The sequence below is a fragment of the Aegilops tauschii genome, chromosome 3, assembly GCF_002575655.3.
Source record: "Aegilops tauschii subsp. strangulata cultivar AL8/78 chromosome 3, Aet v6.0, whole genome shotgun sequence".
Lineage (NCBI taxonomy): Eukaryota > Viridiplantae > Streptophyta > Magnoliopsida > Poales > Poaceae > Aegilops > Aegilops tauschii.
Window position 1 is genome coordinate 243932904 of NC_053037.3, and position 72089 is coordinate 244004992.

The window sequence follows — 72089 nt, forward strand, 5'->3', positions numbered from 1 at the left end:
TCGATATAAGTCTTTTTACACATTTAAAATGGGCTACTTCGTATGTAGGAGTAGACATATTCTGCTTCGTATGTAGTCACTTGTTGCAATCTCTAGAAAGACTTATATTTGGAAACGGAGGGAGTACAACGCATGCATGCATGCCGTGACTTTCCTTTTGATACTTGAATGTGTTGATTTGATGCACCTTGCCAAATTTTGACTATAAATTTAACTAACCAAATTTTCATGCATGTCACAAAAAATTACGGGGCTGTTTGGATTGTGACTATGTTTGTCTTATGTTGCCACATTATTTTTCCGACACTTGCCACACTTGCCTAACCTGAGTTGCTCAAATTGTTAGACACACTTTGGCTTGCCTAAGGGAATCTTGCCACAATTTTTGTGTCTATGACATGTGGGGTTCACTGCTAATAAAAAAAATTCTTGTCTTAGGTGTGGCTTATAAAAAAGACTTATATTTAGGAACGGAGGGAGTAGAAAATATAAATAATAATGCATGTTGGGGCAACCCACGTTTCCGCTAAATTTAGCCGTGGGCTTGTTCACAGTTTTTACGAGGGGTTGGTTGTTCATTTAATGGAGGGACTTGTAGTACCACACTTGAACGATACAAAGTGCGACCTGGCACACCATAACACCACTTGGAACAAGCGGGTAGCTATCTCAAAAAATAATCAACAACTAAAAAACCCGCGACCTGGCATGTAGTAGTACACAATTTTAAACGATTGTTTTGATGGAGTGAAAAAGGAAAACTACCCCACTACGTATATATAGGCCGGAGCCTTCGCGCTCGCTTGCTAGGGTTGCTCTATTCACACACTCTCATCCTCTCCAGATCTAAACAAGATAGGGGTAGTAACACTGTCTTTCTCCCTTCAAAAAACACTGGCTTTCTATACTCACCACTGGTTACAGATCCAGACGTATCCCCCTCCGCCGGTGAAGGGGAGGAGGGGCAGCGTTTAGGCCGTCGTCGACAGGGAGGGAGGAGACCCACTGCCGGCCGCACCATTATCTCTGGCCGAGCGCCGGCGCGGGAGGTCCTCCGATCCCTTCGCCGTTGCCTGTGGGCGGATCCGGCCTCCCGCCGCCCACCTATCCACATCCCGACGACCTTCAGGTATATCTTCGTTCAAAACCGCCTTAGCTCTACTTCCCTAGCTCACTACGTCGCTGCATGTGCATCATTTTCTACCTCTCAGCCCCTCTTGATCGGATGGTCCAACGTCACATTTTTTTCTTCTATTGTTAGAGGTAAAGCTACTTCATGGAGTCGAATCTTGTACTACCTCCGTCCGAAAATACTTGTCATTGAAATGGATGTATCTAGATGTATTTTAGTTCTAGACACATCCATTTTGATGACAAGTAATTCCGGACGGAGGGAGTACTTGGTTCAAACAAGAAATAAAGTGGGGGTGGGGGAATTTAGTATGTACTCCCTCCGTTCAGAATTACTTGTCTCGGAAATGGATGTATCTAGAACTAAAATACATCTAGATACATCCATTTCTGCAACAAGTAATTCCGAACGGAGGGAGTACATCGGACTTGATACAAACAGGAAGGAAAGGGAGTGAAAGTAGTACAGACTGGTCATCCAACCGGTCTCTTGGTCGAAAAGGGAAAATATAGGGGTAACGCTGTACATTGTGGTATGACCAGGACTAGATTTGCTATCCACACATAGGAGTAGGTGGCTAGAGTGAACAAAAATGGGACCAACCCAGATATGTTTCTTGGATGTTTGTTTATCAGGGCAACAAACTATGAATCACCACTTTATGCCCCTGTTTACGTACATGGTGCTGGACTGCTGGTGCACCCACTGTCCCATGCCCTTATACCAAATATTTAGGCTCCGTTCGGAATAAAGGGGCAGAAAACATTGGTCTTGATGAAAATAGAGGAATAGGAAAGGAATGTAGGTATAAAACTATGGAACAACGAACCGGAGGAAACTCTCAAGAGAATGTGTTCGGATGGACTACGAAATGTACAGATTTGTTTTTTTAGAGTAGCATGCTTGGCAGTATGAGATGCTATTTGTTTATTCAGCTGCACAGTGACTACTCTTGTCCTCACCTCACGTACCACACATAGGTTGATTTTTTTATTCCGGCAACACAGCACAGCAACCTGTCTAACGCATGGCAGTGAGCGCCTGCCTCGGGCTTCCGCCCAAAAAATGAGCAGTGTGTGGATGTTTCTAATCCTATGGAATTAGTACTACCAGACCAGCTTTCCTATGAAACACTATTCACCTTTCCCGTGTTCCGAACGGTTGGAAGGGAAAGAATACCGTAGGAATTGTGTTCCTACGAAAATCCTGCACCAAACCTGTGAACCGAACGCAGCCTTAGATGTTCTTAATCTAATGTCCCTGGTAAAAATGAAGCCATGCCACTGTTATAAGCCATGACAAGTTTAGCCAAATGTTTTTGCCTGTAATTGTTTGAGACTCTGACTGTTTTCTCTGTGCCTTTTTGTGCAAACAGGGATATCCAATTCACCTGGTTGCTGTTGTGACCTTTTGGTGCACTGCACAAAACTCTTCTTAAAAGAAGTGACTTTTGTGCTGTTTAACTGGAATGTCAGAATGGAACAGTTGGTTCATTTTGGTGGAACTGCACAAAGGGAGATCTGTGTTCCAATCCTCATCATCCATATTGGCGCCATAACCTTCCTTTAGGTAAGAATGATATTTAATGCATGTGTTCATCTCTATTTTCCGACTGCCATGAGAAAATAATATTGTTTTTTACTAGTACACTTGTACTCCTTCACTGACAAAACCAATTCTGAATTAGAAGGCCAATCATGTACTTGGTTTCACCAACTGGTGAGGAGAAAGAGAAACAGAGCATGAAGAGGAAGAAGAAGAATAATAAACAGTGCTAAGGCGATCTTGCTGAAGCCAGAGGCCTTAGTCGAGGCCATTCAAGGGCTCCGGCAACGACTACCTTACATGTGAGACAATCCTCCAGGGAGCCCTTCCACTTCTGATGTCTCACTTAATTAATTAGGAGTACTTAAGTACCACTAATTTATTAGTGCCTAATTTTCCTGTTGGAGTTAAACAAATCTTTAGTAGGACCCTATGCTGAATCATGTACATGTGTATGTTTGTCTATGGAGGTGAATCATGTGGTGGAGCAGGGAGGAAATATTATTAGTGTCATGACATAATAGTGCTATTGTTTTGCATGTCAATTTATTGCCATTAGTTCAATGAGGCAATGTTTTGCGTATTGTCCATCATGAATTTGATGCTACTGTTTGAGTAATATGCTAATGTCTTCCTATCCTTTCTCACTAAGCTAATGAAGGTTTCACCTTGTTCCTACTTGTGCAAACAGGGATCATGTTGTGCCAATCATACATTTTAGTGGAACTACACAAGACAATACAATGAACTGTATCCCAGCCAGTGCTTTAACTCTGCTGGAAGTTCTTGATAATCTTTGATATAATTTCAGCACTGGTAAACAAGAGTGATTTCAACCATACATTTGAAGTGCACAAAAATATATACTATTGTGTGATTCCAGTGAGTGCTTTATCATCTCTTATGGGACTACATGAATAAGTTTTTTTTCTCAGGTTGGTACGGGCCTAAGGCCTTCATCCATATTAGTTTGCTGTCATCTCTATTTGTATCGTGCTACTGTCATGAGAAACTCCTTTATCTTTGCACGTTAAAGTTTTGCAACCTATGATAAATGGCAATGCTTTGAGTGTTGAGTTGAGCTAATTGGCACTGATTGAATAAACTAATACCTCTCTTTAAGCAAGACTACTATGTTGCTAACTTTACCCATTAAGATAATGAGGGTGCTTCTATTTGTTAGTGTATGTTTCATCAACTAGTCCCACTATTACAGTAATCTCACTCTCTCAATATATGTGCCAACAGGGATGCTCGATTTTGGTGGAACTGCACAAAAACTTTGGGTGCTTCATTGCCTCGACAGCTTCCGTCCTTTCCTGTCAGTCGCTAATCTCCGCTTGCTTTCTTCCTTTGCTGTCAGTCGCTTGGCTTATCTCGGCTTCCAGTCAAAGGAAATAGTAATTGATATGCTACCTCACACAGGTTGGTACTGGTCTTTATCCTGATTATTGTGCCTGTCATATGTATTGGTAATTTGGTATTGTGCTACTGTTTGCCGATTTCATAAAGGAGTAATTTGGAGCCTAAACTCGCAGGCAAATCATTACATCGGGTGATTTCAGTAGAACTGCACAAAATGATCAGATGGACAGGTACTTATGCTGCTGCTATGTACTCCAAAGTTCACTCAGACAAGCATCGATGTTGACAAGAAGTGCCCATATTCATTCGAGTATCAACCGGCGTCAACCAATTGTCAAACTCCAAGTATTAGGAGAGTGAACACCAAAAATATTGCTTGGTGCATAGCCAGAAAAACGCAGTCTAGTCTTTGGTCCCAACTTGTGCCTTTTAGTTATCGGCACATATGGTAGCGAACTATATGGCATGGAGTCTAAAGATTCCAGACAAGTTGGTTGACGCGTATATTCATCTGGCACTTAATCAGTCTGCATGCCAAGGATGCTCCATTTCAGTTGAACTGCACAAAAAATTTGGGTGGTTCATTTTCTCAACCGCCTCCTTTCTCGTCTGCAATGTAGAATTTTGGCGAGATACAGGACCAAGATGAGCCAGTAAACTAGTTGGATGAAAGTAGTGGCCAAGTTGCTCAAACCTCCCTCGGCACGAGGCCACTATTTGAGGATAAACCTACAAGCAAAGTTCAGATTGTCTGTGCTACCTCTTATGTACTCGAAAGTTTACTCGTACAAGAACTAATTTTAGCAAGAAGTACCTCCAATTGAACACCATTTACCAGTCTGTACCCTAGGTAATTAAAGTTCGTCCATGGATCATATTGGCTGTGATCTCAATCATTTGGATGCATAAACATACTGAACATGTGTATATCTGAATCTTTTTGTGAATTATGTATGAATATTGTCGTGTGATCTATCAATCATTTGGATGCATAGATATGCTGAGCTTGTGTATATATGAATCTTTTGAGTTGTTGATAGTGAATGTTGGCTATGAATATGAACGTGTCCTGTGAACCTGAGTTTGATATGAATGTGAACTTGTTAGTATGCCTACTGTGGGGTATAAAACGCAGGTCTCTTATAAAAGTAATGTTGTGTCCAATTTATGTTTTCCCTTCTAACCACATTATATATATTTATATTATTACTATTATCGTATATTTTATAGAGACTTATATATACATTATAAAAACATCCCACGTGTTATTAACTTATAAAAGTAAATGTTTAACGGAAGTTGGCAAGGAAAATCCTGGTTGTTTTTGACTCACAGGCAAGGAAAATCCTGGTGATTGCGTACAAAAGCTTGCGAAGATTTTAAGGACCAATTTAATAATAACGCGCTCATTTTTATTTTGAGCAATAACTCGCTAATTTCTTCATTATATATATATATATAATGTGCCTCTCCGATTTATTCTTTGATATTAATAACAAGCCCACCTAATACGTGTATTTCAAGGAAGTGCAAATGGGCTGGGTTTTCTTAGAAAATATAAATGGGCCTGATTGACACGAAATTATTTGTTCACCCAACCCAGCAAATGGACTGTACATTCTAGAAAACATGGGTTAAATATATGCCACATTTTTGCAGGCTGACATGTGGGCCAATAGGTCGAAGCCTACGCAGGGCGTTGTCAACTTGGTCAACAAATGATTGTTTCATCCACAGCCATTGGATTTATATCCAACGGCCGGCATGCACCTTCAATCTCTCGTCTTCTTCCTCCAGCGTCGCCGGGACCGCCTGGTCCGGCCTCCGGCGGCTAGCGGCTCTGCTTAGCACGCATCGCTGCGAAGCGCTACCCCACCGCCGGCCAGGCTATCCCTCCACCCCTCGACACCTCCTGTTATTCTCCACAGACTGCAGCCCCACGCCGCAACAGAACCAGTTATAACCCTTCTCCTCCTCTCAATCTGCAACTCCACTGCCGCGTTTTCCCATCTCCGATTCGTTCCCGTCCGGAGCCTCGCCATCGTCCACCGCCTCGCTGCGTTCGGTGCGACGTGGTCAACAAACGAGAGTCATCGGAAGAGGACTGTACGTGGAGAGCTTGACGACTGGGACCCACGAGGTCCATGGTCGCACGCAAGGAAAGTTCCTCCTTATTAAGCTGAAAAAAATGTTTCCTCCACCTGACAGCTGGGACCCACCGGCTGTATCTTCGCACGGAAGGAAGTGCCTCCTTGTTTTGCGAAAAAAATTATTCATCCGGTTGACAGCTGGGACCCGTCAGATTTGGTGACTGACTTGTGGGCCTACTAAGCGGACGTCTACGCACGACTTTGTCAACTTAATCAACAAATGATTCTAGCAGCTGGACCGTTGGATGTTAATCCAACAGCCGTGCTCCTTCTTCAACCTCTGTTCTTGCTCCTGTCTCCCGTGGGCGGCACCGCGGCTGTGCTGCCGCGCACCCGAACCAGTGAAGTTTCCCACTCCTCTCCATCTGCGACTCCACTGCCCTGTCTTCCCCATCTCCGGGTCGTTCCAGTCTGGGTGCGCTCGGCACGGTGTGGTCAACATGGTCAACAACCGAGAGTCATCGGAAGATGACTGTACGTGAGAGGCTGATAGTGGGGACGCACCACGCCCATGGACGCATGCATGCAACGGAACGTGGCGAGGTCAACATGGTCAAGGAACGACTTCCATCGGAAGTATACTGTACGTGGAGAGTCTCAGCTGGGTCCACGGCCGCAGCAAGTAAGTGCCTCCTTATTACGCGGAGAATAATGATTCCTCCAACTGACCGCAGGGACCCACTGGACGGGCCACCGTATTTTGCGAAAAAACGTTTGCCCCCTGACTGCTGGGACCCACCTAACGGGCCATCGTATTTCGCGAAAAAAACGTTCCCCCCGCTGTCAGCTCGGACCCACCGGGAGTGCCTCCTTATTACGCACAAAAAAATGAATACTCCCCTGCTAGCTGGGACCCACCATGGTGGGAGGCTGACTTGTGGGCCTACTAAGTTGACTGGGACGGGGGCCTTTGTCAACTTTAGTCAATATGAACGATTCTAGCTCCAGTGATCGTACGATGTCCATCCAACGGCCGTAGTGCTTCTTCAACCTCTGGTCTTCTTGCTCCAGTCGCCCTAAGCAGCGTCGGTCGTGCCGCGTGCTCCTGCCTCCCATGGCCGGCTGTGCTGCCGCGGAGGCCTCACCGCCCCTACTATTCCCACCGCTGGCCAGGCCCTGCGGCGACGGCAGCCTCACACCGCAGCCGAACCAGTGAACCCTCGTACTCCTCTCCGCGCGGGCTTCCACTGCCGCGTCTTCCCCGGCTCCGCGTCGTCCCCTTCCTAGGCCTCGCCGTCGTCCACCGTCGTGGTGCTCTCCGCGCGGCGTGGTCAACGTGGTCAAGGAACGACTTCCATCGGAAGAGTACTGTACGTGGAGAGGCTGACAGCTGGGTCCACGGCCACAACCCAGTTTTTTTGTGATTTGCCAAGTAAGTCGCATTGTCAGGCCTGTTGGGCTGCAAATCTTTCAAGACGAGGAGAGCTTTCATTCGGCTGGCCGAGAAAATGGCCCATCAGTAATGAGAAATGCGTTGTACATTTTTAAAACACATCAAACCGGCAATTAGTTTCAAATATCTTTTTTTTTCATTTCGAGATTTTAAATTACATTAATTTTTATGCGTGGAGAATTTGTTGGATTTTATATTGATATACATTTATTTTTTAAATCAGTTTGAATGTGAGTCGAAATTTCGGGATTAAAAACAGTTCGGACCGCACCGAAATATGCAAAATTTCGTATAATTTTTTAACCGTGGCCACAATATGGGTTGTAATGCTAACAAAAACAATATGGGATCCAAAAAAAACCTTAATAATTAGCAAATGGGCTGTAAATTATTAGAAATAATGGCAGATGGGTTGTATGCTGTTTTCCACAGATTTGAAGCTTTCCTCAAAAAAGGTTGACGCACAAGCAGTGACTGTTGGATGGCCATCCAACGGCCGTCGTGCTTCTTCAATCTCTGCTCTTCCTGCTCCAGCCGCTCGAACAAGCGCCGGCGGGACTGCCTGCTCCCTCCTCCCCGCGGCCGGCTCTGCTGCCGCGCAGGCCTCACCGCCCCACCGTACTCCCATTGCTGGCCTAGCCATCCCTCTACTCACCCACACCTGCTGTTATTCTCCGGCGACGGCAGACGAACCAGTAAACCCTCGTACAATTGTACTCCCCTCCGCGTGGGAAACAACTGCCAAGTCTTCCCTGCCTCCGTGTCGTTCCCTTCCTAGGCCTCGCCGTCGTCCACCGCCCTGGTGCTCTCGGCGCGGCCTGGTCAACATGGTCAACGACCAACATGCATCTGAAGTGGACTGTACGTGGAGAGGCCGACTGCTGGGTCCACGGCCGCACGCAAGGAAATGCCTCCTTATTACGCGCAAAATAATGATTCCTCCACCTGACATCATGGACCCACCGAAAGGGCCTCTGTATTTCGCAAAAAAACGTTACCGCCGCTGACAGCTCGGACCCACCAGCTATATCTTCACACGCAAGGAAGTGCCTCCTTATTACGCACAAAAAAAAGAATACTCCCCCTGCTAGCTGGGACCCACCATGGTGGGAGGCTGACTTGTGGGCCTACTAAGTTGACTAGGACGGGGGCCTTTGTCAACTTTAGTCAATATGAACGATTCTAGCTCCAGTGACCGTACGATGTACATCCAATGGCTGTAGTGCTTCTTCAACTTCTGGTCTTCTTGCTCCAGCCGCCCAAAGCAGCGCCGGTCATGCCGCATGCTCCTGCCTCCCGTGGCCGGCTGTGCTGCCGCGGAGGCCTCACCGCCCCCTACTATTCCCACCGCTGGCCAGGCCCTGCGGCGACGGCAGCCTCACACCGCAGCCGAACCAGTGAACCCTCGTACTCCTCTCCGCGCGGGCTTCCACTGCCGCGTCTTCCCCGACTCCCCGTCGTCCCCTTCCTAGGCATCGCCGTCGTCCACCGCCCTGGTGCTCTCGGCGCGGCGTGGTCAACGTGGTCAAGGAACGACTTCCATCGAACGTGGACTGTACGTGGAGAGGCTGACAGCTGGGTCCACGGCCGCAGCAAGGAAGTGCCTCCTTATTACGCGGAAAATAATGATTCCTCCACCTCACAGTTGGGACCCACCGGACGGGCCAGTGTATTTCGCGAAAAAAACGTTTCCCCCTGACTGCTGGGACCCACCAGCTACATCTTAGCATGCAAGGAAGTGCGTCCGGGCAAAAAAAAATGATTCGCCCCCCTGACTGCTGGGACCCACCAGCTACATCTTCGCAGGCAAGGAAGTGCCTGACAGTCGGGACCCACCTGGTCGAAGCGTACGTAGCATTGTCATTTTGGTCGCGAACATGTACATACATACTGGTCGATGTAGAGGCGCGCACGTAGCATGTACACATACGTACAGCGGCACGTATCATTTGATCTGACTAATGTTATCTCCTTCTTCACATAACTGTGGAAATCCGTCTTTTTGGAAATCTCAATGAATTGTCGCTGAGTCAATCAGCCACCTCCTCACCTCTCCTTGGTTTAATGATGAACTCTTATTTTGGAACTCGCTTCCATAGTTCATTTCCCGAGAACCTTAAAATGTTGTCTCGTCAAATTGTGTCGCACCTATTCTTCCCAGACATCCTGAGTCTGAGGTATCCTAACACCGATCAGATCTGAATCTCGGTCAGATATGATGGTTGGAACACTTTCCAAGAGTCACAACATTGGTCTTTATATGACCCGGTAAGGTGATGTCATGCCTAGCACACCTGGCCGGAGGACCTATTGTTATAGTTTCCATCTTAGAAAGATTAACCAATCTTCCATGAGGAAATTGTGAGACTTATTCTATAAGTTGTTCCTGATGAATCCTTTGTATATCCAAGTCTGACCTTTGCTTGAAGACCATGTCAATGCTATCTCAAAGCATGTCTGTGGTACTCCGATTTCCAAACAAGAACATTTGAAGCCCAATGCTAAATGTTTCTTGCTCAATTATCGAAACACCGCTGTATGGGTAGTGTCATGAAGTTTCTCTCCCCTTACCTAAAGGGTTTTCTACATTATATCGTGTCACAGTTACCAGGCTCTGCTTGTCCTTGGGAAGGATATGCCCCTAAAATATGTGTCTAAACACATTTTCCTTTCCATTGTTTTCTTTAATCTGATAACCATATTTTCCTTTCCATTGGTTGGTTTAACATTTCTCGTGATCTATATGATCTAAGCAGTAATATTCTCCTGCTTATGTAAACACCTCGGTGTACAATTCTGTCAGCAAGACCCTGTTACTATTGTCGATGACATTCCGGTAGCCACCGATGGATGAGAACTTTGCCTATTGGTCTGCCTCGTTCAACGAGCAGGAGAATGGTTCTCTTCGTCCCTCGCCCTTGGTACCAACGATGCTGTCGACATAACTGACCGGTTATTCTCTGACATGCCTTGCTTACATGATCGTGCAAGACGTCACCCCTCTTCCTACTATTAACCCACGGTTCCACAGGATCGAAACCTGACTCTCCTGTACACCCCCTGTCCGCAAGGTTGTTCCTCGTGCGTGGCCTCGTATGTAATTCACGGACCACCTTCCTAGTGATCTATTTTGGTAACACAAGCAATACTTATTCCCGTTGCTCTGGACCCCTTTCACACTTTGTTTCAGGCAACGAACGATTGCCTACCTGCTTGAAACTTCCCATGATACCTCCTTACTTTACTCTCGATATTTTCTTAAGTTTCAATTTGAGAGTTACTTTCCGCCACCTTCCCCGATGTTATCGACCAGATAGTCAACCTTGCAGAGGTCCGTTCTTCTGGAATACCCACCCTTTATTCCTTCGTAAGTACGATGGAGTTCCCGAAGAAAGGATGCAGACTTCATCACGATGACCTGAAGAAGAGAAATGAAGACATCAACATAATGGATCAACCTCTTCGAGAAGAGCAACCAAGACCGAGAAGAATCGTTAGAATTTCGTAACCTATTCTTCCCCCTTACTCCCCTCTTAAATCTCGGGACGAGATTTCTTGTAGTGGAGGAGAATTGTGACACCCGGATAATTAAGCTACAGTAACTTTCTACTAATGATGCCACGTCACCTCGATTACTGTTGCTAATCTCGCGTTAGTACGAAACTGATTCAAATTCAAGCAAACAATAAAAGTTTTCAAATATTAAAACTAAAATGTTCGGGGTGAGCCAAATAATCCATACTAAATATTGGTCTAGAAACCACACTCCTCTAAAGTATTTAAATGCACCATAGTAATTAAAACAACGGCAAAACTGTTATTTAATAAATACTTTTAAATAATAAATAATTACAAAACTATTTTATTTAGGTGCCAAAGTTAATGTGGCAGTAGTATATTTATAAATAAAAATTTAGGTGCTAGTGTTAATTTTTATAAAACTGAAATAAAAAGGAACAAAAATAAAACAAAAAACAAAAGAAAAATAACAACAAAACTAATCTACTGGCCCTGTGGCCCATTAGCCGAAAACACGGCCCACTTAACCCCTTCCCCCTTCTCCTGTTCACCCCCGTCGCGCTGGACGCGCGCACCGCGTCCATGGCTGAAGATGGCCACGGGGCGGCCATCCGGTGCCCCCCCGGCTCCTTTAGGTCGACGGCGACCCCTCCCCGAACCCCCTGACGAACCCTAGCTCACTCTCCCATCTCCCTCGCGCCACTCTCTCCTTCCCCGCACGACCCCGAAGCACTGCCGCCATGGCTTCCGTCGATCTCGCGGCCACCGTCGCCCCCACGCCTCGAGATCGCGCCTAGGAGATGCGCCGTCGTCCACTACGTCCTCTACGAGGACTAATTCGAGCTCTGCGCCTCTCCATCGCTGGATCCGCATCGTCTTCTACCTCCGGCCACTTAAGCTCCGCCGCGTCGATTCGCCGCCCCTGCGCTCCGAGACCTCAACGAGCCTTCCTTGTGCTCCCCGGCGAGCTCTGCCTTTTTCCCCTCTTCTTTCTCCACGGATCCGTGCCCACAGCCGTAGTAGCCGCCTCCGCTGTAGCTCGCCTCCGCCTCCGTGCTCGTCGCCGTCAGCACCGTCACCGACGAGCTCGTCCGAGCATGTAGCTGTGCTCGGCGCACGCATAGGAGCTCAACGCCACCGCTAGCTCGCCCTGCCATGCCCCGCATCACCGTTTACCCTCACGCCCAACTCCGGCCGTCTGCCGATGTGCTCGCCGCCATCACTTCCGGCCACCTCCAGCCACGCCACCGCCACCACTGGATGTAGCTCACCGCACTCGTTCAAACGCCACCTCCCGCGCTCGAAACGAGCCACCGTAGCCGAAACCCGACCACCTCCCGACGCGCGCCGCCGCAAAACATGGTCTCCGGAGTTACTCCGGCGACGGCGCTGACCTGGCGCCACGTGGCGGCCTACTGGGTCACTGACCCGTGGGCCCAGGGCCCCTAGTTGACTGGGCACCATGTGCCACTGACATGTGGGACCCCCCTCAGTTAACTAAGACTAATCCGAATATAAACTTAAACTATAATTAATATTGCCACTGACAGTGGGGGCCACCTACTAATTAGACTATGTTAGGTTTAAATTAAACTCTAGTTAAGCCTCTCTCTATGACATGCGGGACCCACTAGTCAGGGTTGACCTGGACCATCTGAGGTTTGACCGCTGACGCATGGATGATGTCATGCTGACATCACCGGTCACTGTTTTGGATAATTCGAATTTAGATAATTAAATTAATTCCAGAGTATTAATAAAACTTTAAAAATTAATATAAAATAATCTGTAACTCGGATGAAAATACTTTATACATGAAAGTTGCTCAGAACGACGAGACAAATCCGAATACGTAGCCCGTTCGTCCGCCACACATCCCTACTCCGGTTCATCTATCCGAAAACGCGAAACTTTGGGGATACTTTCCCGGATGTTTTCCCCCTTCGCCGGTATCACTTACTACCGTGTTTGGGCACCCCTAGCAACGCTCATTGTCATGTCATGCATCGTCATGCGTATCTTTGCAATTATGTTTATTGTTTCTTCCCCCTCTTCTCTCGCTAGACACCGAGACCGACGCCGCTGCTACCCAGTACGACTACGGTGTTGACGACCCCTCCTTCTCGGCTGAGCTTCCAAGCAAGCCCCCCCCCTTGATCACCAGATATCGCCTATTCTTCTCTATACTTCTTGCATTAGAAGAGTGTAGCATGTTACTGCTTTCGGTTAATCCTATTCTGCTGCATAGCCTGTCATTGTTGCTACAGTTGTTACCCTTACCTGCTATCCTACTGCTTAGTATAGGATGCTAGAGTTCCATCAGTGGCCTTACACTCTTGTCCGTCTACCATGCTATACTATTGGGCCGTGATCACTAGGGAGGTGATCACGTGTATATACTATATACTTTATATACATGACACATGTGGTGACTAAAGTCGGGTCAGCTCGTTGAGTACCCGCAAGTGATTCTGATGAGGGGGCTGAAAGGACAGGTGGCTCCATCCCGGTAGAGGTGGGCCTGGGTTCCTGACGGCCCCCAACTGTTACCTTGTGGCGGAGCGACAGGGCGGGTTGAGACCACCTAGGAGAGAGGTGGGCCTGGGCCTGGTCGGCGTCCGCGGATACTTAATAATAACACGCTTAACGAGTTCTTGGTATTTGATCTGAGTCTGGCCATTTGGTTTATACGCACTAACCAACTACGTGGGAAAATTATGAGCACTCGACGTCGTGGTATCAGCCGAAGCCTTCGTGACGTCAGCGACTGAGCGGCGCGCGCCGGATTGGAACGTAAGCCTGCTCTTGTATTAAGGGGGCTAGTTCTGCTTCCGGCCACGTACGCAACGTGCAGGTGTGCAATGGGCGATGGGCCCAGACCCCTGCGCCATAGGATTTAGACCGGCGTGCTGACCTCTCTGTTGTGCCTAGGTAGGGCTGCGACGTGTTGATCTTCCGAGGCCGGGCATGACCCAGGAAAGTGTGTCCGGCCAAAGGGGATCGAGCGTGTTGGGTTATGTGGTGCACCCCTGCAGGGAAGTTTATAATTCGAATAGCCGTGTCCCTCAGTAAAAGGACGACCCGGAGTTGTACCTTGACCTTATGACAACTAGAACTGGATACTTAATAAAACACACCCTTCCAAGTGCCAGATATAACCCGGTGATCGCTCTCTAACAGGGCGACGAGGAGAGGATCGCCGGGTAGGATTACGCTATACGATGCTACTTGGTGAACTTACCATCTACTCTCTTCTACATGCTGCAAGATGGAGGCTTCCAGAAGCGTAGTCTTCGACAGGATTAGCTATCCCCCTCTTATTCTGGCATTCTGCGGTTCAGTCCGCCAATATGGCCCTTTACACATATACCCATGCATATGTAGTGTAGATCCTTGCTTGCGAGTACTTTGGATGAGTACTCACAGTTGCTTTTCTCCTTCTTTTCCCCCTTTCCATTCTACCCGGTTGTCGCAACCAGATGCTGGAGCCCAGGAGCTTGACGCCATCGTCGACGACGACTCCTACTACACCGGAGGTGCCTACTACTACGTGCAGCCCGCGGATGACGACCAGGAGTAGTTAGGAGGATCCCAGGCAGGAGGCCTGCGCCTCTTTCGATCTGTATCCTAGTTTGTGCTAGCCTTCTTAAGGCAAACTTGTTTAACTTATGTCTGTACTCAGATATTGTTGCTTCCGCTGACTCGTCTATGATCGAGCACTTGTATTCGAGCCCCCGAGGCCCCTGGCTTGTATTATGATGCTTGTATGACTTATTTATGTTGTAGAGTTGTGTTGTGATATCTTCCCGTGAGTCCCTGATCTTGATCGTACACATTTGCGTGCATGATTAGTGTACGATTGAATCGGGGGCGTCACATCCAGCCTCCACCACGCGCTACTCCACCGGCTCCTGTTCAACCAGCCCTCTCCACGGGCTCCTGTTCAACCACCCCTCCACGGGCTACTGTTCATCCGGCCCTCCACCGTCTACTGTTCATTCTGCCCTCCACGGGGTGGTCCTGTTCATCCTGCCCTCCACGGCGTCCTGTTCATCCAGCCCCAACCGGCTCGATCGATCGGGGTCCTGTTCATCCAGAGGCAACACCACGGGGTCCTGTTCATCCACCCCCACCGGGAACTGTTCATCCAAACCCCCCAGCAACGCTCACTGTTCATCCAGAGGCAGCATCGATCGGCTTCAGTTAGCAGCAGTAGCAAAGGAATCGCTCGATCGGGTTCAGTTAACAGCCATCGATCGATCGCTCGGGTTCAGTAACGCGTATCCTGCAGTGCAATCACTCGGGTTCAGTTAGAGCCCAACGCCTCGCTCGGGTTCAGTTAGAGCCAACGCCTCGCACACACGCGCGTACGTGTACGAGAGAAACGCGCATCGCTCGGCCCCCGACCTCCCATCGTAACCGGGAACTCCCTGAAATTTTCCTCGCCCTCGCTTCTACCACGGTTTTTTCCGTCATGGACGGCCCAAAGAATGTCATGCAGCTGCGTCTCCGGCCCGCCCAGGACGAAAAGCCCATTTTCTGTCATGATTTTTTGTCATAGAAGTAGGAGCCCACCACATCTATGATGATACCAGGTTTTGTCACAATTATCGTCATAGAAGTGTCATATGTATGACAGAAAAAAATTTCGTTCGGCCCAAAATGTCACGGATGTGTCTTTTTTTTGTAGTGTTAGCCCCCATTCACCGCCTCTGTTCCAGCCCAGAAAAATGCATGGCAGCCTTTGTCCACTCTTTCCAGTGCCCATTTTGGTGCCTCCGCGATCATGAGGTGATGAGTGGCTCGTGCTCTCATTTTTTTCGAAAAGGGGCGCTTTATTACTTAAAAGATTTAAGCATTACACCCGGCCTCTGCATAGCTAAGATGCACACAGCCAAACAATATCCTCTCAATCAAAAAAAAGGTGAAGTACAAGGAAAACATGCAGTATCCGTATAACGCCTAAAGCGGAGGGAGGCCAATCCTAAGATCATGCTGCCACCCATGTTGGGTAAAAGTATCCCTTGCCGTAGCCTCCAATCGTGTACACACCTCCATAAACAGGCCTCGATTCTCCACACATTGTAGAGAGTACCATAAACGAAGAGTCCCGGTACATCTGTAGATAACCTACATAAGAGAAGTACTTTTATCGTTAAAAACCTTATCATTTCTACAGAGCCAAAGCGACCAAATAACGGCAAGTGCTCCCACTCTGATAAGGGTTCTAAACCTGTGATCAATCCCATGTAGCCAGTTGCCAAACACATTAGCAACACTACAAGGAGGATACAAGCCAGAAGCTATTTGGATGACTGACCATATAGAACAAGCCAATTTGCATTGAAAGAATAAATGTTTTATTGTCTCATCATGGTGACAAAAGACACATTGCGGACTTCCATGCCAATTCCTCTTAATAAGGTTATCTTTAGTAAGAATGACTCCACGACGAAGATACCATCCGAAGATTTTATTCTTAAGCGGTATCTTCATCTTCCAGATCTTCTTGTTATTATCAACTGGCATGTCAGACTGGATTAACGCTCTATACATAGACTCTACTGAGAACTGTCCATTCCCATGTAGGTTCCATCGGAATACATCAGACCCATGTGACAATTGCACTGTGGACAACCGCTGGAGCAGGATGTTCCACGATTGTAGTCTGGGTCCAAATAAATCCCTTCTGAATGTCACATTTGGCGGAAATGATTCCATTACCGTGGCGATAGTATCGCCCTTGTGACGTACAATGTTGTATAGAGCCGGATATTGTTCCCGGAGAGTGGCATTTCCTAGCCACTTATCCTCCCAGAATCTAATTTTCGAGCCATCCTTAATCGAGAAAGATCCATAGCAAAAGAAATATTTCTTCGTAGCCATTAGACCCGCCCAAAAGTGAGAATCCCCAGGCTTCCAATATACTTGGGATACTGCCTTGGAGCCCACATATTTCCGTCTGAGGAGGGTTTGCCATACACCATCTTCTGTTAGTAATTTAAACAACCATTTACCGAGTAGGGACCTATTCTTAACCTCAAGGTCATGAATGCCCAACCCGCCTTGGTCTTTGGGACGGAAAACCACACTCCATTTAGCCAATCGATATTTCTTTTTCTCGCTATCTCCTTGCCAAAAGAATCTTGATCGGAAATAATCCAATCTAAGTAAAACTCCTTTTGGCAATTGGAAGAAGGAGATCATATATAGTACCATATTACTTAGTACTGAATTTATTAGGACCAATCTTCCTCCTAGAGACAGCAGCTTACCTTTCCAACTGCTAAGTCTTTTTTGTAGCCTCTCCTCAACGTGTTTCCATTCAGCATTTGTGAGTCTCCGATAATGTATCGGTATCCCCAAATATGTGATCGGAAACTGGCCCAACCCACATCCGAACAATTCGGCGTACAGGTGAGCCTCGTCTTGAGCCTCGCCAAAGCAAAACAATTCACTTTTATGAAAATTGATCTTAAGACCTGAGAGTTGCTCGAATGCTGATAAAATTAATTTCAGATTTCTCGCTTTCTCGAGGTCATGATCCATGAAGAGAATTGTATCGTCGGCATACTGAAGTATGGAGAGGCCACCATCAACTAGATGATTTACTACCCCATCAATTTGTCCATCAGCCTTAGCACGCTCAATCATGACTGCTAGTATATCCGCCACTATATTGAATAGCATGGGCGATATCGAGTCACCTTGTCGCAATCCCTTCTTCGTTTGAAAATAGTGGCCAAGGTCATCATTGACCTTAATGGCAACACTGCCTCCTGAAACAAAGCTATGGATCATTGCACGCCACTCTACAGAAAATCCTTTCATTCTGAGAGTCTGTTGAAGAAAGGGCCATTTGACTTTGTCATAAGCTTTTTCAAAGTCTATTTTAAGTACGACCCCATTCAACTTTTTTCTATGTAATTCATGGACAGTTTCATGAAGGATAACAACTCCGTCTAGGATGTGTCTACCTTGCATAAAAGCTGTGTGTGAAGGACGAACCACATGTTCAGCAACCGAATTCAGCCTAAGAGTTGCAACCTTCGTGAATATTTTAAAACTAACATTAAGGAGGCAAATAGGTCTATATTGTTGTATCCTTTCAGCCTCATTAACCTTAGGTAATAAAATAATCTCACCAAAGTTTAAGCGAAACAAATCTAGTTGGCCAGCATGTAGATAGCTAAACAAGAGGAGCAGATCCTGTTTGATGACTTCCCAGAAGTTCTGATAGAACTCTACGGGAAAACCATCCGGACCCGGGGCTTTGTTGTGCTCCATTAGGAAAACTGCCTTTCTAACTTCCTCCTCGGAGTATGATGCTGTTAGAAGGTTGTTTTCCTCATCAGAGACCTGAGGGATGTCATCTGTTTGAGACTCATCCATCGAGAAGTTTCCTTCCTCTGGGGCTCCTAACAAATTTTTATAATAATTAGTGATATAAGATTTAAGTTGCTCATGTCCCTCAATTGTGCCCTCATCTTGTTGAAGTGAATGAATAAGTTTCTTCCGGTGTCTGCCATTGGCGACGCCGTGGAAATATCTAGTATTCGAATCACCTTTTAGGATAAATTGAGAGTTAGAGTGTTGGTACCATTTGAGTTCCTCTTCACGCAGCATGCTAGCTATTTGTGCATTCGATTGACTCTTGATCTCGATTTCATGCTCAGATAATGGTCTAACCTCTGCCAAAGCTTCTAATTCATCAATGATAGATGAAAGACGAAACTTCTCCTTTTTGAGGATACCCACTGTATGCCTAGCCCAACCACCAAGGAATTTACGTAATGCACCCATTTTGTTATTCCATTTGTGTATTGGGGTATCGCCGGCCACCGGTTTCTCCCATACCTTCTTGACCATGTCATGGAAGCCATCCCGGAGCAACCAACCAAGTTCGAACTTGAACTTGCGTCTATGTTGTGGTCGTGGCAAACCAGTAGTTAGGAGAATTGATGCATGGTCTGATATGGCCTCGATACGAGGTAGAGCACGAACAGACACCATAGGAAATTTAGATTCCCAGTTGGTATCCATTAAAACGCGATCTAGTTTCTCGTATGTCGGTTCCGGAAGACTGTTCGCCCAAGTGAATTGTCTTCCAATCATGGAAACCTCTCGCAGATCGAGACTGTCGATGACAGCGTTGAAAATGAAAGGCTAATGATTATCAAACCTACCATGGCTTTTCTCATTTGGAAAACGAAGCAAATTGAAATCCCCTCCTATAAGAATGGGGTAGGGATTATCTTTCGCCAGATTAACCAATTCACGGAGAAAATCAGCCTTGAGTTCATCCTGGGCTGCCCCATACACGGCGACGAGGGTCCATGTGAAGTTGTCGGCCTTGTTGCGAATATGGAGTTTAACGTGAAACTCACCATCCGAACTAGCCAAAACATCCATAGTCCCCGTGTTTACGCCAAGTAAGATGCCCCAGAACGACCTCTAGGCGGTCGTGAAACCCAAGTGTATTCTATCCCGCCAGAAAGACGGTTAAGCAGACTTACTGAGAAGTCACGTCTCCCCGTTTCAAAGATAGCCAAAAAATCTAAATTGTATTCCCTATTACACTCCGCAATGAATAAATGCTTAGCCAAGTCACGAAGACCTCTGCTGTTAAAAAACATTCCATTCATGGGGAAACAATAGGAGATTTAGAAAATTTCGCCCTCTTATGGGACTTACTAACTTTTTTCGAACGTGCGATCTTTGATTTACGTCCGGAGGCTGTAAGCTCAATCAAAGAACTAAGCCCGGATTCATCTAGACCCACGTCCGAAACCGCTCCAACTAAATGAGAGAGTAGCTGACCATCTGATGTGGCATGCAGCTCCTCCTCGTCAGTAGGAGAGGCAAAAGGCTTGCTAGAAACATGTGGAACAACTTTTAATCGATCATATTCCAAATGTTTCAGAGCCTTTGTCCAAATAGAAATATCCTTCTCATTCTTTCCCAGACTAACACCCACATTATTCAACTTAGAAACGATGCTAGTATTGGTAAAAAGCTAAAAAGGATTTGGGTGGCGACGTAGTACCTTGGTGATCGAGGTTCTGTGTTGCTTTATGCCGCATAGCCTTGGCCAAGGAGTCCTCATCTGTGACTGAAGTACCATCGTCGGCAACCGTATGCCGACTACTCCGGCATGAAGGTGTCACCCCCCTCGATGGTGAAGGCGCCAACTCTACTGTTGGTGGAGGGGATGATGATGGAGAAGCAACCCCCTCCCCGATAGTCTTAACAGCAGGATGGAGCGACGAGGTCACCATCTCACGTGTGTCAGGCACCGGACCAGACGTACCAGCGGACGCGGGAGGGGTGGACGTGGCTAGCTCTACCTGCGGCTGGGGCCGAAGCGCAACCACGGATGCATGCATGCATGCCTGCACACCCACGGCCGGCCCTTCAGGACCATGTCCATGCATGCATGCCTGCACACCCACGGCCAGCTCTTCAGGATCACGTCCATGCATGCATGTGTGTACACCAGTGGTCGGCCCTTCACGACCACTCTCAGCTGGGGCCAGCGTGCACAGCTCGACCCGAGCAGGTAGCTGGGCGGCCACCTCCAGCACATCCGGTGGCCGGTGCTTCGAAGCCTCAGCCAGGCGCCCAACCGTGACGTCGCTGCCCTGCACCATCATGGCAACAGCCGGCTGCGTCGCTGTCGTCAGTGTTTGCAACGACGGCTGCAACACAACTCGACCTGCAGGCTGCTTGTGCTTGGAAGATGAGTCCAGGCGCCCCGCCGAGCCGCCGGTGGCCGGCACCGACTTGAGTACCGCGGGATGCGACGCTGCCGTATGAGCTGGTGACGACGGCTGCGATGCAAAATCAACCCGTGGCGTGGACTGTTCAAGACAACCACCTAACGTGGAGTTGGCTTTAAGATGGGCGGCAAGTTCCATGCCTCTCGGTGTCTGCGGTGAAGAGTTGAACGGAGTGACTGCAATAATCATAGGGCCGCCTCCCGGTGCACCACCAAGGCCAGGACTCGCGAGTTCCCGGCGCTGCACTTGAGGCACCTGAATGTGTGTCGCTGGGGCAGAACTAGAGGACGAATTGATGGATGGATTCCCGTTGTGTTCCGAGGTGTCCATCTCGTCGTCTTTCTCCTTCGAACACTACCATCGTCAGCATCATCACCCTTGCGTCTCCAAATAAACGGAACAAAGTCTGGATCTGGAGTGTATCCTGCTGGCTCCCTCCTGAACGTGAATGCGTAGCCCTTGAGCTTGACTAGCACATCCGTCGCGACAAAAGGCCCAACATCATCCTTGTCCTTTGCCAAAATCTGAGTGTTGGTCATAGCCACGAGAATACGGACAACTCCACGGCGTCGCAGGCTAATGAGATCGACATCCAAGGTCTTACCCATAAGAGTACCAACGGCCCATAAGCCTCAAAAATGGCACACCGTATGGGGAGCACCATCGACATGGAGCCAAATCTGCTGAAGTTCTATCTTATGTGGAACCTCCTGTGATCTCCGTGCGGTAACCGTCATCTGGGCATTAACTGATGGCACGTTCATCTGGATTCCATCCACCCTGTCCAAATCCTCAAAAGATGGGAAGCTAACAAGGTAAGCATCGGACCCATGCTGAATAGCCTCCCATTTCCATTGATCATGTACTGGGCATCTCCTAGCAATCTGGCTCTCGACAACGGTAGCCGGTACCATGAGGCCACTAACCTGAACACGGGCGATCGGTGTCTGTGTCGGCGCCAAGTGATCTTTCACCACACAATCTGGCAACTGTGCAAAATAAGTCTCCTCTGCACCAACTCCCGAAACAAAAGCATTGGGCTTGGGGAGTTTAAGAACCGGGCACTGCAATGTCGGGTGAGCTATTTTGTCACATATATAACAGTAATGTTGCACAGTGCAGTCTTTTACTGCATGCGTATCGACTTGATTGACAAGGATGAATCTCCCGGGCCTCGTCACAAGGCCCCTTTGCCATCCTGGCAAAATGTGCAGAGCTGTATCCACTATCGGCTGCCACTCGGATCTTTTGAGCTGCCTAATGCTTAGCTGTAGCCCAAGGTATTTGCACGGAAAGGTGTCAATCTTTCATGGCAGTGCAGACTTGACAAGCTCCTCATCCTCGCTCTCGGCCCTAATCATGATTGCCGCAGATTTGATATAATTGACTTTGAGCCCTGATGCCACACCGAAGATGGTGAGAATTTCCTTGACGAACATGAGATCAGACCATGTTGGTTTTATGAAGAGCACCACATCATCAGCATACAAGGACAGGCGCTGCATAGGGCTACATCCATTGATGCCCCAAGCTAAATGGCAAATATACAACCCCCATCCTCCTTTTAAAGGAGTATAAATAAATACTGATCATCAGAAGCAAAAATCCCCTTCCCACCCTCGCACCTCCACACCAGCGGAAAAAAGTAATAATCCCCACCGCCCAACCCCAACCCCCACCCTCCCCGGCGCGTGCGATGCTTCGGCGCCGCCGGCGGCCACGGGTGGTGCAGTGATGGTGGGCTTCTTCCGCAGCGGCAACCTTGCCTCCAGGGTGTTCGACCGCCAGTTCCTCTCTCCGCGCCCCGGCGCAACCGTACGCTTCTTCCTCCTTCCTCCCGCCTTGCTAACCCTCAGAATCGGTGATAGGCGTAGTGCTCTTGCGACTGTGGGCACGCGGAGGGCGGTCGAATGCGCGGGCAGAGGGTGGTGTCCCTGTGGTTGCCGTTGCTACACGTGATTAGCCTTTGTGGCCTGTGGGGGGTTTTGGGGTGGGGTGAGGCCCCATTTTTGGGGTTGTACTGTTGACTAAGATATTTGCCAGACATATCTAGAGTCTAGAGCTAATGACACTCCTGGTATTAAGCCATACATGGTAAAATATTATGCGACAATGTCAGCCTTGTGAATAACTAGTACTCCCTCCATCTCTAAATATAAGCCCTTTTAGAGATTTCAATAAGGACTAGTACATACGGATGTATATAGACATATTTTAGAATGTAGATTCACTCATTTTGCTCCGTATGTAGTCCATATTGGAATCTCTAAAAGGCCTTATATTTAGGAACGGAGGAGTAGCTCATAAGCAGTGAAATGTCACAAAAAAAAAGAGAGGTCAAATGAAGTAGGTAATGGTCGGAGTGAACTGACAACATTGCACCTATCACCTTAACAATTTTAGGATAATTTGTACAACAGGGCGATGCAAGATTATCTTATCCCTATGACTTAGACAATTATCTATGTCAAGTAGTTTAGTTAACTAGTTTATGGTTCAGAAAACAAAACAATGGTGTAGGATGTCAAGCTTGAAACTGAGTGTGAGGAATAATGCAGCAAAATCCTTGGGACTTCTGAATGTAGATTTTTTTTTTGGTGAGTTGTTATGTAGTGCAGAACACCTATCAAGCATGAGCAAACAAGTAAACAATTGGCTAGTGTGTGAGATTGAAAATAAAAATGCACGCAACATTGATGAATTTGTTATTGCCTGTGTCCATAATCTAGGATAGATGAAACATGCACAAAATCTGCACACTTGATGCTGTGGCAATACTTTTAGATAAAGATATTCATTACCCAAGATGGGGAGTGTAACTGTCAAAAGTTAAAGTTCAAGAATGTAGGCTCATATCTTTCTTTTAGGTAGACATAATTCACTCTTGTTGCTGTATATTTTTTGATGACCAATGTGTGTTGTCTTCCTGTAATAACTATTGGAACTCACATGCTTTGGTGTTCTAGCATGCTCTTTATATTGAGTCTTGGTTATGAACTTGTGATGGGAGCAAATTTCTGCAACCTTTTTATTATGCAACTTAAAAAGATCTAAGTGTTTTTTCTTCTCCTTCCCTTTTCCATTGTTGACAGGTTAATACTGTCAGACAATTCTATGAGAATTTGGTTCCAAGTTACACTATATACGACATAGATTGCCCAGATTATTCGTTTCGCAAGTTCACTGATGATGGCAAGTATCTTGTGGCCTTTAGTCGAAACCACCAAGATTTGATTGTGTACCGTCCCATCTGGCTAACGTTTTCATGCCATGAAGAATGTGATTCTCATGACCTTCCGGCCAATGCAGAGAGATTTGACAGTTTCTTTAAGCAGCTCTACTCAATCTCACTTGCATCCAGCAATGAGTACATTTGTAAGGACTTTTTCCTTTACATGGAGTGCCATCAATATGGCTTATTTGCAACGTCAACTGCACAAAGTAATGACTCAAGTGCCACTGACGGTGCAATTCACGGGGTACCATCAATTGAGAAAATAACTTTCTATCTTGTGAGGTACAGTTATCTATTTGTCCTGATTTAGGAAGAATGCAGCTTTTAACTCAAACTAAAATATATTCTGTAACCATGCTTTCCTACATTTGGGTGGATTAGCACATCTGCATTTTTGTTATTAGGCTAGAAGATGGTGCAATACTAGACGAGAAAGCTTTCTGCAATGATTTTATCAATTTGGCTCATAGTATTGGTGCTTACTTGTATGAGGATCTGGTTTGCATTGTCTCTCTACGATATCAAACAATACATGTCCTACAAATCCGAGATTCAGGCAGCCTTGTTGAGGTACGGAGAATTGGTGCATTTTGCCGGGAAGATGACGAACTATTTCTTTATTCACATGGCCAGGTACATGCAAATATTTGTATTTTTTCAAGATTGCTGGGTCTGCAGTCTGTACATGGGTTGCATTCATTTTCACATACTTGTTTCTTCCGGTTCGCAGCATCTACCTATTAGCCTGTTTTGACGTACCTTTGTTAACATGTTCTCAGTTATACAATCACTTTTGGAACATGTGCAACATACCACATGGTTTAGCGAGACATATAATTTTAGTTTATCTGGCAATATCATTATAAATCTCTGGTTTACTATCGAATTTCAAATTATTGTTTGATATTCTTTCGTTCATCCTCTCTAATTGTTGTCTGAAAATAGTCTTGTTTTACCCACATCACTTCTATACAGCAAATAGCCTTTGGAGGCTGTAGCAAACCTTCATGTCTGCAACCTGTCATCCTTGAACAAGACTAATTGGAAATTGTCTGGTATTGAACTTGTGAACTACGAAATTCATAATGGAGTTTATGCTTGCAGGCTGCACAGGGGAATTCTTTTCTTCCTGGCATCAAGCAACGGTTGCTATCATATATTTTCCGGAAGACTTGGAATGAGGAACCTGATCAGGCTTTGGTTAGCTACTTAGCTATCTTACACATTCATTTGCTATGTGATCTTGATCTGTGCTTTGCATTCTTACTCGCTTAGTTGTTCCCAGGTTGATCTCAATATTTTGAATCCTCACGTCTGTTAGGAATATGCAACTTGTATTCTCACGGGGCCATAGGCCGGTATATATACATGTACAGGTGTAGGAAATATTCAGGAAACCCCTTATATAATGGGGTAAATATAAAAGACTACATGGCTATATGTATAGTACTCTTAACACCCTCCCTCAAACTCATGGTGGATGAACAACACTGAGTTTGGAGAAATAGAAGCCATGCTGCACTCTAGTCCAGGCCTTCGTAAATAAATCCGCCAACTGTAACTCGGAAGGCACATACTGAAGAGCAATAACCTGATGCTGCACACCAACGCGCACATAGAAAGCATCAACACCAATATGCTTGGTGAGCTCATGCTTCACAGGGTCATGTGCAATGCTAATAGCACCTGTACTATCAGACAATAGCAGAGTCGGTGTAGTGACAGAAACACCAAAGTCCTGAAGTAACCACCGTAACCAAGTCACCTCTGCAGTCAAAAGAGCCATAGCTCGCAACTCAACCTCTGCACTCGAATGGGCAACTGCAGTCTGTTTCTTCGTCTTCCAGGCAATGAGAGAACCACCAAGAAAAACACGGTAAGCAGAACGTGAACGGCGATTTGAGGGATCACTAGTCCAGGTAGCATCTGAATAGGCCTCAAGCTGTAAGGAATTGGAGCGAGGAAAGAACAAACGATGAGAGATCGTGCCCCGAAGATATCGGAGAACACGAAGGAGGTGACTATAGTGAATCAAAGTGGGAGCAAGAGACAAACTGACTCAGAATATGGACCAGATAAGAGATATTTGGATGAGCGACAACTAGATAGACAAGACTCCCAACAAGATGATGGTAACGCGTCGGATCAGACTAGGGGTCACCATCAGTATCATGGAGGTGGACATTGAGCTCCATGAGAGTCTCAACAATGTGCTCATCAGTAAGAGCAGCATGAGTAAGAAGATCCTGGATATACTTCTCCTGGGAAATAAAAAAGCCATCTGAGGTAGAAGAGACCTCTATCCCAAGAAAATAGCGAAGAGGGCCAAGATCTGACATAAGAAACTGCTCACTAAGACGAGCCTTCACAAAGACAATATACTGGCAGTGATAATCATGTCATCAACATAGAGAAGAAGAGTCCGACCAAGAGTAGAAAGATGGACAAACAGCGCTGGGTCATGAGCACTCGCTGAAAAACCAGCGGAGGTCACCACAGAGGCAAAACGCTCAAACCAAGCGCGAGGGGTTTGCTTAAGGCCATAGAGAGCGACGAAGACGGCATACCATGCCATCAGGAACAAAATACCCAGGTGGGGGCTGCATGTAAGCCGCTTCACGCAGCTCACCATTAAGAAAGGCATTCTTAACATCAAGCTGAGACACAAACTCACCCGCAAAAAAAAAGCTGAGACACAAACCAATGGCGAACAAAGGCCATGGCAATAAGTGTGCGAACAGTGGTCATATGGGCCACAAGAGCAAAAATCTCATCGTAATCACGACCATGCTCTTGCTGAAAGCCACAAGCCACTAGACGAGCTTTGTAACGCTCAAGAGAACCATCAGAGCGAGTCTTAACCTTGTAGACCCACTTACAAGTGATGGGGCGAACACCGGGAGGAAGAGAAACAAGATCCCACATGTCGGTGCGCTCAAGAGCAGCAAGCTCCTTTGCCATCGCAAACTGCCATTCGGGATGAACAACAGCTTGATGATAAGAAGTCGGCTCAAGAACAACAACACCAGCGCGTGGAAAACCAAGGCGATCAACAGGCAAAAGCGGGCAAGGATGCAACCCATAAGTAGGCTGAGACAAGGAAGGTGGCACATCAGTAGACGCATCCGCATTATGCAGATGACGAGTATAATACTGCGTTGACGAGTATAATATTGTGGAAAAGATGGAAGAATACCAGGAGGATTCACCAAGAGAGGCGAAGGTGCAGAATCCTATGACAAGCGAGGTGGGGAAACCATGGGAGATGGTGGCACCGGATCTGCAACAGTCGGAGAAGCGGGGGTAGTAGGACGGATGGGCAAGGGCTTAACTGGAGTGATAAGCGTGTCAGGGAAAGTGAGGAAAGATATATCCTCTACTAAAAAGGCTGAGGAAGATGGACGCGGGTAGATGGGACGAGACTCATCAAATTTCACATCCTGAGAAATACGCATCCAACGACCGACAGGATCCCAACAATGATAGCCCTTATGCTCATCGCTATAACCTAAGAAGACACACTCAACAAACTGAGTAGACAGTTTGGTGCGTTCACGAGGGGCGGGAAGAACATAGCAAACACAACCAAACAAACAAAGCGCCGAGTAAACAGGAGAACGACCAAAGAGACGTTCGGAAGGGACGCCACCCTACAGAGTAGTGGACGGCTGAAGGTTGATGAGATAGGTGGAAGTGGAGACAGCCTCAGCCCAAAAGTGAGGCGGAAGAGAGGCGGCGCTCATCATCACACGGGCCGTCTCAAGAAGGTGACGATGCTTGCGCTCAACCACACCATTCCGAGCATGAGCACTAGGACAAGAAAACTGAGCAAGAGTACCCTGCTCTGCAGGAATTGCACGCAACATCTTGGAGATATACTCTCCAGCAGAGTCAACACGAAGAACATGAATAGGCATAGAGAATTGAGTGTGAACCATGGCAGCAAAACGCTTATAGATAGATAAGACCTCACTGTGAGAAGGCATGAAATATATCCAGGTGTGGCGAGAGAAATCATCTATAAAGATAATATAGTAGCGATGACCCCCCTTTCGAGGCAAAGGGAGCTGGACCCTAGACATCAGAGTGAACAAGGTCGAAAGGACGCTGAGATATAGTGTCGCTATGACGATAAGGTAACCGGACCTGTTTACCAAGACAACCCTGGTAGTCTAAAGACACACCGTTGGAGATGGGTCCAAGAAGACCATGTCGAACTAAAGATGAGAGACGAGAGCCACACAAGTGACCAAGGCGATGATGCCACTGTTGAAAAGAGCTGGTAGACAAGGCAACAGAGGCGGAAAGATTGGCAGCGGTGGCAGTGGAGGGAACGTGAGGCCAGTCAAGCTCCCAAAGACCCTGGGAGTCACGGTGTCGAGGGCCAGCACCAAGGAGAGCACCAGTGTGACGGTCCAGAACGGAACAAGAGTCAAAGTCGAGAATGGCCCTATAACCAGAGTCAACAATCTGACCACCAAAAAGGAGCTGCATGGTAAGTCGAGGAACATGAGCAACATCAGGAACATGAAAAGATGAAGTGCTAAGAACGCCTTAGCTAGTAAGCGGGAGAGAAGTACCATCGGCAGTAATAACATGAACAAGAGTCGAGAGATCGAATGGATGACAAGGTGGATGAATCATGAGTCACACGGAGATGTACCTGCATGTGTAGAAGGTGGTCTCACAATGCCAGAAGAGTCTGTAGCAGAACCAACAGAACCTGTCGATGGAGAACGGAAGATGCAGGTAGCAGGCAACGAAGTCATGTAATCTCCTGCTCAGTCAAGAGCTCAACTGAAGAGGTCGGCGTAGATGCACTCGATAATATAGAGCCGGAGGTAGCCAGCAGGTCGCGAAGTCACGCAATCTCCTGCTCAGTGAAGTACACATCCGGATTAGGCGACGTAGTAGCACCGGGAAAGGAGCGGCCACCACCACCTCTGGAAGTGGCGGTGTAGCATGACCAGTAGTGTCCGCAAACGCTGATGAAGGAGATGAGGCCGTATGCAGACAAGCACCAAGTGCTAAGGGAAGACGCGTGTGCAAGGTGTAGTCCATGGAGCCATATACACCAGCACTGTCGGGGAAAGTCGCGAGAGGAGTCGATGTAAAGCGACAAGCACTGGTGGAAGTCGCGAGAGGAGTCGGTGTAGAACGACAATCACAATGTGAGGAGGTCGAGAGAGGAGTCACTGAAGAGCGACCAACATAACCTGTAGAAGACGCCAAAGGGGTCGACGTCACAGGTGGACGAGCATCAAGCACCGAGGAACGGCGCATGTGCGAGACGGAAGTCGTGAAGGGAACACCGTCAGGAGACGGGCAGCAAGTGATGAGGAACACTAGATGAGAAGAAAGAAAACACATGCCAAATCTGTTTGGCTACTTCTAGATGCTTCCACTCTAGTGTAGTATTTCTTTCCTTTTCTTTTCTATCCTACCTACTGTTTTCTAGAGTCTTCTAGTTGTGAGTAGCTATGAGTAGAATGGTGAAACTTACATAATGTTTTCTAGAGTATTCCAGCTATAAGTAGAAGTATGTGAAGGCTTCCCAAAGCCCTATAAATAGAGGTCCTCGCCTCTACTTTGGAGGCAGACTATGTACCCCTACCTATAATAGAACTTGTTGTTCTTATCTAAGATCTTGGAGTAGATCTTGTGCCCTAGGAGTTCTGGATTGAACTCTTGCTGCCCTATCAACCTACATTCGCCTCTAGAGCGATATCTAGCGCAGCATGTTGAAGCTGTTCCTTCAACACTTGTGCTGTACACATTGTAGCAGCAAGGTGGAGTTGCTCCTCCACAAACTTTGTGCTGCTTCAGGTGGTATCAGAGCCTCGTTGACCCATACTAGTTCTTGCTGTCCTCTTCGAGAGTAAGTTGCAGCAAGCAATGGAGCAATTGGAGAAGAGGATGGATGCTGCTGAACAACAAATCAAAGAGCTGCGTGAAGATCTTAATAGGAGATTTGACCAGCTGGTTGAGATGATAAGAAAGGCTGTTCCCCCTGCTACCAATGAAGGAGATTCATCTAAAGAAGAGGAAGATGTTCATCAAGGAAGAAGGAGAGGTAATCTTGGAGCAAGACCGCCATGACAACATGTTGTTCAACGTGCTTCAAGAAGGCCAATTTATGTTGAGGCTTCTGAAGGTGAAGAATATGATGATGCCCTTGAAGAGCCAAATCTCTACGCATATCGGAGAGCACCCAACCCTACATATGCAAGAGATACATACAAGGTGAAAGCTGAGATCCCAAGTTTTAATGGAAATGTTGACATTGAAGGGTGCCTGGATTGGTTATATGAAGTGGAGACTTTCTTTGAGGTCATGGAGGTTCCGGAAGATCGTAGAGTTCCTTTGGTCGCATACAAACTGAAAGGAGGAGCCGGTGCATGGTGGCATCGCGTTCAAGAGGAGCGCAGGCTCAGAGGAGAACCTCGTGTTAGAACTTGGCGACAAATGAAAGGCCTCTTGAAAGGGAGATTTTTGCCCGCTGATTATGACCAGATCCTATTTATCCAATTTCAAAATTGTGCTCAAGGAAATAGGACTGTTTCAGATTACACGGAGGAGTTTCTAAGGCTACAAGTGAGGTGCAACCTTGCTGAAACTGAAGAGCAACAAGTTGCAAGGTACATCAATGGTCTCAATGATGCTATTCAAGATCGATTGATGATGCAACAAATCTGGTCCGTTGATCAAGCACAAGCTCTAGCCTTAAAGGCCGAGAGGTTTGTGAGGATGAGAAAGACAACTAAGGCTCCATATCCTCCATATCCTCATACCGAAGGCTCATCTAGGAGCCAACCTAATAGAGTGGAAGAAAAGACCACTCCACCAAAGACAAAACAGCCCATCCCGAAGCAAACTAGAGGCAAGGGTAAGGCAAATGAAGGCCCAAAGTGCTATAAATGTGGTAAAGAGGGACACATATCCAACGGCTGCCCACTAAGGAAATTCGTTAACACGACTATCCATGATGGTGAAAGCGATGAGGAAGAATACGAATCTGAAGATGTAGACGGACAAGAGGTTTGTCAAGAAGAAGGTGAAGAGGTGGTATGTGTGATCCAGCGTGTCTTATGTTCCACACCACAACTCGATGACACACAACGGAAGAAAATATTTGAGAGCAAATGCACGGTGAATGGCAAGGTATGCAAACTAGTGATTGATAGTTGCAGCTGCGAGAATCTTATCTCCCAGAAGTTGGTGGACCATTTAAAGCTTGAAACCCATGATCATCCAAATCCCTACACTATTGGATGGATCAAGAAAGGAGTGAATATGAGGATCACCAAACAATGCAACCTGCCACTTTCTTTGGGTAAGCATTATCGCTCAAATGTGTTGTGTGATGTGGTTGACATGGATGCCAGCCATGTTCTTCTTGGGAGGCCTTGGCAATTTGATGTGGATATTACACACAAGGGCAAGGAAAATTCTTACTCTTTCATTTGGAACAAGAGAAGGATCATTATCTTACCAAACAAACCCGAAGGTAATACCTCTAAGGAGGAGGGGAAAACTATGTTAACTATCTCCCATACCTCTCATGAGTTTATGGAAGATTTGAAGGAGGCAGATTTGTGTACTGCACTTGTTGTAAAGGGAGAAGAGCACCTGACTGTTGAAATTCCAGCAAAGGTACGTGGTTTATTGGCAGAATTTCAGAACATACTTGGGGAGCCACATGGCTTGCCACCGATGAGAGGAATTCAACATAGAATTGACTTAATTCCGGGAGCAAGTCTTCCTAATCTTCCACACTATCGAATGAGCCCAAAGGAGCATGGTATATTGAAGGAGAAAGTGGAGGAATTGTTGCAAAAGGGGCACATTCGAGAAAGTATTAGCCCATGTGCTGTACCAGCCCTACTCGCGCCAAAGAAAGATGGATCTTGGCGCATGTGTACGGACAGTAGAGCCGTTAACAAGATCACCGTAAGGTATAGATTCCCTATTCCCCGTCTGGATGATATGTTGGATCAGCTTAGTGGAGCAAGAGTGTTCACAAAGCTAGATTTAAGAAGTGGATATCATCAAATCCGTATAAGACCCGGGGATGAATGGAAGACCGCCTTCAAGACAAAGGAAGGGTTGTTTGAATGGCTAGTCATGCCATTTGGACTCTCAAATGCACCAAGTACCTTTATGCACTTAATGAATCAAGTCCTTAGACCCTTCTTATCCCACTTTGTTGTGGTCTATTTCGATGACATCTTGATCTATAGCAAGGATGAGGATGAACACTTTGATCACATTCGGAAGGTGCTAGAAGTACTAAGGGAAAATGAGCTCTACGTCAACTTGAAGAAATGTGTTTTCCTGCAAACACAACTTCTTTTCCTAGGATTTGTCATAACATGTGATGGCATTCGTGTTGATGATTCTAAGGTTGAAGCAATCCAAGAATGGCCAACTCCTAAGACCATTTCTGAGGTAAGAAGCTTTCATGGCCTTGCAACTTTCTATAGGCGATTTGTTACGAATTTCAGCACTATCATGGCACCAATTATCGAGTGTTTGAAGAAAGGAAAGTTCCAATGGGCAGAAGCAGCTGAAGCTAGCTTCAATGAGATTAAACAAAAGCTATCACAAGCTCCTGTCTTGGTACTACCTGATTTCAACAAGACTTTTGAGTTGGAGTGTGATGCAAGTGGAGTAGGCATTGGAGCTGTCCTATCTCAAGAAAGGAAGCCCATTGCTTTCTTTAGTGAGAAGTTAAGTGAAGCTAGACAGAAATGGAGTACCTATCAGCAAGAATTATACGCCGTTTTCAGAGCGTTGAAAACTTGGGAAGTCTATTTGCTGCCTAAAGAGTTCATTGTTTATAGTGACCATCAATCCTTGAAGCATTTTAGAAATCAAAAGCATGTTGACCGCATGCTAGCAAGATGGGCAGCATATCTTGAGAGGTTTAACTATCTCATCGTGCATAAATCTGGAATAACTAACAGAGTGGCCGATGCTTTGAGTCGTCGTGCATGCCTCTTGACTTCTTTTGAAGCTGAACTTCCGGGCATGGGTCAAATAAAGGAGTTGTATGAGGGTGACGAAGACTTTGGCCATGTTTGGGTAAAGCACGCAAGGGGTTAACCATTAGGTGATGACTATTTGATGCAAGATGGATATCTCTTCAAAAATGATCGTTTGTGCATTCCAAGAAGTTCTCTACGTGACAAGCTGGTTAGAGAGCTCCATTCAAGTGATCTTAGTGGCCATGTTGGACGGGACAAGACTATCGCTAACCTGGAAGCTCGCTACTTTTGGCCACAACTAAAGAGAGATGCTGGAAAGTTCGTTCAACGGTGCCCTGTATGTCAGACCTGCAAAGGCCAAGTCCAGAACACAGGGTTATACATGCCTTTGCCTGTTCCTGTTGCTCCATGGGAGGACATTTCTATGGACTTCGTCTTGGGCTTGCCAAGAACAAGATGAGGAAGTGATGCTGTATTTGTGGTCGTGGATAGATTCTCTAAGATGGCTCATTTCATCCCATGCCGCAAGACAACGGATGCTCATCATGTGGCAAACCTATTCTTTCGAAAAGTGGTCAGACTTCATGGAGTTCCAAGGTCCATTGTCTCAGACCGTGATAGCAAGTTTCTTGCTGCATTTTGGCTCACTTTGTGGAAGCAATTCAACACTGAATTGAAATTTTCTAGCACTGCTCATCCACAAACAGATGGACAAACGGAAGTGGTGAACAAGTTTTTGGGTAATCTGATCCGTTGCATTTGTGGAGAAAGAAAGGGGCAATGGGATTTGGCTTTATCTCTTGCAGAGTTCTCCTACAATAACTCCAAGCATAGATCGACAGGAAGGAGCCCTTTTTCCATTGTCTACACTAAAGTTCCAACACATGTGGTGGACCTGGTGAAGCTGCCATCAAGGGGAAACTCAAAATCAGCATTGTCCTTTGCTGATAATTACACCGAGTTATTTGAAGAGATTCGCGGCGCTTTGGAAGCACAAAATCAGAAATATAAACAACTTGCTGATTGCAAAAAGAGGCCAAAATCATTCCAAGTCGGTGATAAGGTGATGGTCTACCTCCGGAAAGAGAGGCTGCCTTTAGGTGTTAAAGGGAAACTTAGGCAGCGAAGGTATGGGCCCTTCTCTATCATGAGGAAGATAAATGATAATGCTTATGTGATAGATCTTCCAAGTGACATGGGTATCTCCAACACTTTCAATGTTGCGGACTTGACTCTCTACCATCCAGAAGAAGCGCTCTATGAAGATAACTCGAGGGCGAGTTCCAAACAACCAGGGGAGAATGATGAGGAACACTAGATGAGAAGAAAGAAAACACATGCCAGATCTGTTTGGCTACTTCTAGATGCTTCCACTCTAGTGTAGTATTTCTTTCCTTTTCTTTTCTATCCTACCTACTGTTTTCTAGAGTCTTCTAGTTGTGAGTAGCTATGAGTAGAATGGTGAAACTTACATAATGTTTTCTAGAGTATTCCAGTTATAAGTAGAAGTATGTGAAGGCTTCCCAAAGCCCTATAAATAGAGGTCCTCGCCTCTACTTTGGAGGCAGACTATGTACCCCTACCTATAATAGAACTTGTTGTTCTTATCTAAGATCTTGGAGTAGATCTTGTGCCCTAGGAGTTCTGGATTGAACTCTTGATGCCCTATCAACCTACATTCGCCTCTAGAGCGATATCTAGCGCAGCACGTTGAAGCTGTTCCTTCAACACTTGTGCTGTACACATTGTAGCAGCAAGGTGGAGTTGCTCCTCCACAAACTTTGTGCTGCTTCAGCAAGGGACATGCGTACCCAAGGAAAACATCTCTCTCTCTCTCTCTCTCTCTCTCTCTCTCTCTCTCTTTACTCGCGAAGACCCAACAGCCGAGCTAAGACAGCCGGGTCAGCAGGCAGCTGCGGAGCAGAGCAGATCACAGCGGCACAGGAGGCTTTGGCAGAATTTGTCTGGGCAAGTGCACGAGCGTGAACACATGTCACACCCTTCACGGGTGGTGCAGAAGCAGCAGGTGAGCAAAGCACAAGTCATGTGCAGGCACACTCCACGGGCAGATGGGCGTCACGGAATCAGGCCAGGCTTCGAGCAGAACACGCGCGCCCGGATGAAGCTCTCGCGTGGGAGCAACGACGTGGCGCGTGGAGGCCTTCGGGCGTAGATGTGCGGGGTGGGGCGGCGCGTGATGAGGTGGCCTGGCGTAGTCTGCAGCGGATCGGGAGGAGAGGAAACACAGCGGCAGCTGTTCAGAGAAGAAGCGGCGGCACACGACGGGATCGAGCATGAGTTGCGGCGTGCGAAAAAAAACCCTAGGGCTCTAATACCATGTTAGGAATATGCATCTTGTATTCCCACGGGGCTATAGGCCAGTATATATACATGTACATGTGTAGGAAATACTAGCAAATATTCCTGTGCACAACGGGAAAAAAATAACAACATCACAGCCCATCACCACACACATAATCTGCTTCATCCACTTGAAGAAGGTAATCCATTTGTCTCGTAGGGATCCTCATCTCCGCCGTCACGGACGTAGGCCGTTCACCTTGTCATAACACGTCTTGACGTGGTCAAGGCGATGGATTCGGTCACCGCATTGCCATTGAACCACACCAGTATAGGAGAACATTTATAACTTAAAAAAGTAATCTTGTCGAGCTAGACGTGAGGGCTGCCTTCCACAAATTGCTTCCTGATGTTCGTGCACTGTTACATAATGAAAATTTTCTCTCAACCAATATTTGTGTTAATTCGGTAAAATTTGTATAACATCAACCTTCAAATTTGGAGTATAGTAGATGAAACACAATTATTTCCAACAGAAATCTAAATTTGTTAACAAATCACCGAATGATATACACATTTCCGTTCAACACATATTACTACAAAAAATATCATCTGCCCATTGGAAACGAACTGAGATTTATCGAGAAACCACTCAGCAGCATGGTAATACAATTTGTTCACATTGACAAAGAACAATATTAATCCAAAACTTAGTACGGCTCCGCAGATCAAGCCAAGCCAGCGGTAGTGATACAAATCAAAATGCGGCTAATCAATCGGCGTGACTGCCGCTCACCAAAGTACGGCTCATGCACGCCCTCCCGAAGCAGCCTCACCTTTCTTGGATATGGCATCAAGTTCATGATCGCGCGATTCCGACAATATCTTATGAACTTCCAAGACAAATCCAAAAACTGCATACATGTTTCTTTGGTGGAATAAACAACAGATGCGATCATGAGAACATGCGCTACTAAACTGCACCGGCAAACAAAGTTGATTTGAGCCCGTGCATTGCAACGGGAGAAAATGACAGTATGCAGAACCAGCTCCGTCGTAGGGTTGAGTGCTCGGGGTGCAGAACCAGCTCTGCCGTAGGGTTGAATGCTCTTAGGGGAGGGCGGTGACAGCAGGGCAGAGCTAGTTGAGACCAGTGCGTGGGTGTTTTTACATTTTCCTGGCAGTATATTTGAATTTTCAATAGTAACTTGTTGGTATCTCTGGTGCAAGCAATAAATAAGCATTTGCAAGCATACCAAATACTAATCCATACTCAATACATACTGGATCACAGTGCTAAAGTCTGTTTCTACTTGCAGAGTTTACATCTTTGTTAGACGATATGATACAAAGCACAACACGTGCTCTCAGGCAAGAGCATAGACAATCAGTAGTGGTGTGGATACTACACAATCACAAAATGTAGTGCTGCAAGCTAGCACAAGTTTATGTTACTGATAGAATGCCAAACATATGCATCTCTGTCAGCATTTGTGCTAGTAAAGACAGAAAAAGGGAAACTGAATTAGTTTACTAACATTTAAACATTGAAAACTGAGACACGGTCACCACCTCATTGATGAGGTTCATTATACCTGCGAAACCATGTCCATCACACCTCCAGAATCTGCAGAGGACACTCGTGCAGGAGCAAGGGAATCAAGCTCATCGAAGAAAATTACTCATGGGCGTGCTGATCTAGCCTAAAATTGACGGTGAATACTGATTATCTGAGTATATGTGGATATTTCATGGCAATTATATGGCTTGTGCAGATGGATATACCTTCTCAAAGATGTCCCTGATATTCTTCTCTGATTCTCCAACATACTCCATGTTTATCAGTTCTAGACTTTTTACACTAAGAAAGTTTAATGAGCAAGTTCCGGACCTTTTACGCTAAGAACATGTAATGAGCACTCAGTTGCTACTGCTTTTACAAGTAATGTCTAGAAATTCAAAAGAAAACATCCTAGTGAGCATGTATTATGTTGTTGTTGGATACAACTAACTTCTGAAAAACGGGAATGAAAACTCAATTCAGATAAAGTATAAAACAAGAAGAAGTAATGTCTAGAACCTCTGAAACTTTTGAGAAATCAGGCGCTAGAAATACCTCCTACGTGTAGCTATGATCCAGAGCGCCACATCAATCAATCTTGGAAGATGACTGTGTCTGCGATGGCCATGAGCGGGCCAAGGCAGTCGGGCGCGAACTTGCGTGTGAACATGTGTTCATAGGTCTGAGTTGTTGGACTGGCGCAGCTCGGCGATGAGACGCAGCGACGCCTCTAACACGGCATACGTGTGCGGATCGCCGATGATGCGCGTGAGTGTGTACCGGGCGCAGCCATCAGGGTCGGCCAAGTTGAGCGTCCTCGGTAAATATTACTCCCGCCGGTAGCAGGAGTCCTGCGCTACGACTCCAGCAGGCACTGCTCACTGCGCTCGCGGATGACAAGCGGCCATTTGGAGTAGAAGAACCTGAATCCAAGAAAGGCACAACAATATAGCTCTTTCACCATGGGCACTAATAAGAAGCTACGGTTAGTGTCTCCAAGAAACATAAACAATTCACAGTAGTAAACATTTCTCAGATCCAATGATGCATGAAGCTCCCTGCCTGGTCATGTTCATTCTCACTGAAGTTTGATGTTGCCCTGAATATATCTATCAACGGAGAGCACTGCACTTTCTTTGCTGGTCCCTGCTGCAATCAAATTTGCAACATCCATAAACCAGTCCATAAATACTCTTAACTTTCTCAAGGGGATTGCAATTTAGAGCCAAATAGTTTCAGATTTGGGAAGAAACTCATTGAATGTGTTGTTGTCAAATCCTATTGCCCCTGTTGCCTTGAAGCTCCTGTACCACGAAACAAATATCAATTCACGGTTTGACTAATCTAGACCAAAACAAATCAAACGAGCTCTCCTGATTGTGCTATACAATCCTAATCCTCCTCTGCAAGTAGCCAACAGATTTTCCCCTGCCTGCAACAGCCCGCTTCCTATGCCAATAGAGCGCGCACGTCAAGCCACCCATGACACACACACAGCCGGCCAGCCGGCGGGAGTATAGAAAGGACAACACATATGCCAGGGGACTGAAGATCCACCCGTGGCAGAGCAAGATGAAGGTGAAATCGATCCCAGAGGAGAAAGAGCAGGCTTTCACCGGCAACCAAGATGACTATGATGCAGAGGATGTCTCGTCCGGCAGCAAGGAGGTGGCGACATGGTGGAGGCTGCCGACGGAGAAGAGCGTAGACCTGGACGTGGGGCGCCGACATAATGCCGCCGTATGGGGACGGCCGAACGCCAAGGGACACCTTGCATTGCTGGCCGCCATGGTGGACATGGCGGTGGCAGAGAGCGTTGAGCTAGTGGATCCGAAGGGGGGACGGATCCGGTAGCCGCCAGGTGCATCGGGCCGCTAGCACCTCGATCTAGTCAACAGTGGCGGCGATGGTAGGGAGAGGGAGAGGAGGGGATCGAGAGTTTTTTTAGGCAGCGTGGGCTGCGTCGTGCGTGGGATGTGGCAGAAAAAGACTTAGTAAGGAAAAAAAAAGAAAGAACGAACGAACCGTTTTGTCGCTCGGCGGTGGCATACATTGTAATAATAGGTAATAGATCTGAGTCGTTGATCTTTGCGCTTGACACAGAAATTAACGGATGTAAAGGGATGACGGATGGAGAACTATGAAAGCCTCCGTCCTTTATTATTAGGTAAAGATAAAGATGCAGGAAACCCCTTATACAATGGGGTAAATATAAATGACTACATGGCCATATGTATAGTACTCTAACAACGTCAATTATGATGCTTAAAATCATCTCTAATTTATTGCATCCACTGCTGAAATATTCGTACTCCCTGTTATTATTGTGTACAGTTAATCTTGCATCTTTTGAATTGTTGAAACAAACTTATGCTTAATTGCTTATTCCCCCTTCTTTCTTGGTCGTGTGGTCTTTCTTGTGAAGGAAAAGTGTTTTGTCTCTACTTGTTTGAAATTGTAATTTTTGTTTGCAGAGGGTCCAGCATCTGAAGAAGAAATTTTATTTTCACTTTCAAGACTATGTGGATCTTATCATATGGAAGGTATCTATCGATACTTTCAAGACTAGCTTAAATGAATCATAATAGCAGTAGGATTTTGCTCTGTTTTTCTTTTGCCTTGGTTCTTTCTTTCTTCTCTCTTCTGGTTATTCGTAAGTATTGGCTAGCCTATGTTTTGTCTCCTTTTTGTTCCTGGTTTTGGCTGGTTTACTTTGGAAGTCTTATGCCTTCTCTGCAGTCTTCTATGTGAGATTTTTTTTCTCCTACCGTCATCCCTTCATTTTTTCTGTTAGATTGAAGTTTTATATTCTTCACTTACAGTTTTTGTTGTTCATTTTAGCTATCAGTAACCTAAGTATTTACGGGGACTATGCTGTTCACTGAACACATTGTTTTCTGCTAAATAATTTTTGCAAGAGGTGTTTATAACATGATAGTGGAACAGGTACAGTTTTTGGATCGCCGTCACCTATTTATCAAGTTTGGTAGTGTCGATGGAGGGGTAAATCTATTTTCTCCTGACATCTTACCAGTATTTTATTCGCATCTTGTCACCATCTAATTGCAGACACTCTAATATATTTCTTTAGGTTACTCGAAGCACTGATCAAAACCTAGCATTCTTTGCTGTGTACAACATGGAGACGACAGATATTGTCTCACTCTATCAGGTATCTATGATCATCAGAGATGCTGTTCAAGTTATTGGATATATTTTCCCTTGTGTTTGAACATAATACATAATTTGTCAGCAGAATTCTTCGGAGGAGCTGTATTCATTGTTTGAACATTATTATGATCATTTCCATGCAAATCCTCAAAATTCTTCGCATGAGAAATTTATCTCGTCGCATTCCAATAGTGTTCATGCTCTTGATCAACTTTGCACCATTAAAAATAAAGCAAGCAGCTCCTCACAGGTAATGCTGATAACGCAAGTTGTATGAACGTATGATGCATTTTTGGTGAACCATTCCTGTTCCATTCAAATGCCTCGACAAGATGCGAGGACTTGTGCATGTTGCGCCGCTAATGGTCTCTTTATTTCCAAGAATGATGCTCTTATTGTTGACTGTACTGAAATGTTTCAACGTATTCTAGTAATACATGCACAATTTCCACATATGTTGTAAGAAAGAGGTTTTCTTGGATATAACATAGATGACATGCAATATAAAAAACAGTTTTCTTGGATATGTATGTTCAGAATTAATTGCATAATAAGGAGATTTTCTTGGATATAATGTGGATAATTCCAAATAATGTAGGGCTAGAAATTGAGTTTTAGCCTTGCAGGTTAGCTTTCCCGAGCATGCTGTCAGTTCTAGTAGTACTAGAAGTCCAATTTGTTTCAGGTTTAGTGAATCAACTAAGAAAAAGCAAACTTTGTTTTATCTTTAAGCTTATTTTCTGGTGCTTGTCATGCCTTTTCAGTTATATATACCAACTTACATGCAGTTCCAGATGACGTGGTATGCTTGTGAAAATGTTAGAAACCCATACCGGCACAGACCCAATTGCTCAGATCTGGATCGGGGAAGGGAAGGGGGTGAGATCGGGCAAAGAAGGGTTTCTTGCCAAGGAAGATGAGATACAGAGAGTAGGCGAGGAATCCAGTTCAGATACAAATCACGCATGCCTTGCCTACTGGCTACAGCTGACTATATACCCAGCCACTCACACACGCGGGTGGGCCCATGCCACATGGCAGCGGGGGTCCCACCATCACACGTCCACCGCATCAACCACTGGTGATGCAGGTGTGACACTACCCACTCCTTCAGAACGGGCGTCCTCTTAAGAAGATGCGTGCTGCTCGATGTCATCGCCCGGAGGTTCGTCCCGCACTGGAGCTTGTGGAAAGCGGCGACGGAGAGTGTTGTAGTCCTCCCAGGTCGTCGATGTGTTGTCGTTCGTCCAGCGGACCTTGATCTACATGAGAGCACTGTTGCCGCGCTTGACCATGCGCCGCTCCACAATCTCCACGGGCTTGTTATCGTGGCCGGCGAGATCTGGGGGGCCGCGGGAGCTCGGAGAAGACCGGCGTGTAGTTGGGGGTGAACGGCTTGAGCAGCGACACGTGAAAGACGGGGTGGATCTTGCTGTCCGTCGGGAGCTCCAATTTGTATGCCAGCTTGCCAATCTTGTCGAGCACCGTGAACGGCCCGAAGAACTTGTACGCCAGCTTGGCGCAGGGACGGTTGGGACGGATGACTGCGCATATGGCTGAAGCTTGAGGAGGACGGAGTCTCCAACTTCGAAGGAACGCTCAGTGTGGTTCTGATCGGCCTGCTCTTGAAACGGTGTTGGGCCGCAGAATGTGCTCGCGCAGACGCGCCGTGTGCACTCCCCAGTCTCAGGGCTCACCGTCGATGACCGGCGCAGACTTGTCGTCCCAGAGTGCCATGGCGCCAAGGTTGGGATCGACTCCGTAGAGCGCCTTGAAGGGAGAGCATGTGATGGACGAGTGAAAGGATGAATTGTACCAGAACTCCGCTGTGGGTAGCCAGCACCTCCATTGCCAGGGCTCGTCATGCACCGCGCACCACAGGTACATCTCCATGCATTGGTTGACCCTCTCGCTCTGGCCGTCCGTCTGCGGGTGGTACGCCGTGGAGTAGAGCAACTTGGTGCCCGCACTGGCGAAGAGCTCCCACTAGAGCGCGCTGGTGAAGACGTGGTCGCGGTCGGAGACGATGGAGCTCAAAATGCTGTGGAGCTTGACTATGTGATCCCAGAAGACCTTGGTCACTTGCGGTGCTTTGAAAGGATGCCGGAGCGGGATGAAGTGCGCGGACTTGGTGAGCCTGTCCACGACTGCCATGATCGAGTCGAAGCCTTCTGATGATGGCAAGCCCTCCACGAAATCCATGGTGAGGTCGCGCCATGGTGCTGTTGGTACGGGCAGCGGGGCCAGCGTACCCGCCGTCTTGCTCTGCTCGTGCTTGGCGTGTTGACAGACTTGGCATTAATGCACGTAATCCGCGACGTCGCCCTTCAGGCCCTCCCACACGAAGAGCTTCTTGATGCGCTGGTAGGTGGCAGTAGTGCCGGAGTGACCACCTACCGCGCTGTCGTGCAAGGCGCTGATGATCTTGGTGCGTAGTGTCGTGTTCTTGCCAATCCACAACCGATCTTGCTTGCGAATGAGCCCCTTGTAGAGTTCGAACCCGTCGTCGTCGGGGCTGATGATTGCCAGACGCGCCAAGCGCTCCTGTGCATCGGCGTCCGTGGCGTAGGAGTTGGCCACCTCCTGCACCCATGCGAGTTGGCAGATCGGGAGTGCGTCGAGGTTCAGCGCCGCACCCACTTGGGACAGTGCGTCAGCGGCACTGTTGTTGCTGCCGCGACCGTTACCAGAACTTGAACTGGAGGCCCACCTCTTTCGCCATGGCCTTCCGCTGCAGATCAGTAGCTAGCCGTTGATCTTGAAGATTGCATAAACTCTTGTGATCCGTGACGATGGTGAACGGTCCCCGTTGAAGGTAGGCGCGCCATTTATCGACGGCCATCATGACGGCGATGAACTCCTTCTCGTACGCCGATAGCTTTTGGTTGCGCACGCTGAGCGCATTGCTGAAGAACGCCACAGGGTGGCCCTCCTGAGCCAGCACCGCGCCGATGCCAGTGTCGCATGCGTCCGTCTCAATGGAGAACGGGCGCGCGAAGTCGGGGAGCGCGAGCACGGGTGCGGCCACCATCGCGCGTTTGAGCAGATCGAACGCAACCTGCGCCCGCTCCGTCCACTCGAAGCCCTTCTTGGTCAGAAGGCTGGTTAGCGGCTTGGCGATGATGCCGTAGTGCGCAAAGAACTTGCGGTAGTAGCCTGTGAGGCCGAGGAAGCCTCGGAGCTCGGTCGCCGTGGTCGGTGTAGGCCATGCCAACATGGCGTGTGTCTTCTCCGGGTCAGTCGCGACGCCGTCCTTGAAAATGATGTGGCCAAGGTAGGAGATGCTGTCTTGCGTGAACGAACACTTGGATTCCTTGGCGTACAACTGGTGCTCCCGCAACAGGGTAAGGACGAGGCGCAGGTGTTCCAGGTGCTCCCCCAACGTCTCACTGAAGACTAAGTTGTCATCCAGAAAAATGATTACGAATTTAGGAACATACTTGGCGAAGATGGAATTCATCAAGCACTGGAAGGTGACCGGGGCATTCGTCAGCCCGAACGGCATGACCTTGAAGTAGAAGTGTCCATGATGCGTCTTGAACACCGTCTTCTCTTCGTCCCCAGCGCACATTCTGATCTGATGATAGCCGGCGCGGAGATCGAGCCTGAAGAAGAATGCTGTGCCAGCCAGCTCGTCGAGCAGTTCGTCTACAATCGGTAGCGGGAACTTGTTTTTGACCGTGGCGTCGTTGAGCCGCCGGTAGTCGACGCAAAAACGCCATGTGCCGTCCTTCTTGACGAGAAGCATCGACGCTGCGAAGGGGCTCATGTTGTGCTCAATGATGCCCAACTGCAGCATCTCTTGGACCCGGCGCTCGATCTCGTCTTTTTGCAACGACGAGTAGCGGTAGGGTAGGGTCTGGAGTTGGCGGGGCGCGCGTCCTCCACCAGCGTGATGGCGTGGTCGTAGCGACGATGAGGCGATAGGCCTTTTGGGTCGGCGAAGTCGTCCAGGATGCCCTGCACGCTAGGCGGCTTGGTGGCTTGGGGCTCCGTCGCACGGGGCAGGTCCAACACGGCCATGTACCAGATGTCGTTGCCGGCTTGCCATTTGTGCAGCTGATCGGGCTCGATCTCTTCTAGCGTCTCTTGTTGCTTGGGTCGAACACCTTGCAACGTGATCATGGTGCCTTGGTGCTCAAAGGTCAGCGTCTTCTCGAGCCAGTGGCAGCTCATCGGGCTGAACTGCTCAAGCTAGTCCATGCCAAGCACGCCATTGTAAGCCCCCAAAGCCAGTTGCCGCATGTCCGTGTGGAATGTGTGTCCTTGAATCCACCACTGCAGCCCTTGGACCATGCTGTTGCAGGACATGCGCTCTTTGTTGGCGACGCGTACCTCGACCGCCGGCACAGCGACTGGCGTTGCTTTGATGCGGTCTGCGAATGCCATGGAAATGAAGTTGTGCGTGCTCCCGGAGTCCACCAACAGCAACATAAGTTGGTTGCTGACGAGCGCTCGTAGACGGATAGTACGCGGTGACTCGGTCCCCGCGACAGCGTGCATGGATAGCACGCAGCACTCGGGTGTCGGCTCTGGTTGCGCCGGTGCGTCGAGCAGCTCCAAAGCGTGGACCGCGTCGTCGCTGAGCACCTCGCCGTAGTCGCCGACATGGATCGTAGACAATTGGGTGGCCGGCTTGCACCGATGCTCGCGGGAGTACCGATCTCCACATTTGAAGCAGAGGCCGTTGGCACACCGATGCTCGCGTAGCTGGCGCTCGTCGTTGGGCACAACAGCGCCCCCTGGCCGTGGCGCCCCCACGGCCCGTGGTGGTTGTGGCAAGAGGGGTAATGGAGGTCGACTCGCGGGAATGATTTGCGAACGAGCATGCTGATTGCCCGCCTCTTCTTCCAAGATCCTGGCCAACACGGCAGCACGAGTAATGCTCGACGGCTCCTGAAGGCGGACCACGGCCCGGAGATCGTCGCGCGGGCCCAACAGGAATTGCGTGATGAAGAGCTTGGGGTTGAGCGTTGCGTCGAGGGCGAGCAAGTGGTACATGTGGGCCTCGAACTCCACCCGGTACTCTGCGACGGTGCTGGTCTGCCTGAGCTGCAGCAGCTTATGCATCTCCACCTCGAACTCATCCGGACCGAACTCGCTGATGAGGGCCGCAGTGAACTCCTCCCAGGTTGGCGCAAGGTGCGTCTGACGGTACGCCTGGAACCAGTGCGCCGCGTGATCGTCGATGTAGAGCGACGCCGTGGTAACCCAGCTGTGCGACGGTATGCGGTACAAATCGAAGTAGGCGATGCAGTGGTCGATCCAGAGGTTGGGCGCGTCGCCGTCGGAGCGAGGAAAGTCATGCTTGGGGGGCCTTGACCGTGTACTCCTCGGCTTGCCCGTAGGAGATGCCGCGGCCTGGCCCGTGCCCATGAACGGCGGAGATGGCCGCGTGGGAATCAGAGGAGGCCTGTTGTTGGAGAGGCGAGCGGTTGGTCCTTGGGGACGAGGGCCGCGTGTTTGCTCAAGGGACGTCACTGAGGACGCCTGGGGCTTGCCGTCTTTGGTGTCGGCCGCGTGCGGTTAGTGGAGCGCAGCAGCGGTCGGCGATGGTGGTGGATCGCGGTGCTGCCGCACCTCCTCGACGTCTGCTTGAGTGAGATCCAGTTGCTTGCGGAGGTGCGCCAGATCAGATGACACCTGCGTGTTGAACGCGAGCTGCGCTTCGAGATGCTTGTCGCCCGCGAGCTTGCTTTCATCGAACCGCGTCAAGAGCGACTGGAGCATCGATTTCAGCTCTCCGGTTGATTCGGACATGGCGGCGATGATGTGGCGGGTTTGGGCAGACGTTTGGTCGGCGGCGCCGTTGCACTCGCTCCAAATCAGGCCAACTCCGCTGGGGATTTCGGGTGGATCTCGCCGAAGCAAGTTCCACTCCCACAGCGTGGATGTTACGGCTTGATCGAGAGGGTGAGAGTGGCGGCGGAGAAAATTGGTGGTGGGGAATGGAGGCTCTGATTACCAACTGTCACAGACCCAATTGCTCAGATCTGGATTGGGGAAGGGAAGGGGATGAGATCGGGCTTGGAAGAAGGGTTTCTTGCCAAGGAAGATGAGATACAGAGAGTAGGTGAGGAATCCAGTTCAGATACAAATCACGCATGACTTGCCTACTGGCTACAGCTGGCTATATACCCAGCCACTCACACACGCGGGTGGGCCCATGCCACATGGCAGCGGGGGTCCCACCATCACACGTCCACCGCATCAACCACTGGTTATGCAGGTGTGACACATACCTTTCAAATGAAAAAACTAGAGGTGTGAAACGGTCACTAGTTGCTGATGGCTTATTTCTTGATAACTATAGTTACAACATATTTCTCATTTGTGTACGCTTAAGGCATCTGATTTGTGAACAATTTACCTCTTTTATTAGAGGATGTAATAATGAACCTTTTGATGATTGCTAGTTTGCTATTTGTTTTCTGTTTAGCAGTTTGTGAAAAAGATGATGGCGTCATTGCCTTACACTTGCCAATCACAAAGTCCTTCACCATACTTTGACCTGTCGATTTTTCGTTATGATGAGAAGGTTTGTTCTACAACTTGTTTGAATATATGTTATACAGTAGTTCCAGTTTGGCTAGTTTTCTGGCTTGAGTGTCATACTATAATATCCTGCAAGTTCATGTGCTTTCACTCGAGTCACCAACCTCTTTTTTGCTTTTGCAAACAATCAATATGGTCTTGGTAGAAAATTGAACATGAAGCACACGTTAATACATTATTAACTGGAATGTGTAAACATTTGATATTGTTGCGTTGGGCTTACTTTAAGTCTGTCATTGAACCAATGATTCTTCAAAACTCTGAGCAGGACATTGTATATCCTGCTATTTGTAAAAAAAAATGAGAACAGAGGGGAGACTCCCCCATGTCTTATTCATATGGGAGATGACAAGACTCGAACCCGGGCCGGCGACAGCAACCTTTGTGCTGTCTATCACTCCACTCAGAAGAGCTTCTCATATCCTGCTATTTGTGACATGTAATATGTGTAGCTTCTATCCTCTTTGAATAAATAACAACAAAACAAAAATTAGATGTGCAGAGTTATTGGCAAAAAATAATACTCCCTCTGTCCCATAATGTAAGACGTTTTTTGACACTACTGTAGTGTCAAAAGACGTCTTACATTATGGGACGGAGGGAGTACATAGTACAAAGCAGCATCTTATAAAATGTTTTTCTACTTAGAATGTTAGTATCAACATCTGACTTACACATATTGATTATACTTGAAAATGGAGCCGCTATGTTTTTTCTCATGTATCCACTTGTTATGACATTATTACTGCAAATAGATACTATACATTGCACTGATAGTCAGAGGTCCTGTTGGCCTGGGAGATGATTGCCTGTTTGCATGTTGGTAACTTGGTGATGATTTTGCATATTTGTTGGGAGAGTGAAGATGCAGCTACATTGCCATTTAGAGGGGTGGTTGCTGGCGATCTGATTAAAGAAAAATGAGAGAGTATAGGTGTGGTTGGCGTGAAGGGTAAGAGTTGTGCAGTATTAAAATTTCAGTTCAATTTATTTTGATGAGATCGGAGCTGAGCAGGGGCGGAGCCAGAAATTTTGTGAAGCCAGGGCAAGTTTGAGCCTAGCTAACCGAATGATCTAAAAAAATTCAGGGGTTTGAATCAAGTATTTTTCCTTGATATCGGTTTTTTCAGGTAGGGGCCAAAAGAACCATTTTTTGAAAAATCATTTCGGCTTTTTCGCCTGAAAGTATTTAAACAAATTTTTATTTCAAATTCATTTAGCAGTAGAATATATAGTACTTAACCCTTTGTATACGCAAATCTCTTTTTTTTTTTGAAAACCACTTGGCGCACTTTATTAAACTGAAATCAAAGTTACATCATCCACAATGTCCGAAGGTAAAAAGCTGGGAGGATCACCATCCCAAATAAAAGTAGAATTTAAATTGAAACTATGTCTAGCAAGGTTGTGCGCCAATCTATTAGCCTCCCTAGGGCAATGAGCGAAGGATACCGCACCAATACGGTATGCTTTTTGAAAACAATTAGCCAAAATAGCAGTATAGGGGCTCCAAATCTCGATCATGCCATTGCATGCTTGAATAACTTCCAATTGAGTCAGATTCAACAATGACTTGATGACAGCCGAGTCCTTCAACCAACTCTAGTCCTCGCTGAATGGCTACTGCTTCCGCTGTCGTTGCATCAAGGAGATGATGAAGCAGCCAGGATGCTCCCGCAAGAGCCTCTCCTCGGTTGTTTCGAAGAATTGCCACTGCTGCACCCGTTCCATCTTAAAAAAAAGCGGCATCAACATTTAGTTTATACTCAAATCTCTTTGTGTTCTAGCGGTGAACACGCGTTAATCCTTTCCCTAATGCGTGGGTTTGAGTCCTCCCTAACCCACTGTGGCCATAAATTCTTTTAAACACTGATAACATTAGAAATCAGGCTGGCGAAATTGGTAGTCGGCCTGTGACCTCGAAAGCACTTCCACCAGGCTAGGGGCTATGTTGTGTTAAAATATGCATACAGATTCTAACGCTCTTATATTACGGGACGGAGGGAGTAGTGTGAAAAACGCTCTTATATTACATCACGGGACGGAGGGAGTACTAACTAAACATGTAGCAAATAAATTCAGGGTCTGAAGAAATATCCGGTAACCGGTCGGTTCTTTAAAAACTTGACCAGTAAAAAACCTTCATTTAGATAGACAACATGTAAAATAGCATCAAAATCCCAGACCACAAATCTACCTTAATAATGAAGTGAAATTATGAATATAGCAGTCATACAAATGTAATTTTGAAGTGAAGTAATATAACCTCAATGACCAATTCTCCATGGCCGAACCTCAAAATTTGAACCTAAATAAATCTACCAATCTCCAAAAGTGCAATCTCACCTAATCACGGAGGAGGGGACAAGCAGCTGCCGGCCGATGATGCAAGCCGTTCCTGGGATGGATCCGCTCTGGCACAACCCTCCGCCGGCCATGTACCCAGCCTAGGCCTGCATCCACTCGCCGCCATTCCTTCTTCGATCGATCTAGGGTGGCGCCGTCTGGAACAGCTGAACAAGCGGGGTCGTGGGGAGTGGAACGATCGACCGATCGTGCTTCTTTTTTGTTTGAGAAAAAGATCGTGGTCCTTCTCGTCTGAAGTAAACAAAAGCCGAACAGACCTCTTGCTAGGTTAGTAGCCCAGTAGGCCCAGTTCTCATCTGATTTAACGTCAGGGCATCAAGCAAGTCTCGCCTGATCCATTACTACTGAAGGAAAAGGAAACCTTGATTAGCAAACCAGAACGAGCCCAGCTGCCTGGGTAAAGCACGATGTGTTGACGGTTTTTCTCAATGTAATGGAGCCATCGTAGCTGGCGTACCTAGCGAGCCCGGGCAAATGCCCAGGGTCGCCGGGCGCTGGCTCGGCCACTGGCACTGAGAGAAGCAGTGGCAGGTGATTCAAACCAGGGAGGTGGGTCAGCAGGCTGCAATACTTCTTTTGTGGGTTCCAGCTAAGGAGAGAGTAGTGGGTGCTAAGCACTGTTGCTAAAATGCAAGCTTAGCCCCTGCATGAGGTTGGGTTGAGGTTGTAAGTTAAACCCCTCCTACTTCGCAGAAGGCCTAGGTAGGCTTGGTATTTCTTGGAAATTTAGTATCCCTGTTCCTATACAATGTGCGAGTTGTTTTATTGATATAGTATAACACTACACTTGTTTTGGACTAATGGCTTTTTCATTGCTGTAGTAATTTAGCTCAAAGCTGACCTATGCAATATGAGCGATTCCATCGTGATGAGTAATGACAGTAGTGGTTTAGATGTGTCCAACTTGCACTTTCTAAATCATTTTTATGACATTCCATGGCTTTGCTTATCTTCTCGATATTTGTCGTACTCAAGTGCATGATAGTAATTTTCCCTTCATTTGATATATCGTGTTGTTTCGTTTCCTTGTTTACAGCTGATTTCAGCGATTGATCGGCATAGGCATTGCACAGAGCATCCGATAAAATTTATATCAGTGAGGCAACCAAATGTCGTCAAATTTAAGATAAAACCAGGTAACTGTTGATCCATTGCTGTGACCAAGCATCTAGATTCTAGAACTAGGGTGTGTGGAACTATATCAATTTGAACTTGTATCCGCATGAGAAGTCAACATTAGTCAAGGCTCATCTGCTCAAATTCTAGACCGTAGCAAACTCGTCACACTCATACTCCACAATCATGTTGTGCATGATCACACAAGCTATGACCACCTCCCACAACGCTTTTGGATCTCATACCTTTGTAGGTCCTCGAACAACTGCAAAACGGGCTTGGAGCACTCCAAATGTCCTCTCCACATCCTTTCTAGCTCCTTGTCTTTGGGCAAAGTGAGATCTTTTCTCACCCCTTGGATCAGAGATGGTCTTGACGAAGGTCGCTCATGAAGGATAGATATCATCACAAAGATAATAGCCCATGTTGTAGTCATGAAAATTGATGGTATATTTGCACGGAGGAGCTTCTCCCTTGCACAACCTTGCAAGCAATGGAGGCCGCTGCAACACGTTGATGTCATTGCCAGACCCAGGCATCCCAAAGAAAGAGTGGCAAATCTAGAGGTCTTGTGATGCAACTTCTTCAAGAATGATGGCGGGCTTCTTACAATGGCCTTGATATTGCCTTTGTAGAGCATATGGGCAATTCTTCCATAGCCAGTGCATGCAATCCGGAAATCCGAGCATATCTGGTCACCCTCTTGCTTCCAGTGCCATGAGCCGTGCAGTGTCTTGGGCAGTTCGTTCTCTCAAGTACTTCGGTCCAAACATCTTGACCACCATAGTAGCAAACCTGATCATGACTTCGACGCATATGCTTTCGGACATCCGGAGGTACTCGTCCCATGAATCTGTGGCCGTGCCATAGGCAAGCATCCTCAATGCAGCGTGCACTTTTGGTAACCAGATAATCCAATCTTTCCAACGATATCCTTCTTCAGGATGAAGTGGTCATCATAGGCCCGAACACCATTGTAGAGGTGATCGAACACATTTCAGCTCATCTGCAATCGATGAAGAAAATAGGGCTCAGATAGCGCATTGGGGACAAAGTAGTCGTCCATCAGCATCACATGCCCCCCCCCCCCCCCCCCTGCCCTATTCCGATTCATCACTCGATGTTCATCGTCGTTTCATCCTTATATTCGTCCTCATCTAATGATGACATATCTATGAACTCGGCGTAGAAGTACTCGGTGGCCGAATGCATCGTGTTTGCTTCAAAGTAAACAATATAAACGTCAATAAATTTGGCTGTGGCATTTGGCCAAACACTTGCTGGGCACCGTGTCCACCATGGACGGCAATGTGGCAGAGGGTACCTCGGCAGTAGCCGGACCAGGGATGGAAGGGCAGCGTAGGCAAGTTGGGGCTGGCGCTCGGTTGGAGCGGCGGAGGTCCAGCAAGGCCTGAACGGCGGAGTGGGTGGTTCAGCGGCGGCGTGGGTCTCGGACTACACGGACACAGAACAAAGGGGAGGGGCAGAGTGAGAAAAGCAGGGCTTGGGGTAGGTTTTTTGTGTGGGCCGTGGGTGTCGGACGCCTACGTGGCGGCTGTCCGGACATTCGCAAACCTCCCTGGCTTTGCTTCCGGTTTGCGAGAATTCGGACGTACGGACTGGCCCGCGGACATTTGATGCATGGCGTTGGATGGCACAAAGTGTCCTGTCTGTGCTGGACGTTCACGGGTGTTTTGATGCACAGTGTTGGAGATGCCCTTATCTCATTAATTCAAGCAAGATAGCCTCATCTCAATCCCATAAGCCTCGTCTCAACCCCATAAGGAGCAGCAGGAGCAGCGTGCCAGTCCTCCCCTTTGATGAGGCCCACGTGTGGATCACAGCGCTTGTCCCTCACTGTGAGGGAGACTAGCGGTAGCACCCCCACCTCACATCTGCTGCTGCCAGTTTCTGAATTGGTGGAGGGAAGTTCAATGGGGAAAGGCACAGGTCAGAGAAAAAAAATCTGACCGGTGTGTCCCCAATCGGTGCTAAACGCTGGAGCAAATTTGGTTTATTGGACCCTCCTTGCTTTTTTTTCTTAGACCTGCCTCATGCTGCTTAGACTCCAAGGCCGATAACCAGACCAATGAACGGTCATGAACTCCCACACCATAGTGATGTATTCAGTAATCATGAGGGCAACATGACCACATCAGGGCAAGCCAAGACAGTGATGTAATCAGTAATCATGAAGGCAACATGACAACATCAGGGCAAGCCAAGACATAAGAAATCGTACCTGACTTTAAGGGTGCAACTGGGGCGGGCCTTTCCGCTAGCTAGCCGTTAGCCTGCCCCACAAATAAGTCCCGCTAATTCTCCCATGGGCCAAGTGCGTTATTCATGCGGGTTCACGCGGGTGCGTCCATTGTGTTCTAGGGCGGCTGCATATCCCGCAAAATGCTAAAGCAGCTGTCATCAGCTTCGAGCCTGCGACCTCTTGTCCTTGCTGTCCCTGTCCTTCTGCTGCCTGCTCTATTTTCTAGCAACATCCGGGTTGCCGGCGACAACAGATTCGCTTTATTTCCCTTTTCCTAGAGAAAGCAGGATCGATCGGCCGTGCTCTGCGTACATGTTGTGTCACGAGCACGATGAAAAGGCCGATCAGCTAGACGTACACCTGGTGACACTGCTGCCGGGCACCATGCAGGCGTTCCAACTGCTTCCCCCAATCGTGACAGACCATGGCCATTGCCTCCCTGCCAACCGTGCCATGGAGGCCATGGCCTGCGTGCTCTCCGCCTAGCTTCACGGACATCTTTTGGGACGGCAAGGGCGCCGTGTGGTATGGTTCTGCCGTACGCCTGTGGGTCTACTTCATCGACGTCGGTGTGCCGCTTGACCCGCAGGCGGTCAATGTCAGTGATGGTCTTCACGGCGGTGCCGCTGTTCGACCAGAACGTTTGGAGTTTGGAGCCAAGCGCACGCACGCCAGAGCTGACAGGCTGAACGCCAAGAGCAACACAACAAAGGGTGTGCGATGTGGAGAACTGGAACCGATCTCCACCAAATTAGATGTGCGGGCTGTACGAGGCGAATGCGGGACGCCGCGTTAACCTGCAACAACTAGTGCCGCATTACGCCGACCCACTGCAATGCCCGCATAAACTGTGAGCGCCCGCATATGCAGGTGCAGGCTGGCTGTAACCCGCCCCGTTTGCATCCTGACATGACTTGATAATTGGAAAATATATCATCACTTTCAGGACACCGGAGGGAAATCATTTATACATTTGCTTTTCTACTTGGGTTCTAAGTCTTACTTTGTTTTAGTAGCATTTCTCGAGTAACTTCACGTGCATACATCTCCCTTTTCTGCAGGGTCAGATTCTGGTGGTTCCGACAGCCGAGCAAAAAGAATCTCTTCCTTCTTGTTTCACCCATTTTTCCCGCTTGCACTGTCGATTCAGCAGACATATATGCAGCCAACTGTTGTCAATGTACATTTCAGGAGATAGAAAAACTGTAGTCGCTTCCTCAATTGTGTTTGGCCCAATAGAAATTTTGGTCATCTGTGGTAGATGTTTTATCGGTTGATCTTACTATAGGAGAAAAAGAAGTGGTTTTTTGCTTCTTGTTCACGTGTTAATACTGAAATAACCATTTTATAGGGTATCTGATGTTGGAAGATAAATGTTAAGGCACCAAAGGAAATTTTGTTCGATCATTCATGTGAGATATGCAGTCAAAGTAGCAAATATAATGAAACAAATAATTTCTACTTTATGTATTATTTCATGCTATACTACCTGTGCATACATCAAGTTCAAATTTGTTCTTTGTTAGTAACTAAAAAATGTGAAAGAAAATATTTTTCTCTCTTCATTTGTAAATTGGATACTGATTTCGAATTTGAGTGTACTTTAGCCGCCGTGTTTCTTATACCAATTGGAACATTTTTTTACCATGACCCTTTGGTGCCATGTCATGACATCAAGCAGAGTTTCAGGTATTTTAGAGCATTTTTTGTTTGTTTTTTTAGTATTTAAAAAAATATATTCTCAATGTTTGTGTCCGAGCCATGACACCAAGATGTTTGAGATCCCTTCCAATTTCTTGCATGGGCCTAACATGCACCTAAGGACAAAACTATAATTTTTTGACATATTTTTTGGTTGGCTGTTGCATGTATACATACAGTTCAAATTTGAATTAACATATAGTTCAAATTTGAACTACGCTCACTAAATGGCTAAAAACTCACTTAATGTCTTAAAAATGCCAAATGAACCCTGAAAAATTACAAAATTTAACATGACAATTGTATTCGTGTATATTGATGTTAAAAAATATTTCAAGCCCATAAGACGCAGCGACCATTGGTTCGTCGCTTAATATGTCCCATTCCTTCTTGGAGCCACAAGTCTTCTTGTGAGATACTTCGGTTTGTGAGAAGTACGTGTCAAAATTTATCGCAATTTGGAAAAGAATTTTACCGCGGCCCCTTGGTGCCATGTCATGTCATCTTGCAAAGTTTCATGTATTTTAGAGTATTTTTTTTGAATTTAAAAAGCAAGATTCTCAATGTTTGCGTCTAAGTCATGACACCAAGATGTTTGCGATTTCTTCCAATTTCTCGCATGGGGCATAAACATGCACCTAAGGACAAAGAGTGCGTATGTACTTCAAATTTGGATTACGCTCATTAAATAGATAGAAACTCACTTAATGTCTTAAAAAGCCTAAATGAACCCTGAAAAATTACAAATTTTAACATGACAGTTAAATTCTTGCATGTTGACGGTAAAAAAATGTTTCATACAATTTAGACACTATGAGTTGCTACTGTACCCAAAATAGTCTTTCAAATCAATACGAAAATTCAAGTACATAGTTTCGTATTGGAACTGTTTGCGATAATAGTTCATGGGTACTGTTTCTGGCTTACGTCGGAAGCTTTGTCGGCTTTGTATAGCTCCAGTGTTGGCCACACTTGATCCTCAACCCCCATTTTCAAAGATGAGGACATGCATCCGCTTCTTGAAGGCGCTTATGGTCGACGCCTCCGCCCCGAGCATGGCCGCCTATGCCATGAGCGCGACTGCATCCGCCGACAGGGCAGCTGCTGCTGCTGCGACGATGACTGCAAATGCCGAGAGTGCTGAAGCAGTGAGAGAAAATCTCTTCAAGAGTTGGTTGAGTCAGCATTGCTTGTAGCCTAAGTAATGTTGTTGCGTGTGTTTGAAACCCGACCGTTACGACACGTGTCGGTTGGCCACCGACCCAAGGTCAGATCGGTCATATCATGTCGGATTGTCGCTGGCTACAAATAGCCATCCCCTCCACCATAAGTTGGTGGCTGCTTTGAGTTATTGCACGACTTTTGTCGTTTGAGAGCAACCCACCTCCGAAGGCTTTGAGAGAGATTTCCTGTGAGGAAAGATCCAAACACATAGAGCTCAAAGTGATTGAGCATCACTGAAGACATTCTGTTCTAAGTGAACTAAAGACTTATTACACTTGAAGACTGTCATCTTCCAGACAGTTATGCGTGATGTTCTGAGCATCCAAGAGTCATTGTGGATTGCCAGTGAACGAGTTTCTGAAGGTTTCGGAAGTCTACCTTGAAGACTTACCTGAGTGATTGGGTGAGGTCTAAGTGACCTTAGCTCAAGGGGACTAAGGTGAAAACATAGTCTTCTGACTTTAATCTCAGGCTTCCTAACCAGACGTACAACCGTCACAACAGCTGGAACTCGTCAAACAAATCCTCTGTCTTCATCGAGCTGCTCGTTCTATCCCTTCACCGATTTACTTTCTGTCTTTGTATTGTGAAGCTTTTGCTTGCTCATCTTTGTGTGTGAAGACATCACTTGAAGACATTCCCTTTGATCCCATCTTTGTCTTTAATGGCCTGCAAGTTGTAGGATCGAAAGTATGTCTAGAGGGGCGGGGGGTGATTAGACTACTTGACCAAATAAAAATCTACCCTTTTCTCAATTTTAGTTGTGGGAAGATTTTAGCAATTAGCACAAGTCAAGCAATAAATCTACACATGCAATTCTAAGAGTATAGCAGCGGAATGTAAAGCATTGCATATGATGGTAAAGGGAAGGGTTTGGAGAAGGCAAATGCAATGGAGACACGAAGATTTTTGGCGTGGTTCTGATAGGTGGTGCTATCGCACATCCACGTTGATGGAGACTTCAACCCACGAAGGGTAACGGCTGCGCAAGTCCACGGAGGGCTCCACCCACGAAGGGTCCACGAAGAAGCAACCTTGTCTATCCCACCATGGCCATTGCCCACGAAGGACTCGCCTCACTTGGATAGATCTTCACGAAGTAGGCGATCTCCTTGCCCTTACAAACTTCTTGGTTCAACTCCACATCATGTTGGAGGCTCCCAAGCGACACCTAACCAATCTAGGAGACACCACTCCAAAAGGTAATAGACGGTGTGTTGATGATGAACTCCTTGCTCTTGTGCTTCAAATGACAGTCTCCCCAACACTCAACTCTCTCTCACAGATTTGGCTATGGTGGAAGAAGGATTTGAGTGGAAAGCAACTTGGGGAAGGCTAGAAATCAAGGTTCAAATGGTAGGAATGAAAACTCTCGATCTCAAGACATGAGTAGGTGGTTCTCTCTCGGGAAATAAAGGGTGGAGGTGTAGGCACGTTCTAATGGCTCTCGTCAATGAGGAAGAAGGGGTGGAGGGGTATATATAGCCTCCACACAAAATCCAACACACTTTTCACCCATCTCGGTGGCATCGATCAGAAAACTCGGTGGCACCGATCTCTGTAAAATTGTGAACGTTAGGAATCTCGGTGGGACTGATGGGAACAACTCGGTGGGACCGATGTGCAAGGGCTTAGGGCAAACCTCATCTCGGTGGCACCGATCGCATCATCTCGACGGGACCGAAGTGAAACAATAAGGCAACAGAGAATCGATCAAGCCATCTCGGTTAGACCGATTGCAACATCTCGGTGGGACCGAAATAATTGCAACAAGCAACAGAGAGCTGGCAAGGCCATCTCGGTGGGATTGAGATCCATATCGGTGGAACCGAATTGTTAGGGTTTTGGCAGTGGCTAAGTTCAGATGAACTCGGTGGCTCCGGGTAGGAATACCGGTGTGGCCGAGTTGGAAATTAGGGTTTGGACATATTTGGATAGAGAGAGTGGCTGAGGGTTTTGGAGCAATATCACTAAGCACTTGAGCAAATAGATCATTATGCAACACCTCATCCCCTTTTAATAGTATTGGTTTTCCTATGGACTCAATGTGATCTTGGATCACTTAAACAAAAATGTGGAGTCTTGAGTTTTTGCCAATCCTTGTCCTTGGCATTTTCACTTAAACAAAAATGTGGAGTCTCGAGTTTTTGCCAATCCTTGTCCTTGGCATTTTGAGGGGTCCACATCTCTAGTCCATGCCATGCCAATCATTGAACACCCCGAAATATTTATCTTAAATGGACATTAGTTCAATGAGATATAGGTTGTTATGAATTACCAAAACCACCTGGGGATCAGTTGCACTTTCAATCTCCCCCTTTTTGGTAATTGATGACAACATATAGATCAAAGCTTCGACAAATGATTAAATGAATGAAATACATTGTCGCTCTGAGAAGTATGTGATAAGCAAGAGCCCCCCCCCTCCTAAATTTGTGCATTATAAAAAATTTGCGTTTGAATACAAATGCACAATCGATTAGGATCACGGGTCACTCTTCCATGTCACATACAACTTGGTGGAGCGCACAAAATGATATGAATGAAATAGTATGCACACATCACCAAAGACTTAAGTGAGTGGTCATACACAGATAATGATAGAGATAAGCATTAAGCATCACATGAAGCATAGTATGATCAATCACACATAACCAACATAGTATCTCACACACATAATGAACAAAGTAGCACAAATCAAATGGAAATAGTAGCAAGAACTCAAGAAAAACTAACCAGCAAAAGCGAGACATTCTCTCTCGAAGCCTAATGATCTATACAAATTCTCCCCCTTTGGTAACAAGTACCAAAAAGTTCGAATAGGTATAGAGCTATACATTTTTCTAGGCACGGTCCTCGGCAGCTCGTGAAGGTGACTTTTGGCTGGTGGCTCCTGTGTGCGTAGATGGCGTGGAGAGTGCATCTGTGAAGGCTTCAGCTGACGTCTGCTGGGTTGGTGGAGTAGAGACTGGAGGTGGCACAGTAGCGGTGGCAACAGGTGCAGAGTGAGTGGTCCTCGTGTCTGCATCAGGCACTGCAGCAGACCTGGGTGCCCCAGGCACTGTCTGGAACCTGTTAGTCGTCGGTAAGTCATCTCCACTGTCCTCTGCAGCGGCTCTAGCAGCATCAACATCTTCCTTCAGCTTGTTCACAACTGACTGAACCTCAGTGATCTTCACATCAAGACCATATATGTTAGCTTCAACCACCCGCTCTAAGCTGTCCTGGTTCTTGGTGAGGTTGGACAAACTTCGCTCAATCCTCAGGGTAGCTTCCAACAGGTAAGTCATCTGGTCATTCTTCGTCTTGAGGTTGGCTATGGGAGCATTGGGTGCAGATGCCTCTGTGCTGCTCTTGCTGCTGCAGCTGCCAGGATCTCCTCTTGAGCTTGAGAAGACGAGGGAGGTGAAGGCTCCATCACTACAACATTGTCCTCAAAGTCAGGCTGCAATGGGAGATACTCACGATCAAGTAGATAAGTGCCCGTTCCAACCTTGGAGTTGATGAGTAACTGAATGTGCGGAGCAAATCCACATGATCTCTTCTCGTCGGCTGCGGTTCTCTTGATTGTCTTAACTATCAGGCTCATAACTTTGAACTTTTGTGGAGTGTCAAACAAATGTAGCAAGTTGACGGAGTGGCCACGGACCATCTTGTCATCTCCAGACTTGGGCAAAAGAGTGTGCCTCAAGATAGTGTTAGTGGTGGCCAAACCAGCAAGCAAATGCTTCACTGAACCAAGCTTATGTGTGTCAAGATCTTTCTTGCGAATAGTCTTGTACATGTTTGCCATAGAGTTATGATCCATCCTGGGCTTGCCATAGACATCAATGTTATTTTCCTCTTCCTTTGGGGCACCATGAAGTTCAACCCACTCAGAGATGGTTGACTGGTATTTCGATCCCTCAGTCATCCATACAGTTCTGCCATCTGGATAGAACTGTGCTGTGGAATAGAATTGCATGATCATCTCATCATTCCATTTGGCGAGTTTCTTCCCAACAAATGCATCAACTCCTGCAAGCTTGAAGCTCTCATGTACATGGGGAAAATGATCCTCATTGGCATCAATGTACTTCTAGTCTACCCACTTCATGTCACTAACTATGGGCAAAGCGATAGTCACAGGCAGTCCTCCTCCTGACAGAATATGGATCAGACATCCTCCACTGTCTTAGACCTTTGTCTTTCCAGAGCATCATGTTTTGTGCTACTGGATGAGAGTTGTCATGGACTGGAATCTTTGGCTTCAACTTCCTAAGCACTAGTGGCTCATCATCACTTTCAGCCTCACGCACTGGGGCCTTGTTCTTTTCACTAGCAGTTCCTGGTAGACCTCTTAGGTGCTAGAGCTTTGGGCTTGGACTTGGGCTTGGAGGGAGCAACAGACTTCACAACATCTGTCATAAGCTTTTGAGTCTTTGCTGGAGGTGCATCAGCAGTTGGTTCCTCCTCTTCCTCATCATCATGATCATCAGCAACCATGGAGGGTTTGCCAATAACATGAGCAATTGTCTTCCTTGGCCTTTTCTTCTTCTTGCCTGCACCAGCCTCTGCATCACTAGGGTCCTCAAGTGTGAATGTCATGGTTCCTTTGGGAGCTGTGGCTTTGTCTGCCTTGGAGATTAGGACCTTCCTCACAACCAATCTCTCCTTGGCACTGCCTGATGGCCTGGTGCTGGCTGATGTGCCATACTCCTTGGCAAGCACCTTCTTCTTCTTCTTCTTTGAGGTCACTTCCTCGGGCTGGAAATCTTCATCTGTGCCCGAGCCCTTGGTTTTCCTTGTTGTCTTGGCAGCCTTAGGCAAATTGGTAGGAGTGATCCTGCTGCCTTCATCAAAACTTTTAGCTGGACTTGATCCCTCACTGAGATCCTCATGCTGCTCAGATATATTCTGGCTATCACTGGCACTAGAAGCAGACCCTGTGAATAGATAGGTATGGGTAGAGTAGATGAGTCATCACAAAAGGCAGATGATTTAAAAAAAATTGAGTTCAAATCTTAGTTCTAAGTTTTCACAGAATGCATTTCGGATCTACCGAGTTGGTCATTTCGGTGATACCGAAGCACTCAGCAGAACCAAAACGCTCCATTTCGGTCACACCGAGATGTGGTTCGGTGTCTTCGAGTTGCTAGGGTTTCACTGAAACTTTACTTTAGGTCTCACCGATTAGCACTTCTCGGTGGCACCGAGTCATACTAGTGCAATGGCCAGAGCCAAATCGGTGACTCCAAAAAATCCTAATCGGCCAATCCAAGATGCTTTCGGCGGTAACCTAAAATCTTTCCTCAAAACTAATCTACGGAATCAATCTGGTGGATAGAGGAGTTTCATTCTTAGCAAGATACATGACAAATCCCTAGTGCATTGAATGGAGAAAATGAAGCATGAGGGGGTCGAATCTCACCCTAACTTGGTGGAGATCCTCTACGGCAGCAACGACGGGGAAGATCCCGTTGACGGCGACGAATTACAGCAGCGAGAGCATGCCGGAGACAAGGGCGACGATTTGAAGACCAAGGCGATGACATCAACGGGGTGCGGGGGTGTTCGCACATGAACACGTCACCGTGTACCTCCAACGCCGAGTGTGATGCACCGCAGCTCACGTCGAAGGAGAGCCATCCGGAAGCGCGGTACGCAAGCAATCCGGCGGGTGCTTTTGTAAACCAGAAACCCCACACACCCGGGAGGGACCCCGTCAGGCTGCGCGGTGGCTATGGGCTGCCCTAGGTTGACCTGACCGCCCCTAGGGCCTCGAGTTCTCCGCCCTCCAACAAGAAGAATGAGGAAGAAGAAGAACTAGGGTTAAGGAGAAAAGATAAAAGATAAAAAGTGGTAGATGATATGTTCGATTGTGTGTTGTTCAATCCGCCGTCACCCCTTAGGTATATAAGAGGCGGATGGACTTCCCGTGCAAGGAAATGTTAGAATTCACGTTCAAAACCCTAGTTTGGGTCCAACTCGAAATCCGAACTTTCCAAAACTGTTTGGTTTACAACCTGGCTGCACCTTGCGGGTCACGTTTGAGGCAGTAAACGACCTTGGATGGAAACAAGCCCAAAAGCAACCTTGACCGTTTCGACGAGACGAACAACTTTCATGTTGAACGTTTTTTTATCAGAGGCCATCTTGAGGTGGTTTTCATTTTTTTTGAAGTCTGTGGCAGAGAAATCCAAAACCCGGACGAACATCCCCGGAATGTCTGGCCATTCTGATGCAGCCGCACGTATTCGGGTCTAACTTTTGCATACGACCTCGGATTAAGAAGATGTTTATATCAAAATCGACCGCTTCGACGAGACGCACAACTTTCATGTTGAAACTTTTTCTATCCGAGGCCATCTTAATTGGGTTTCAAGCCATTCTAATCTGGTGTCAACATGAGCATCTCTGAACTTGTCACAACTTTTGCATCCGAGCTCCGTTTTAGACCATATTCATATCCATCTTGATCTTCTCGAAGAGAGCCATCCCATGGTGACTTTCAATAATAAGTTTGAATTAATCTTGACATAGCTTGAAGCTACTTTTTATGATCGTGCCACTTTTGAGCGTCAACACATGCCCCCCTGTTTTTCGGCAAAGCTAGCGTGCCAAAAAATAACTTGTACCGTGTTGGTTCTAAGGACGATGTCAACACTCCATCGGCCATTTATATGCTTAGGGCGATAATTATATATCTGCCATTATTTTTTTGAATCCTTGATGCAAACTTGGGCGAAACCTTCTCAACTTCATTAACAGTCTGATGATAAAGTTCCATAGATATGTATCTCAAGGTCATCCTCCGAACCATATTGTTCACCCTTTTGCTAGGATTTTGTAGATAATCAACAATAAACTTTCTCCAATCCTTACTTTCGCCTGCATAAAAATTTCATTAGTGGCCGAAGCTGTGGACTTCGGTTCGGCCTTACCTATGTTGACGAGACTAAGCATCGGCTATTGAGAGAAATGCAATACACCATGATTAACATAGTAGCCGGATGCTTGTTGTGCCAACTCTTTTGAATTGTCATGTCAATATATATGAACAATTTTAAATCAACCCAAGGTAAATTTTGCATCTAGACATACCCCAAGACAAACTATAAGTGATTTGTCAAAACATTGATAACCCTTGGACATTTGTTGCACTACTCATAACGAATCATCAAAAGCCTCAATATGTATAGCACCTATAGCAAGTAAAAGATTCAATCCGAATAACAATGCATATTCGGCTTTCATTAATTGTGCAAAAAAAAATTCTAAGCGGCATGAGGCTTCAAAAATAGTACCATAAGGAGATATATAAACAACACCAACACTTTGGCCATTGCCACGAATTGAACCATCAAAACATAATCTCCGTAGTACTAGAAAGACAAGGCTAATATCAATATTATGCATGTCATTAATCCATGTTCAGTAATAAAATCAACTATGATTTGGCCTCTTATAGATCTCTAAGATGCATAAGCCAAATCATATCCAAACAAAGTATAAGCTCGCTAGCCAATTCTGCAACTATGAATTGGTCTATGCAGCATACATTCAATGACATCGGTTATGATGTCTCAACTCCATTCAATCATAATATAGGCATACATTTAAATTTCCATGAGCACGTAACTTGTCTCGCTCTCCAATCAAACTAAGGACGATGTTAGAATACTACACCGACCATGCATTGACATACTCTTAGGACGATAGTTAAATATCGGCCATTACCATGTAAACTTCATTCAAAGCACATATAGCCGAAATAAACAAATGAAATGACAAATCAAGTATTTCAGCCCTTTGGATCAACAACAAACTTGTAGCTAATCAAATGTACAGTGATTTGGTAATACCCTTTCATAATGTAAGAAACTATATTGCAACCATGGATCATTATAAGCCCATTGAGGGTAACCAATTATACCTGATGACGAATTCCATGGAATAGGCATTAATGGCATAGTTGAAGAATATGGATAATGTGTGGACCGAAGATGTTGAAACCTTCGGTTTGTTCCTTCATAGTTTTCACTCTTTTCCTTCTTCACTTTTGCCGCACTTCTTGTAATGGAAGCTTGCACATAATTCTTATTTTAAGTACTTCCTTTGGGAACCCATGTCATATTCCTTTCCTCAAGTTCTTGTGCACTAAGTTTTTGTAATTTATTATTTTGCCAATATGATAAGCCGAGTGGGCACCCCGGCTGCGATTTTGTTTGAAGCAATGGCAACTCTTGTTTTACCTTGTGCACTCTCAACTTCTTCTCTTCAGATTTGGCACTTGATTGACTTACCTCATTGCCTTTAGTAGCCAATGTGAACACTTTAATTGGCTCTTTTTCATTTGAGATAAAATCTGAATTAGCATTCTTACGACCATCTTTTTTAACGCGGTAAACTTGCTTGACCACCTCTTTCTTGTTCCTTGAGCTCCGGACCGATTCCTTATGATTGAAACGGTCTTTGACGTCTGATTGTTCATCAAATGTTGATCTTTTTGGAGCTGCATATTGTTGGTTAGATGGTCTAAAATAAGATGGAGAATGTGCCCGTGTCTCATACCTGTCCCATGATGGATATGGATCTACATGAGAATAGGGAGGCATCCACGACTTTGGCATTGGCGGCCCAAAGTAAGGATATGAATATGCTGCATTGAGATTCTCACTTTGGCAATACCGATCCTCGGATTTGCGTCTAGGGGGTGATCTTGACGCTTTTGAATTACTTGGCCGATAAGCAATTTTCCCCTCACTTATCTTCTGATATTTTTCCAATAGTTGTGCGAAAGTGACTTTCAGCCTTTTACCTTTGTGCTTACCTCGGCCTTTGCTTGCATCGATCTTTGGATTTTCTTGTTGCCCCCAGTATTTGGCGTCTTCATTGCAACTTTGATGGAATTTTCTCCCTCAATAATATTATCATTGTGCTCTTGAACAACTTTCTTACTTGAAAGCTTGATCCCAATATCTGCAATTTTTACCTTCTTATCATTTAATGAATCAGCTTGAAGAAGTCGTTGCAACTTTTTTTGCCATCAAGACCAATTGGAATAGACTGGTCATCCTTTGGTGTTTCAACAAATCTTAGTCGTCCTTTATCATTGGCCGATTTAACTATTTGATGAAACATATTGCAATCCTCAAAATTATGTTTGAACGAATGATGCAACCTACAATACATTCGTCCTTGAATTGATGGCTTGACATGGTGATCAAGAATTCTTATGTAATTATTGTTCAACAACAAATCAAATATTTGATCACACATGCTTGAATTGAAGGTAAACTTTTTATTTTCTAGCCGATCTTGCTGTGAGAACGGCTTTGGATTTAAGCAAACGAATGGTTCAGATTTTGCATCACCCCATTCGGCTATGCATTGTGTTTTGCACTCTATCTCCGATGTCTTTGGGTAAGATATTATACCAGCAACTATTTTCTTAACAAAATTTAACCTTGGCTTTAAATTTCTAAAATGAAAATATTTAGAACATACCTGTCTCAATTGAGATAAGGTGCAAGCCAAGTATGAAATAAGCAAAGCTACCCAATAAGATATGAACTTTAGATAAAGCAACGGGGAAAACTTTGGCTGCAACAATAAGTCATTATCGGTCTTTATAAATGGCGCAATGGGTTGACCGATATGTTCTATAACAATTTTATTACGAACAAGTAAACTACCCTTCTTCATTGGTCTTTAAAAATTACTTATAAGGATTTTTCTAATAGATGCATCAGCAATAAAGTTCTGACCAAATCTGAAAATAGGTAAATTACTTGCTAAACATACCTCTTCAAATATGTTGGGAGAGCATGATGGTGGTGTGACTTGAACAATATCTTGCTCCGCCTTTGGATGGCTCCCCAATGCCTCTTCATCATTTTTTTCTTGATTTCGTGCATCATAACATTGAAATTTTTATTTAGCTGAACTTTGTTCGGCTACTTGTTCTTGTCCTTGAAGTTCATCAATTTCTATGGCACAAAACTCATAGGGCAGGAAGTTAACTTCAGAAAAATCAAGCATGGTTGTTTTGCCATGCTTTCCTGCCCTTTCTCAATACTACTTGCCTCTTTGGATTTGATGGATTCGGAATATATACTACTTGATTCGGCTTTTTCAACCGAAGCACTTTCATGTTCTAAATCATCCTTCTTTTCATTGATACTACCAATTGGCAATGCTTCTTTTATCTGAGCCAATTCTTTTTCTATTTGTTTCTGGCGGCAAGCGGCAAAATTGGCTTTAAACTTTTTCTCAATTTCAGCCCACTCCGGATATGATTGCCCCCCAATGTTTTTAGATTCTTTCGGCAATGACACATGTTTGTTGCCGAAACTTTGCAATTGTGTAGGGGGTGTATAATATGATGTAGTACTAGGTGAAGGCATATGCATTGTTGTAAAACCATATTTTTGCTCGCCAATTTTACCAATTGGCAAAGATTCATCTTCTTGCAAAACTCTAGCTTTTATTGCATTATAATCAGGTACTAACCCCTTATCATGTTCTTCAAGGCAAAAAGCACTAATCTTATTATTTAGGGATATATCCCTTTTTAATTTAGTCACTTCCCATTCTGTAAGGGATTGCTCCACGACAAGTGGGACACAATGTTTACCCAGGTTCGGGCCCTCTTAATGGAGGTAAAACCCTACGTCCTGCTTGATTGTATTTGATGAGTATAGGGGTTACAATAATTGATCTACCTCGAGATCGTAATGGCTAAAACCTAGATGTCTAGCCTATGAGAATTCTGACCGTCCCTACGGACTAAACCCTCTGGTTTATATACACACCGGAGGGGTCTAGAGTTGTACAGAGTCGGTTTGTAGAGGATGGGAATTACATATCCGGACACCAATCTTGCCATCCACGCATAGGGGAGTCCTACCCGAACACGGGGAAAGGTCTTCTGCTTTGTATCTTCACGGCCCATGAGTCCGGCCCATATCGAATAGCCCGGACACCTGAGGACCCCCCAATCCAGGACTCCCTCACCAGGGACTAGCACGGTAAGCACAAAAACTCAAATCCTTCGAGGTTTGGTCGTTACAACCTCCCTCTTCATTTCGGCCAGTCTCCCAGTTGCCGCGCGCCACCCTGGCTGCGGCCGCTACACCCGAGGCAGCCATCTCCACCCGTGCACCTCCGTGCCCGAGATCCTCCTCCAGCAACCTTGTGGCCCGCGTCACGAGGACCAACCCTACGCAACAACCAGGAGCCGCAACCCCTGCATCCTCATGTGCTTCCCGCGCGCCGCCGCAAGCAGCAGCACCACCAGAGCTCCCTCCACCATCGAGCACCAGCAGGTCGCCGCACCTCTCATCAACCCCCTCCTTCCTCTGGATCTCTCTCTTACCCGACTCCCCTCCCTTTCTATTTGCCTCCAGGACGAGCCCAGCCGCCGCAAGGAGCTCAAGCTGCCTCGCCCGACCTTCCTCACCGCCGTCTCCGACCAGCGTCTCGCCGGAGCGCACCGTCGACGACCACCAGACTCCAGGCTATCCTCACTACTTCCCTCCCGCCCTTCGTTCTCCCGTCACGTCACCTCCCTCTCCCTCTAAACAGTCTCCTGTAATTTTCTCCAGAGAGCCATAGCCATCGCCCGTTCGTCGCCCTCGCTGCCGGATCCCCGCCGTCAACTCCGTTTCGAGCCCTGTCGCGCCAAGTTCCCGCATCGCGCTGTTGCTCCCCTGCTTCACCCGCTGCTGCCTGCTTTGCTTGGTCGAGCAGAGGAGCTCGAACCGCTTGCCCGCATGTTGGCCGCGCCCTAAACCGCCTGGGCCGCCTACTACAGCCGGCCTCCTCTGCCGAGCCAGGCCTTGGCCCATGGTGAGGCCACCCCCAGCGCGTCATTTTTCCCTTCTTTTGGGCCTACTCCACTTTTAGTTTTGGCCCGTGTGGTTTTTTTTTCAGATATGCGAATTTAGCATTATCCGGAGAATTACCAGATTTGCAAAAAAAACCTCAAGTTCATGCATTCAATTACTCACAAACCATGCATCTTAATTAAATAACTTATATATGTAAAATGCTTAGAATTTCATTTAGTTAAACAATATCCAACTTTCATCCATGTTTAAATGTTTAAACCCGTTGCTTGAATGAATTTGCTGAATGCCATGCTAAAATGATTTATTTAATAACTAAATAACCGTAGCTCCGAATTAAATAAACTTTATATGTAAATGTGATGAAAAAATGTATAGATTAACATGGTGCACTTTATTTCCCTGTTTATCAATATTTAAATTGTGTTTAGGCAGAATAGTACCAAATTCGAATACGCACATGGGGATTTTCCGGAGTTGTTGTTTGTTGTTTCCGGCCTCATTTAAATTGCCTAAATGTGTAGTTTACTTATGCTTCACCTCTTGCCATGTTAACCAACATTTAATTTTGATGGGTAGCATAAATGAGAGTGAACTAAATAAATTTTTTTGTTTGAAAGTTTGAATGTGGTGTTTCGTCAATATGCAACTCATTGCATATTGAGCTCCACTTAATTTGTAGTATTGTTTGTTGCACTTTGCCATGACATGAATCATTAAACCGGACATGCATCATACTTGATTATGCATCATGCCATGTTTATGTGATGGTTGTTTACCATGTTGTTTGCTTCTTTCCAGTTCTTCTTCTTCTCGATAGATCCGGTTACATTGCGATTGTGAGGAGTCATTCGACTACACCCGTTCGTATTCTTCATGGATTCAGTCTTCTTCCTAGTGGGATTTTCGGCAAGATGACCATTACCTTGGATACCACTATCTTTGCTTGCTAGTTGTCTTGATGCTATCGCTATGTCGCGCTACCTACCACTTGTTTATCAAGCCTCCCAAATTGCCATGATAAGCCTCTAACCTTTCCATCATCCCAGCAAACCGTTTGGCTATGTTACCGCTTTGCTTAGACCCTTTTATAGCGTTGCCAGTTGTAGGTGCAGTGCAGGTTGTTCCATGTTGGGACATGGATATCATGGGATATCACAATATCTCTTATTTAATTAATGCATCTATATACTTGGTAATGGGTGGAAGGCTCCGCCTTTTGCCTGGTGTTCTGTTCCAGTCATGCCGCCTTAGTTTTCGTCATACCGGTGATATGTTACTTGATAAGTGCTCCTAACATGTGTGGGGTTTTATGGGGACCCCCTGATCATTCGGTTAGGTTTAACTCTTCCAGCAAAGCCCAACTTTGGTTTTACCATTTGCCTAATAACAACTAAAACTTGCATAGGGACCGGCTAGCACCCGAGGATTATTAATCAACAAACCGGGCTAGTGCTCCTCATGAGTGTTGGTCCAAAATGGCAGTAGCCGGGGCAACCAACAGGTGTGCCAGCCGGAAACTTAGCCGATCCGGTCATGGCCTCAGACGAGATACGCGTGGCTCCTATCGGGGTGTCAGCACGCCGGGAGGTCTTGCTGGATTAGTTGTACCTTTGACGAGTGACTTGTCCACCAGGATTCCTTATCATAAGCATCGTGCTCTTCATGATGTGAGGATGTTCCATCAGATGCGTGTGGTAGTTTATAATGGATTAAGTTGGAGCACCCCTGCAGGGTTAAATCTTTTCGAAAGCCGTGCCCGTGGTTATGTGGCGACTTGGAAATTTATAATATCCGGTTGTAGAGAACATGACACCAGATCCGAATTAAAATACACCGACCGCGTGCGTAACCGTGACCGTCTCTTTTCGAGTGAGGTTCGAGAAGAGAACATGGTGGGGTTATGATTGAATCGTAAGTAGTTCGGGATCACTTCTTGATCATTAATAGATTGCGACCGTTATGCGTAGTTTCTTTTCTTATTCTTGTACTCGTAAGTTAGTCACCATACAAATGCTTAGTGCTTGCTGCAACCTCACCACTTATCCATTCCATACCCATTAAGCTTTGCTAGTCTTGATACCCATGGTAATGGGATTGTTGAGTCCTCGTGGCTCACAGATTACTACAACAACAGTTGCAGGTATAGGTAATGCGATGATATGACGTGAGAGCGATGCTTGCTTGCTTTGGAGTTCTTCTGCTTCTTCTTCTTCGATCAAGGGATAGGTTCCGGGTCAGGAGCCTAGGATTAGCAGGGTGGATGTCGTTCTTCTTTTTCGTTTGATTTCATCTGTAGTCGGATCCTGCTCTTATGTATGATGATTGCTATGTATTGATGAATTCATGTTGTAGCTTGTGGCGAGTGTAAACCTTTATCTAGTATTCTCATCTATTCAGTACATGGTATGTTGTAATGATATCCACCTTGCTATGCGCTCGAAATGCGGTTGTGCCCCAATCATGAATTCATCACGTGATTGGGATAGGATCACATCTTGGGCGCTACAGAGTAGCTCGTATGTCGTTTTACCGAGAAGCTTGTGAAGATATAGTCGATTCATAGACTGGCAAGCTATCTCAACCGCTTCCACCCAAAAGTGTCTTAGCGTTGTGTATTCATCAAGCATCGTTTTCTCCATCTCGGTAAGTGTCCGGTTCTTCCTCTCAACAACTCCATTTTGTTGAGGTGTGTACGTAGCCGAGAACTCATGTGAAATCCCTTCTTCGTCAAGGTATCCACATTGGCGTTCTTGAACTCCGTCCCAGTATCACTCCGAACCTTCTTGATCTTCACTTCAAATTGATTTTGGGCCTTCCTAGCGAAGTTCTTGAAGATCTTTTGGACCTGTGATTTGTCATCAAGAAAGAACACCCATGTAAATTTGGAAAAATCATCAACAATGACCAAACCGAAGGAGTTACCACCAAGACTCTTGTAAGCATTGGGACCAAAGATATCCATGTGAAGTAGCTCAAGTGTCTTTCGTGGTCATGATGTTCTTCACGGGATGACTGCCTCCAACTTGTTTTCCTGCTTGACAAGCACTACAAAGTCTATCCTTGTTAAATATAACATCTTTAACACCAAGAATATGATCACCTTTAATAAGCTTATCAAGATTTCGCATGCCAACATGACCTAACCTCATATGCCATAACCATCCTTTAGAAGATATAGCAATTAAACAAGTACGAGGTTGGGCTTTCTTAGTGAAATCAACAATGTATAGATCACCTCTACGAGTGCCGGTAAAGACCATATTATGATTATCTCTATGAAATAATTGGCAATCTACTTTGGTAAATAGAACATTGAAACCAAAGTCGGCTAGTCTAGATATGGAAAGAAGATTGTAGCCAAGAGATTCAACGAGCATAACATTTTGAATGGAGCTATCATTGGATATGGCCACCTTACCAAGGCGAAGTACCTTACCCTTGGAGTTGTCTCCAAAAGTTACATACTTGCATGGACCATCATTTTTGGCAAGCTCACGGAACATGTCTTTATCTCAGGTCATGTGATTGGTACATCCACTATCGAGAATCCACTCTTTTCCTCCTGCCATGTAGCCATGAAGATTTGCCACGAGACTAAGATTTAGTCAATATCACTTTCTTCATCTTCATCATAATAACTGTGCTCAACGTCATTATCATCATCATGTATATGATCATCACCTAGAACAAGTGATTCATTAGATTTATTACCACGACAATGCTCAAGTTTATGAATTCTAATTGTCTCTGTGACGATGCTACTAATGATTCCAACGTCACCCTTGGCACGCATAAGATCATGGAGCTCAAATAAACATTCATCAAACTTGGGATCACTAGGCTTAATTTTGTGAAAAGCAATGGACTTTCGAAGAATTTCATTCAGATTTTTCAAAGAGTAATTTGGAAAGCATTCCTCAAGATAATTCCAAATAGTATATGTGCATTCAAAGGTTGGCAAGCAAACAAGCATATTTCTAGGCAATCCTCTAATGATAAGATCAATAGTCCTAAGATTTTGAACCATCTCAAGATACTCATCGGGGGTAGGATGCAAAGGGTCAATGGTAGGCACATAAGGGGTAATAATATACTTGTTCAAATTATATTCATCGAAAATCTCAAGCATCTCATTTTTCCAAGAACCATAAAACTCCCCATCAAGAATAGGCACTCTTGTCTAATACTCCCGAATGTAGACTCATCCATCTTCCTCCAATGGTGATTAAACCAAAGCAATGGAGACCAATGCTCTTATACCAATTGAAAGGATCGAGAAGAAGGGTCTAGAGGGGGGTGATTAGACCCTTAACAAGCAAAACTGGCAGTTTTTAATTTCTTCAAGTTAAGGTTGAGTTTAGCACATGTTAAAGCACACACAATACATTCTACACAAGCATAGCAAGAGTACGAGCAGTGGAAAGAGTAAAGCATGCAAGTGCAAGAATGTAAAGAGATGGGATTGGAGTGTGCAAACGCAATGGAGACGCGGTGAATTTTTGGCGTGGTTCCGATAGGTGGTGCTATCATACGTCCACGTTGATGGAGACTTCAACCCACGAAGGGTAACGACTGCGCGATTCCACGGAGGGCTCCACCCACAAAGGGTCCACGAAGAAGCAACCTTGTCTATTTCACCATGGCCATCACCCACAAAGGACTTGCCTCGCTCGGGTAGATCTTCATGAAGTAGGCGATCTCCTTGCCCTTACAAACTTCTTGGTTCAACTCCACATCATGTCGGAGGCTCCAAAGCGATACCTAACCAACTAGGAGACACCACTCTCCAAAAGGTAATAGACAGTGTGTTGATGATGAACTCCTTGCTCTTGTGCTTCAAATGATAGTCTCCCCAACACTCAACTCTCTCTCACATATTTGGTCATGGTGG

At 46.3% G+C, this 72089-nt stretch overlaps 1 protein-coding gene across 10 annotated transcripts; it reads left to right on the forward strand.

Moving 5' to 3' along the window:
* The first annotated feature begins 22468 nt into the window (after positions 1 to 22468).
* On the forward strand, positions 22469 to 53905 carry LOC109738707 (light-mediated development protein DET1). 10 transcript variants are annotated; one of them, XR_005772724.3, is made up of 12 exons: positions 22469 to 22698; positions 23976 to 24400; positions 24523 to 24751; positions 25223 to 25318; positions 39442 to 39510; positions 39914 to 39970; positions 40059 to 40139; positions 40224 to 40388; positions 46578 to 46676; positions 47559 to 47645; positions 50097 to 50196; positions 53501 to 53905. XR_005772724.3 is itself a non-coding variant. In XM_040403847.3 (11 exons), the coding sequence occupies exons 1-11, from the start codon at positions 22618 to 22620 to the stop codon at positions 53635 to 53637; spliced, it is 1539 nt and encodes a 512-aa protein (XP_040259781.1). In that variant the 5' UTR covers positions 22469 to 22617; the 3' UTR covers positions 53638 to 53905. The 10 variants fall into 10 exon arrangements, 6 of the variants coding, with proteins under 6 accessions (XP_040259781.1, XP_020153384.1, XP_040259782.1 ...); XR_006672077.2 differs by lacking the exon at positions 47559 to 47645 and adding an exon at positions 46962 to 47132 and having other exon boundaries at positions 46581 to 46676; XR_005772725.3 differs by having other exon boundaries at positions 46581 to 46676.
* Positions 53906 to 72089: the final 18184 nt, after the last annotated feature.

Excerpts from the sequence above, each read along its gene's own strand:
- LOC109738707 (XM_040403847.3), top strand. The coding sequence starts at position 22,618 with ATGGTGGGCTTCTTCCGCAGCGGCAACCTTGCCTCCAGGGTGTTCGAC. Across the intron at positions 24,752-25,222 it reads TTCTTTATTCACATGGCCAG|GCTGCACAGGGGAATTCTTT; the intron begins GTACATGCAAAT and ends TTATGCTTGCAG. Across the intron at positions 40,389-46,577 it reads AAGCAAGCAGCTCCTCACAG|CAGTTTGTGAAAAAGATGAT; the intron begins GTAATGCTGATA and ends TTTTCTGTTTAG.